This window comes from Lycium barbarum, chromosome 9 (genome assembly GCF_019175385.1).
Source record: "Lycium barbarum isolate Lr01 chromosome 9, ASM1917538v2, whole genome shotgun sequence".
Taxonomy (NCBI): domain Eukaryota; kingdom Viridiplantae; phylum Streptophyta; class Magnoliopsida; order Solanales; family Solanaceae; genus Lycium; species Lycium barbarum.
Genome location: NC_083345.1, coordinates 83,380,254 through 83,452,342, shown reverse-complemented (window position 1 = coordinate 83,452,342; position 72,089 = coordinate 83,380,254). Strand labels below are relative to the sequence as shown.

At 37.6% G+C, this 72,089-nt stretch overlaps 2 protein-coding genes across 2 annotated transcripts; one reads left to right on the top strand and one right to left on the bottom strand.

The window, feature by feature from the left end:
* The first annotated feature begins 31,205 nt into the window (after positions 1-31,205).
* On the top strand, positions 31,206-33,880 carry LOC132609025 (U-box domain-containing protein 1-like). Its single transcript, XM_060322857.1, has one exon. The coding sequence runs from the start codon at positions 31,374-31,376 to the stop codon at positions 33,468-33,470; it is 2,097 nt and encodes a 698-aa protein (XP_060178840.1). The 5' UTR covers positions 31,206-31,373; the 3' UTR covers positions 33,471-33,880.
* A 336-nt stretch (positions 33,881-34,216) lies between these two features.
* Positions 34,217-46,159, bottom strand: LOC132609022 (UTP--glucose-1-phosphate uridylyltransferase 3, chloroplastic). Its single transcript, XM_060322856.1, has 17 exons — positions 45,360-46,159; positions 43,526-43,700; positions 43,279-43,428; positions 43,031-43,192; positions 42,749-42,921; positions 42,571-42,637; positions 41,479-41,645; positions 39,714-39,872; positions 39,310-39,401; positions 39,118-39,212; positions 37,125-37,202; positions 36,836-36,931; positions 36,419-36,493; positions 36,251-36,342; positions 36,007-36,169; positions 35,548-35,608; positions 34,217-34,674 (listed from the first exon to the last, which is right to left on the bottom strand). The coding sequence occupies exons 1-17, from the start codon at positions 46,031-46,033 to the stop codon at positions 34,562-34,564; spliced, it is 2,592 nt and encodes an 863-aa protein (XP_060178839.1). The 5' UTR covers positions 46,034-46,159; the 3' UTR covers positions 34,217-34,561.
* Between the last annotated feature and the right edge of the window lie 25,930 nt (positions 46,160-72,089).

Genomic DNA, 72,089 nt, shown 5'->3' with positions numbered 1-72,089 from the left:
GGTTAGCCCCAAATTCTTATTAATTAATCTTTCCCAGCTCAATTCCCCTCTTTCGAGCTCAAATCGAAGTAAATGGGTTGGTCATAGGGTTAGCTAATCCCGTAAGAAACATTAAAGAACAAGATTAACTAAAGCAACATTAACTGACTTCATTAGGAATAAAAAATCATTCAAAATACATAAGCAAAACAAGAGTTTCAATCCAAACTTTAATAATGTATACTTCAATAAACAAGATTCAAGTATAGAAATGAAATACTACACACTTAGGTATTCAATGCATAGCAAGGAATTGAAGAAATGAGTAAAGGGGTAAGAAATTTCTCATCAAAACTTCAAATCTTCAATCCCCAAGTGTGGGTGTTGGAACCCTAGCTGTCCAAGACTTATAAAATGGCCAAAGATGAGGTTTACAAACTCTAGCATTCTATTTATAGACTTGCCAAAACGAGAACAATTTCTGGAAAAAAATATCTTGCGTGTCATACATGCTAATCGCATATGGTGTCGCATGTGCAACATGTCAATCGCTTGTTGCACCAAACTCTAGCATGTTGTGCATATGCAAGAAGCTATGGTGCAGCACATGCTGCAGCAAGTGCTGCTCACATGCACAACATGCTACTCGCATGTGGTTCTTGCATGTGCTGCACTAACTATCTTCAATTTCTCATATCTTTGTCAGCACATGCTGCAGCAAGTGCTGCTCACATACTTAATGACTTTTCTCTATGACTCCTTTCACTTATAAGCATTGTTTAACTTCAAATCAAATCAACATAAGAAACAAGGTGAATAACAAACCTTATACTTGGATAAATTTAGCCACACCAACTTACTCAAGAGCTCATTCACCACAACTTCATCTAGAAGCAAGAACCAACACATTTTATGAACTAGTTGATGATTTATGGCTTGATCTTCTCTTGATTTGATTTGGGATGCTTAGGGATGTTTGAGAGAGATTAGAAGGTCACTAGGCATTTATTTTGGTGAAAACATGAGTCCTAAGTCGTGGAAAATCAATTTATAGGCCAAAAACAAAATGTCCACCAACCTTCAATTTTCTGGAAATTTCGGGCAAAGTACGGCCAAAGAGAATGGGTCGTACTTCAAAGTACGTCCAATGCTTCCAACCCGTACTTGAAAAGTCAAAATTTTCAACTTTCTGGAAAATTCGGGTAAAGTACGTCCAAAATGTACGGGACGTACATTTTTGTACTAGCCATACCTCATCCCATACATCTCAGCATTGCTATCTATCAGTTTCATTAGAAAAAAGACTCGATGAACTTGAATTTACATAGGTTATGCATTCCATAACTCCTCATATTTTAGGAGATATACCTCTCTCAATTTGGACCAAAAATTTCTATCCAAAATTCTGCCAAGTTTTCCCAAAGTTTCGACAAACTTAATTTCTTTGGTTCGCTTGTTCTCCAATCCTTCCATAACATACTAAACATGAACTTAAACCCTCATAATCATAAGATACGCATGTATAATCTCATATAACCTTGAAGGTAACTCTAGTGTCAAAGACTAGGATAACTAACATCCAACGAATCTCAACGTACAAAACTAGGAGGTGTAACATTAATATTCAATTATATTTATGATAATCATTAAGTTATTAATATGGAAATAAGATCATAAAATCAATAATGTATATGCTTATTTACATTTAATATATTTAGTGATCAATGTAGCGCGTGCGCGCGCACATACATTTGTTATATTGAAACTTAAAAGTGTTACACCCCGTACCTGGGAGAAACACTGATTAAATTTGAATGTAAATATGTCGAGCTATGGCTAGGTAAAAGAACTATGGATTGTGAGGAACAAAGCATTATTAAGTATATTGTTTAAGTAAAGGATGAATTATGATTCTGTAAGTCGTAACCGGGAAGAACAACCTTGGAACCAAAGGAAATGACCATTATCAAGTATGATCAATGATAAATATCATGTATGGAGAGTTTCAGAAGATTTTGGGATCAAGAAAATCGAAGAAAATAAGTTCGACGAAAATTTGGAAAAAGTTGGCAGGATTTTGGGCAGATTATTAGTCACCTTTGGAGTTGTATATCTCCTAGTATATTAGGAGTTTTAAGGTGTTTCAAAAGCCAAAATTTAATTCCGTCGAGTCTACTTTCCAACGAAATAAACCGCTCATCGATACGACATCGGAGTAGGGAATTATGGACGTTACAAGTTAGGCTGACAGAACAGAAATGCGTGCTACAGTAACCGACTTGCTACAGTACTGCTACAGTGACCCGACCTGAATTTAGAACCTTATAAAAGGGGTCAAACCCCATTTTTGCCACCAAAAATCAGATTTTAGAGCTCGGAAACATATAGGGTCATTTTGGTCATAAAGGGTTGAGCGAATTGAGTGATTTTAGCTAATCAAGGCTCGGGTGGTGCATAGTTGTGACTATAGCATCGTTTTGCAGTGGAATTTGGCATGGATTCAAGATGAACATCGGAGACATCATCGTTTTAATGAGAATAAGGTATGAATATTTCCTTATTATCGTTGTTTTAGGTTTATTTTCGAAGGTAGACCGATTAAATGAGCGTATAGTTAATTTGTTGGTGGAGAAATCGGATAAAAATCATATGAGGTGTCTTGTGGAGTATTTTGATATTGATGATGATATGGTTGGTGTTAGTATTTTTGGTGTTGTGTTGTTTGTTGGTATTGTGATTTCGGGCTAGGCATATAAACAGGTGAGATGTTGCCCGAATTTTGGCAGATTCTAAAGGGGTTTAATTTGAAGGCTTAAGATAAGCATATGACGATAAGCCTAACAGTAATATGATTTCTCTTCAATGTAGATTTACGAGCTCGGGAGAATAAACGTAAGTAGTAGGAGGCAAAAAAAAAAGGTATGTTAAGGCTATTCTTTCCTTCTTTTTAGCATGATCTATGACAAGTGCGAAGCGTAATGATATCCATAATGAATCCACTCCTAGATGTAGGATATCCGAGTTCCTTGACTTCTTAAGTCCCGAAGGGGCATCCATAAGTTGTGCGATTTCATAACGATATCTAATTCCCGAAGGGGACATTCTTAAGGTTTCCTTATTCCCATGCATTTCACATTTGATTTTTGTGTCTCGAAGGAGACAAATAAAAAGGGGAACAAGTTCCCATTTTTGAGAAAAAGGGGAAGAAGTTCCCATTTTTAAGAAAAGGGAAGAAGTTCCCGTTTTGAACTAAAAGTTGCTCCGAAGGGAGTCTTTTGATGTTTTCCAGAGATTTTCATGCATTTGCATATTTATGTGCACGACATCATTTCATGGGGAAGGGGAAAAGAGCTAAAGCGTTATATACGCAAACCACCTGATCAGCTGGTATACGATGATTATAATGCCCGGAGGGGCTGCCCGAGGGGGCCATTATGCTACTATGCCCGAAGGGGCCATTATGCTACTATGCCCGAAGGGGCTGCGATCAGGGCGAAGGCATGCATTATATATATATATATATATACATATATATATATATATATATATATATATATATATATATATATATATATATATATATATATATATATATATATACGCATGATGCATTAAAAGTTCATGTGCACGTACATGATTTGCAGTGTTGGTTATAGGTACAAATTGAGTCTGTTATTTCCTTATTACTCGAGTTAACATATATTGCTTCAGATCTGCCATACATACTCGGTACATTATTCGTACTGACGTCCCTTTGCCTAGGGGTGCTGCGTTTCATGCCACGCAGGTGTATACAAATGAGTAGAAGACATTGGCTATAGGACGATGTTCCCAGGCTATCAGCAGGATTGGTGAACTCCATCTCAGTTCGGAGTGTTGTCGAGTCAAAGTACTTATGTTATGGTATCTCGTGTAGGTTAGAGACTTTTGCAAACAGTGTCCTGTGGATAGTGCGTTGAGATGTTGACCGTTGTGTAAAGCGACCATGTAAGTCGATATGTTTTTATGCTTTGTTTTTAAAGATTTTATTGTGACTAAATGTTTTCTTCAAATTAACGATAAGGGAGAAGTCCCTAATTTAACGAAAGAGTTTTATTGAAAAGTTTGTCTTGTTTTACTTGATGGAAGTGTCTTTTCATAAATTAAAGGTTCACAAAAAGTTGCGACTCATGGATGGAATGGTAGTATGGCACCGGTTTGGGTAGGGTCTTGGGTGTCAGTCGCGACCCTCCGGTTTGGGTCGTGACAAAGTGGTATCAGAGCAGTTCGTCCTAAGGGTTGTCTTTAAAGTCGTGTCCAGTAGAGTCTTGTTTATGGGTGTGAAGCACGCCACACTTATAAATAGGAGGCTACAGGACATTTAGGATAGTTACCCTTCTTTCATATCTAAGATAGTACGATGAGAGCCAAGTCATAGGAAATGAAATTCCTTGCACTAACCCTTGATTTCAGCGGAAGAATGGTTTTGAAAAAGGAAGTGAATGATGATATTGGGGTTACTGGGACAATAGAAGTTGAAGGAATCAGCACAGAGGTAAGTATTGGTAAAAAGTATTATAAGTCAGATATGGTAAGAATGTTGCAAGTATGATTGAAATATATAGCTAATGAATGAAAGAGGAAGTAACTAGGGAAGCAAAAAGGGACAATCGATAAAGGCTCAGGTATATTCTGAGTTGTGACGCACGAGGTAAGTTTCGTCCTCTTTGCATTTTTGTTCGATATTGAGAGCCCTGTATGGATAAGGTGTGCCAAGTATGTATATAATTGGCTTGGTGAGGCATTGTATGGATTTTTTGGGCTGCGTGCAGGTCTGGGATAGTATGAAATATAAGGGACACTCTGCTTGAATTTACTTAAAATTTAAGGACAAGGACCAAAGAAGGACAAGGACCAAAGATTTAGGAGATCACGAAGATTATACGTCCATGATTGCTACGAATGGATTAATGGGAAAATATGGGACAGGTTGATATGGAATGATAACAGGAAGATGACGCTACAAGTGGACACTGGGCATTAGTTATTGGAATAAAAAGTACTATTCCGGCTGAACAGATAGTTGGGTACATCATTATTTTGAGTATCCCCAGGGGTTATTATAGGCAATATTTGAGATTTAAAGTAGTATTTTTGGGTAATGACAAGTTAGGGAACTTGAAGGATTCATAAATGTAAGAACAAAAGCGATGACGAAAGGATTATTATGGGATGAAATTTCGATCGAGAATGGCAATGGAATATAACACCATAAGGTAAAACCTTTAAGGGGGGAATCGAGTAAGCTTGAGTACGAGCACAAGGACTGAAATAATATGTGGTAGATATTGTATTGGGAATGAATTATAGAGATAGTTTGAAGTAAAATTATTGTGGAAATAAGTTTAACAAGATCTAAAGGCAGGTCAGCAAATGAATAGAGTAACTAAAGAGTATCTTTTGAGTCTGGACTGAAAATAATTCGTGGGGAAGAAAAGAAATTGAATGATATTCCAGTGGGGAACTTAATGTCCACAAAATGGGAAGGATATGACAAGAAAATATAAGGGAATGCAAGGGAGTTTTAAGATGGTCTTAGTATGGTTTGAAGAATGATTTATGAGAAAGAGTATTGTCACTTAGTGGACCCACAAGACCAGAGGCGTTGATAAGTGTTATGTTTTCTTAGAATCGATTGTGAGTCCCAACTGGTAAGTCATGATTGGATGAACCATGACGAGACGTTTTCAAAGAGAAGTTTTAGAATTATTATAATTTAATTTAAGGGGAGAACTTTGGAGGGGGGGGGGGAATGATTAGTAATTAAAGGAGTTAGAATGAATTGCATTCGAGATTTCGGAGAGTTGAGACTTATTGAAAGCATAAATAAAGTGGATATTCGTAACTCAAATATGGTATTATGATTTATGGATTAGATTGGTTAGTAAGAGATAACGAAGAGATATTGTTATGGAAAAAGGAAGTTAACGAGTAGAGGAAGGTTTTACTCTAGAAGTTTATATACATATATACATAAGATCAGGACGGGTTGATGACGGGTTGCACTTATAGTGGAATGTTCTACAGATTTCTAGGCATACTATAAAATGGCCAAGGCAATGGAGCACTTTAAGAGCAAAGGAAATCAAGAAGGATCTTGAGATGAAAGTAAGAGAAAGAACGTTAATGAATTGGTTAAATGAAGTTACGTGACAATCGACTGTAAGGGGAAGTCTAATAAATTAGTAAGGTTGGCCAAAGGTATACATTGGTAGCATAAGACAATGGACTTGGAATAGAGATACGATTACGTAGGAAGTAGAACGAATATACGAGGGATAGACATACATACGAGCAAGCTATGGTATCGTAAAGGGAAATAAGAGGTGAATGAATGGAGAAAGAAAAGGGTGAATTTTGCTAATATTTCATGGTGAGAATGAGAATCGGCGGGACATTAGAAGGACTATGACACGTGATTATGATACAAGCAATCAGTTAAGAAAAACTATAGGACAATGTGAGTCAAACTAAGGAAAGGACGGATCGTGAATACGATTGAGATAGAGTATAAACTTTTATTGGTATGGTTTAGACATGAACCGGAATCGGGAATCTAGAGAAAGGAGAATTTCAAGGACATTAAGAAGATAATCGTGGAGAAAAACTAGGGCTAAAGAAGCGTGGTATAGTCGGATACTCCATAAAGGGGCCCAATGAATTTGATATCCCCATTAATTCATTAGCCTAAGGGACTGCTAGTCACAAATGGTAGAAGTGAAAGACGAATAGAGAAGGTATCAGAATTGCATCCGATATGTATAAGCATTATGAATTGATACAAGAACTCAACTAGCAAAAAGGAAGTGATTTAAGCCATGCGATGAAAAGAACTCTGGCATTATAGGAAATAGAGAAGTTGAAGGATGGCTAAGGTCGGCCAGATGATTATCAAAGACGGTTCATACTCGAAGGTTACTGGTGTATAAGAACTTCCTTAAAAAGGGGGAAGAGCAGATTTATCCTGAAATGAATTATGACCTTCCCAAAAATTCCAAAGAAAGAAATGTGTTAGTTTGAAAAAGCCAAAGCTCAAGAATGTATCAGGAGAAAACAAAAATGGATTGAAAATAAGTATATTATAGGGCAGGTATGAGAAAGAAAGTGTGATAGGAAAATAAGGGGAATTAACAAGTCAAAGAAAATGATGTGAGATGTGATGTTTCTAGACCGTGGTTCGAATCCCTCGTACCGGGGAAATTGCACCGCACCCAAATACGCAGTGACATATCCTAAAGATGTGACAAGGAGACAATATAGTGCGTATAAAAGATCAACGAGTATAAGAAGGGATAGCTCGAGGCAGCCTCGAAGGAGTAAACAAGGGAGTTGCCCACTAATAGGGAAATAAAGAGCGAGAAAAAAAGAGTATTCGCGGGATGGCGAGTAGCCGTGACATAGTAAGGCAAGATTACTGTAACGGAGATAGAACGAGAACGGGATACTAGTTAATTTCTTATTATGTACACAAGAACAAAAGAGCTCCAACCAGAGACATCATTATCCTCAGGTATGTGATGCTTCTTTAAATGATTTCTTAGTCGTGTGTGGCCAATATGGGTATTGATGTTATAGCCCTATGAGGCATTGCATATTTTGGGTTGTTGTGACAGGATGGTAATGGTATAATTACAGGGGGAACTCTGGCAAAAATTTTGTAGAAATCCCTAAGAGCTCAAATTCGAAGACGAATGTTTCTAAAGGGGGTGAGGGTGTTACACCCCGTACCTCGGAGAAGCACTGGTTAAATTTGAATGTAAGTATGTCGAGCTATGACTAGGTAAAACAACGTTGGATTGTGAGGAACGAAGCAATATTAAGTATATTTAATAAGCAAATGATGAATTATTATCTTGTAAGTCGTAACCAGAAAGGACAACCTTGGAACCAAAGGACATGACCATTATCAAGTATTATTAATGATAAATATCGTGTATGGAGAGTTTCGGAAGATTCCGGGATCAAGCAAATTGAAGAAAATAAGTTTGACGAAAATTTGGAAAAAGTTGGCAGGATTTAGGGCAGATTTTTAGTCAACTTTGGAGGGGTATATCTCCTAGTATATTAGGAGTTTTAAAGTAATTCAAAAGCCTAAAATGAAGATCGTCGAGTCTAGTTTCCAAAGACATAAATATCTCACCGATATGACATTGTAGTAGAGAATTATGGACGTTACAAGTTAGGCTGACAGAACAGAAACGCATGCTACAGTACTGCTACAGTGACCCGACCCGAATTTAGAACCTTATAAAAGGGGTAAAACCCAATGTTTTTCACCAAAAATCAGATTTTAGAGCTCAGCAACATGTAGGGTCATTTTGGTCATAAAAATTGAGAGAATTGAGTGATTTTAGCTAATCAAGGCTCGAGTGGTGCATAGTTGTGACTATAGCATTGTTTTGCGGTGAAATTTGGCATGGAATCAAGGTGAACATCAGAGATATCGTAGTTTTAATAAGAATAACGTATGAATATTTCCTTATTCTCGTTGTTTTAGGTTTATTTTCGAAGGTAGAACGATTAAATGAGCGTATAGTTAATTTGTCGGTGAAGAAATCAGATAAAAATCATATGAGGTGTCTTGTGGAGTATTTTGATATTGATGATGATATGGTTGATGTTAGTATTTTTGTTGTTGTGTTGTTTGTTGGTATTTTGATTTCGGGCTAGGCATTTAAACAAGGGAGATGCTGCCCGAATTTCGACAGATTCTAAAGGGGTTTAATTTGAAAGCTTAAGATAAGCATATGACGATAAGCCTAACAGTAGTATGATTTCTCTTGAATGTATATTACGAGCTCGAGAGAATAAACGTAAGTAGTAAGAGGCAAACAAAAGGTGTGTTAAGGCTATCCTTTCCTTCTTTTTGGCATGATCTATGACAAGTGCAAAGCGTAATCCATAATGAATCCACTCCTAGATGTAGGATATCTGAGTTCCTTGACTTCTTAAGTCCCGAAGGGGAATCACTAAGTTGTGCGATTTCATAACGATGTCTAATTCCCGAAGGGGACATTCTTAAGGTTTCCTTATTCCCATGCATTTCACATTGATTTTTGAGTCTCGAAGGAGACAAATGAAAAGGGGAAGAAGTTCCCATTTTTTAGAAAAAGGGGTAGAAGTTCCCGTTTTTGAGAAAAAGGGGTAGAAGTTTCCGTTTTTGAGAAAAAGGGGAAGAAGTTCCCGTTTTTGAGAAAAAGGGGAAGAAGTTCCCGTTTTTGAGAAAAAGGGGAAGAAGTTCCCGTTTTTGACAAAAAGGGGAAGAAGTTCCCGTTTTTGAGAAAAAGGGGAAGAAGTTCCCGTTTTTGAGAAAAAGGGGAAGAAGTTCCCGTTTTTAAGAAAAGGGAAGAAGTTCCCGTTTTGAACTAAAAGTTGCTCCGAAAGGAGTCTTTTGATGGTTTCCAAATATTTTCATGAATTTGCATATTTACATACATGCACGACATCATTTCATGGGGAAGGGGAAAGGGGCTAAGGCGTTATATACGCAAACCACCTGATCAGCTGGTATACGATGATTATGATGCTCGGAGGGGCCGCCTGAGGGGGCCATTATGCTATTATGCCCGAAGGGGTTGCGAGCAGGGCGAAGGCATGCATTATATATATATATATATATATATATATATATATATATATATATATATATATATATATATATATATATATACACACACACTCATGATGCATTAAAATTTCATATGCACGTACATGATTTGCAGTGTTGGTTACAGGTACATATTGAGTCAATTACTTCCTTATTACTCGAGTTGAGATATATTGCTTCAGATCTGCCTTACATACTTGGTACATTATTCATACTGACGTCCCTTTGCCTGGGGGCGCTGCGTTTCATGCCACGCAGGTGTATACAAATGAGTAGAAGACATTGGCTATAGGACGATGTTCCCAGGCTATCAGCTGGATTAGTGAGCTCCATCTCAGTTCGGAGTGTTGCTGAGTCAAAGTACTTATGTTATGATATCTCATATATGTTAGAGGCTTTTGCAGACAGTGTCCTATGGATAGTGTGTCGAGATATCGACCGTTGTGTAAAGCAACCATGTAGGTCGATGTGTTTTTATGCTTTGTTTTTAAAGATTTTATTGTGACTAAAGGTTTTCTTCGAATTAACGATAAGGTAGAGTCCCTGATTTGACGAAAGAGTTTTATTGAAAAGTTTTTCCTGTTTTACTTAACGGAAGCGTCTTTTCATAGATTAAAGGTTCACAAAAAAGTTGTGACTCATGGATGGAATGGTAGTATGACACTCAGTCGAGTAGGGTCTTGGGTGTCAGTCGCGACCCTCCAGTTTGGGTCATGACAAAAAGTAGTACTTTATAAATATTAAATAAAAAATTATATAATAGTTAATATTGATGTACAATCATATGTATATCAACCATATTCTTAATTTTATTTAATAGTATCGGAATTACTGAAGTGCTACAAATATAATACAATAGTCACAAGAGAGGTAAGACCTGAACTTGTATACAAACCATGTTAAGTTGTCAATTTTTAGTTGATGGACAATGAATTTTATGATAATTAATACACTACTAAATTAGTATAGACCAATTGTTTTAATTGTCTAGATTAAATTAGTAAAGGACTTTTCATTATTATATATTTGTTTAATGTAATTAGTTACTTACATTATTAATTGGACATAAATCAATTGTTATTTAATTATAATTGAAATTTATAGATAATACTTATTTAATAAAGATTATAATATAATCACTTTTATTAATGGACTTAAGCATTAACCATGTTAAATTTTTAATTGTTAGTGTAAGTAGATATAAGTAAATTTAATTCCTAAATGTAACATAATTAGAAAAATATAGCTTATAAACAATTATTAAAATAATATTCTTAACAATGAGATTTCATTTTAAGTATTAGCGCCAAATTAGCGATAGATTTCATCACTAAGGTATATTTTTCTTTAAAACTATTTTCGTCTTAACTAATATTGTTAGTTTGTCATATGCTTCTATATCAACTGTATTAAATTTTTAATTGTGAGTGATTAATTAGATTCCTGATAACTATCAAGTTAGTAAAATAGCATTAAATCATTAAATTGATAAATTTATTTATTTAAATTGGATATAAAGTGATCAGTAAATAAATATAAGAACATAGTTATTTAAGTATAATATAGTTAAAGATTCAAAATGTAATAAATATTATTATATATTAATTTAAATTTTATTTGAAAATTACAAGTAATTCTTCGTTTAATACGAATTATATATACTAGTTAGTATGGTTATGCCCTTCTATATCAATTATATATATTACTGAAATTTTAAAATATAATTATTAATAACTTAAGTATTATAAAATGTCAGATGTAGTCAAAAAAGAGACAAGACCCCATACAATATTCGAATCATATTAAATTTGTAGTTTTGGATTCCATATATAATTTATTTATAATAATCAATAAAATATTAAGATAGTATGGGACTGTACATTATAACACTTTTATTGTCTAAATAAAACAAATACAATATGTTATACAATGCAACTGATACAATATTATAGTTGTTTAAATTCTATATATTTAGTTATTCACATATTAATTAGATAAAGCTTATTTTCTTTTATTATTATAAAATCTAATGTTATCTTAGCTGTTGATATTATTGAAGACATCAAATCAGAATCTGGAATTGATTATTATAGCTATTAAGCTTGGCATTTCCACGAATTTTTAGTACTCGAAGAAAAAAAATTATTTAGCTGAACTGTTTTAATGTAAATAATTTTTGTGGCTAAAAGGTTATTGCTACAAGAAATTTCAAGTTGTGGCAAAAATTAATAATTAGATAAGAAGTTTTATTATAACAAAAAGTTTGTGGCAGTATCAATAAAATCATGCTGTAATTTTTTATAACTTGAAGTAAAAATATTTATTTAGCTACAACGTTTTTTTCAAATAATTTATTGTTGCTAAAAGGTTACTATTACTATAGTAAATTCCAACTCGTGGCAAAAATAATAATTAGCTACGAAATTTTATTGTAGCTAAAATTTTGTGGCTATATCATTTAACTATTGTCGCAAGGGAAGCAAAAATATTTATTTAGCTATAACATTTTGTTTTAAATAATTTATTGTGGCTAAAAGAGTACTATTACTATAGGAAGTTTCAACCCGTGGCAAAAATTTATAATTAGCTATTAAATTTTATTATAGCAAAAAATCTGTGGTTATATTCATTTAACTGTTGCCACAATGTCTTATAACTTGAAGCAAAAATATTTATTTAGCTACGATATTTGTTTCAAAATATTTATTGTGGCTAAAAGGTTACTATTGCTACAGTACCTTTATAGCGTGGCAAAAACTTATGATTAGCTATAAAAGTTTATCATAGCAATAGAGTTGTAGCTATTTGGGTAATTATAGCCACAATTGTTAGCAATTATACCAAAAATGAGGAATTAGCTTTGTAAATTTGATTTTCATATCTAAGCATTTTTACGAATTTGTAGATAGCTACGGAATTCGAATTTTTGTGGTTATTTTTAGTTATAGCTATGATTTTTAAATTCGTAGGTGTAGATACACTGTGTTGTAGTGATTAATTTCATCATCTATCGAAAATTCCCAATTTAGAGAAAACACCCAATTTCCATAACCGAGATTCTTGAGATAAAAGGAAGAATCAACCTTAGGGACTAATTACTCATTGATTAGATGGTTGAAATCAGGAAATTTTCCCAACAAAACTTAATTGGATTGAATAAGATTCATAAAAATCAATCTTAGGGCATATGACCCAATTTTTGCCAACTAGTTCATGATATTTACCAAAGACTTCATATTCAAAATATATTAAAATCAAAAAGAGAGTATAAGAAACTTACCCTAAAGAAGTATTCCCGAAAAGCTCCACAAAATCGTCCACTATCTCTCTCTAGGTTTCAATTTTGTGAATAAAAGAAATGGCTTCGAAATGGGAAATTTAAGTTCTGATTTCAGCGATCCCGCATCTGTGGACAAATCCCTCGCAAATGCGGGACCGCACCTGCGAAAAATATTCCGCATGTGCAAACCCACTTAAAATATCACAATCTCACAGGTGCGGTGGAACTTATGCAAAAGTGGTCCTGCACCTGTGGAAAAATACTCCGCAGGTGTGGACCCTCCTGAACTCACATGGTCTCGCACTTGCAGACCAAGCGTCACAGAAGCGGACCTGCAGGTGCGGCCAATTGTCCTCATGTGCGGCACACTAGAACCAGCAAAAATCTGGTTTTTCAGTAACTTTAACCCAAGACCCGACACTCATCTGATACATCTTGGACACAAACCAAACATACATACCAAGGTAAAAACATGCTACAAACTCACCCGTGCCCTCAAAATTCCCAACAAAGGTCATCTTGACCCATCAACCCCCCAAGCCCCAAAAATAAGATTCCAACCCAAGGACCAAAATGCTCCCAAGTGGCTGGGGAATCGATCCAACCCCTCTACTAAGTTATAACCGACTCTCCAAACATTATGGTATCGATGAAATTCCCAAAAAGATTCATATACACAAAAGTCAACTTTTGGTCAACCATTTTTCACTTAAAGCCTCTAAATTCCTCAATGTTGACCAAGACTCACCCGACTACATCGGGAACTATTCCATCCATCTCCACAAGTCTAACACACTCTAACAGAGCTAGGGGAAGGGTCAACAGGAGTAAAATGATCAAAATGCCTTAACGACCTAACAGGTCGTTACAGTTAAGTTGGTGAACCTTCCACTTGTTTTTAACAACTATGGACAAAATAATCGTGATTGTGGTCAGCATGACAACCGGACTGAAAGTTTCATGAAATTCTAATGTTGAATATTGCATGAAATGTCTGGCTACTAATTGCTCCTTGTACCTGGCAATGGAACCGTCAGCTTTTCTTTTGATTCGAAATAATCATTTACAGTCCATAACATTTTTCGACAGGTTCCTAGGTACTCGTTCCCAAGTTTGATTTCTCGTTAAAGCTTCATATTCTAAATCCATGGCTTTCTTTCATTCAATGTGCTTAACAGCTTGTTTAAATGCATTGGGTGTAGGAGAAAGGTGAGCCAAGAAGCCGAATTGTTGTTTTGGTTTGAAGATTTCATTATGGGACCTAGTGACAATACGGGAGGGTGGAGGGGCATTGGAGGTTTTCATAGTGTTTGAAGGATTTTATGGTTGCCGCACTAATATTGGTGGAGGAGGATTATGAGTGGGTGATGAAGTAGAAGTGGTATTTGAAAGATTATTGAATAGTAAAGGAGAAGAGGAAGAGATAGAGTTAATATCTGTTGGATATAAATCTTTTGAAGCTACTGACAATTGGCCTTCGTGCAATGACTCTTGAGAATAAAAGGTGGATGCAAATCTTTTGCAGGATTTGAAGAAGAGGGTACTGTTAAGCGGATAGGAATTGGTGATGAAAGTCTAGGGATTGGATTGGAGGCTAACTTATGTTGGACTTTTGAATCATTTTCTTTAGAGTGAGACTCTATAATTTTCCAATTTAACTTGGAAAATTTATTTGACAAGTGCGAGAACATTTGAGTAAAAAAAACTATTTTCACAAAATTGGACATCACAACTAACAAATATTTTTGAGTTCACTGAATCAAAGTAAACATGTGCATAGTGAACAATAGACATTCCTAAATATACACATGGTGTAGATCTAGGTTAAAATATATTTTGTATGATTTGAGCCATGAGTAACAAAGACAATCAAAATTTTGTAGCGAAGTGTATTTTGGTGGTTCGCCAAATTATTTTTGATAAGGAGAATCATTATTTAGGTCAGGTGGAGGAAGTCGATTTATGAGATAGATGACATGGTGCGCGCAAAGGACCACAATTCAGGTGGTAGTGAGACTTCATTGAGAATAGTTCTTGTTGTATCGACAATGTGATGATATATCGCTCACCTATGGAAACTCGTTAAGGCGTGAAGGGTGGTAAAAATAAATGTTAAAAATGCCATTTTGTTGTAGGTAGTGTTTAAGACCCGTGTATTCAACCCCCTCCATCTGTATAAATTAAGGTAATTCTATGTTTAAAGAAATTTTTCACCAAAGGATGACATTATTTAAAAATGAAGGCGACACTTCATTTTTATTTTTGATTGTGTACAACCAAATATACTTGGTGTAATGATCAACAAAAATATTGTAATACAACTTCTTATCAATAATAAAATAGGTGATGGACCCATAAATCACTGAATAGAGCTTGAACCGGAGCATTAATATTTAAAGCGAGTCGCTGAAATGACAAACGATGAGCTTTATTTGAAGAACAAGCATTACAAAATTTAAAATTTTCCTTGAAGGAGATAGGAAGTGAGAATTATTCAATACTAAATCTAGAAATTTCAGATGAGGATGACCCAGATGACGGTGCCACAATTGACGAGAGACTTTAGTGGAGGTAAAATTGACGGAAGGTGGCATATGATCCATGTGTAGCCACTCATAGAGTCCATCTTTTTTCCGGCCTTGTACCAGCAGCCTCCGAGTTTTGAGATCGTTTGCAAGAAAAGAGTACGGAAAAAATTTTATAGAGGTTAGATTGCCACAACAAAACTTGGAAACAGAAATGAGATTCTTTTTTATAGATGGAGCATAAAGAGTGTCAGAAACCATGAAATTAGTATTAGAAGATTTTATTTGAGTTGAACCAATATGAGTAATGAGAATACTTTTACCGTCACCCATGGACGCTTCCTCATTGCTACTATATTCTTCAAGATTATCCGATTCTACTGTGACATGATGTGTTGCTCCTGAATCAAGACTCCAAGGGTTTGCATCTGATTGATGATTCGATATGAAATTGAGTTTTTCTTCAAAATGATTGTGTGACTTTGAGTGACACAAATCAGCTGTATGACCGATCTTCTGGCATAGTTGGCATCTTACAGCTTGCCTGGGTTATCTCCCATTTTGTTGGTAGCCAGAATACGCTTGTCGTTGAGCTGGTGATTTCCAAGATTGATTAGGGAGTCGACCATTATTGTTACACCACGGAAATTTCTCCGTACTTGTATGATGAGTGGAATGATGAAAAGTTTGAGTGTATGATGTTTTGTTAAGTCGGGAATGTTTAATTAAGAATTTTTGGAAATAAGAAAGTCGCGGAAAATTTTTAGTCCAGTGGTCGGATATGGCACTATACGGCCCGTAAAGTGATTTACGGACCGTATAGTGCAATCGTCCTTCAGCTTGCCAAAAATCTCAAGTTCTGCCCAGTGTTGGATATGGTTAAATACGACCCAGTTTACGGCCCGTAAACTGGTTTACGGACCGTAAACCAGGTCGTAAACTGCCATGTTCCTCAGCCAAAACTTTCTGCTTTTGAAATGATTAAATACGTCCATGGGGGACGGACCGTAAATCAAAATACGGTCCGTATATGGTGGTTTACGACCACTGTTCATCCCGACAAATTCATTAAAGATCAGATTTTTAGATTATTAAGAGGGACTTAAGCCCATTTCACGTCATTTTTCACCCAAACACTTCAAGAAAACTCTAGAGTGTTCTTCAACACTTCAACTCTAAGAATATCAAAAACATCCTAGGAAACCTAAGATTATCAACACCAAACTCATAAAAATAAGTGTAAGAACACATCAAAGGATCTTCTAAGTGAAGAAATATCAAAGAAGGTGAAACTAGGGTTTTAGCTAATTGAAGTATTTCAACTTAAGGATTGTTCAACCATCATCCAAGGTAAGTTTCATGATTATTCCATGTTGTTTGAAGTATTGGAAAGCTTAGACACTTGAAATGTAGAAGAACATAGAAATGGGTCATTATTGAGTGAATAGTGACATAAATGAATGATAGTGGAATTGAACTATGAATATTGAAGTGTTGTGAGTACAAATACATTATAAATGATTTTTATATCATGAAACAAGCATTAAATGCATGAAAACGCAAGGATGAGCTAGAAGTAGAAATAAGGGAAAATTGAAGGAAAATGGTGGATTTTGCCAAATGTACGTAAATGACGATTGTCGATTATGATATTGCGAATAATATTATGAATATTGGGAGTTGATATAAAACATGAGAAAAGTAGTATGAGTGAAGGAAGTGTTGTCCAACTTTTCCTAGAATTAGCGATGCGTTCTTGTAGTTAGTTTACTAATGTTGATCCGAATTCTCTTATGAAGGTAACGATATGATATCGACGGAGAACAAGTGAGCGATATCTTAGCTAAACGACAAAGGTATGTGAGGCTAGTCCTTCTTTCTAAATGGCATGAAACTTTTAGCTTGAATCCTTATTCCTTTCATGAGTTCTTACATTCTAAGAAGTTAAAAGCTTATACCCACGAATGTCTATATGATATAAGTTATACGATATGATGACCCTAGAATGATGGTGATGTTGTTCCTTGCCTACACTCACCTCATGTACTAGTCCTTTCAAGGTGAGGCAAAATGTCCATAATGTGACCGGGGGATCACGACCTTACGTCACCCCGATAGAGTAAAGTGATCATGAGCCTTATACACACATTATGATAAAATAAGTATTTTATGATAAGCATATTACTATGAATATTTACGTTAAGCATGTCATGATTGCATTCACACCGGGCCTAGTTGGCCGGGCAGACACCGCTTCGGCGGGCGGCGATACGGATACACCACGACCTACGGGCGTGGGCAGACACCACTAGTGGGCGGCATGAGATGGTACCCCGGACGCGGGAGGCCTGGACGCGGGCTAATATTATTGATTATCACACCGTTCCGACATGGACGGGCAGCTTGCATATGATGCATACATGTTATGATGATGAGTATGAGTAAGATAGCATGCATTACTTCATTTATGATTATCAGTCAGATCCAGATGTCTCATGTTGATGTTATCCCCATATTATTGATGTCTCATTTCATTATATATGCCTCTCATACTCGGTACAATATTCGTACTGACGTCCTTTCTTCGGACGCTGTGTTCATGCCCACAGGTAGACATGGAGGAGAGCTTGGCCCAGGTCCTCAGTAGCTGTCAGCTGATAGATAGCACTCCATTGTTCGGAGGTGCTTATGGCTATTCTTTTGATGTATATTCATATATGCATATTTTGGGCATGACGGAGTCTTGTTCTGTCTATGTATTCATTATGTTAGTAGAGGCTCATAGATACGCAGTGTGGGTTAGATGGTCTCACAAGATGTTTTCACATGTATGTATATTATTTTGATGGCCAAGAGGCAAATGTATATAAAGTATTTATGTTTTGACTAAATATGATTTTCCTACAAATGGTATGTAAATTTGATAAAAGAGTATTAAATGAGCAAGACAAGCAGTAGAGTGAGCGGTGCTCGGTAATTGCTCCGGGTACCCGCCGCGGCCCCTAGCTGGGTCGTGACAGAAGTGGCATCAGAGCAGTTCGTCCTAGGAAGTGTCTACGAGCCGTGTCTAGTAGAGTCTTGTTTATGGTGTGTTGCGCGCCACGCTAATAAACAAGAGGCTACAGGGCAGTTAGGAAAATGACCATTCTTCTTCTCATGAAATCGTGCGATAGAGTCATGTCTAGGATTATATTATTCCTAAAAGTGCGTTATGGTTTCAAAAAAATGCCGCCGAAAGGAAAAGCTACAGCTGCCCAGAAAGGCAAGGCTACGACGAAGAAGCGGGCAGAAAGGGAGCCTCCGGCGGAGGTAGAGGGAAGTGAATCGCAAAGTGAGGTCGCGCCCAATGTAGAAGAGCAGGGAGGAGCCTCAGCTCCGATTCCTCCACCGGGTGCTTCGGGTCAACAAGTGTCTGAGGCCATACATTTATTGACACAGTTGGTTGCCGCTCAGGCACAACGACAGAATGTGGGCCCAAGTGATTGTTCGGCTAGTACAAGAGCCCGTGATTTCCTTACTCTAAATCCTCCAGAATTTTTCGGGTCGAAGCCGGATGAGGACCCACAAGATTTTATCGATGAGTTATTGCGGACGCTGAAACTTATGCATGCTTCTGAGACCGAATCCGTGGAGTTGGCCTCATATAGACTTCGCGACGTGGCGGTACTATGGTATAAGAATTGGGTGATAACAAGAGGAGAGAATGCACCACCTCCCGTGTGGCAAGAGTTTGTAGATGCCTTTATTCGTCACTACTTGCCACCTGAAGTCCGCCGAGCTAGAACGGACAGGTTCTTGAATTTGAAACAGGGAAGCATGAGTGCCCGAGAGTATAGTATGCAATTCAACTCATTGGCCCGGTATGCTCCGACTATGGTGGCTGACATGGGAGACCGAGTCTATAGATTTGTGAGTGGTTTAGGACCACACTTGTTCAGAGATTGTCTAACAGCCTCCTTGCAAGATGGGATGGATATTTCCCGGATACAGGCCCATGCTCAGAACCTCAAGAAACGACAACGACAGTAGAGAAGTGATCGTGATGGTGACAGAAGACATGGTAAGAGGGCTAGATCTATGGGGGAGAGCAGTGAGTACCGAGGGGGACCGAGACAGACGCATTCTAGGCACTAAGGTCAGTCAGTGACTAGTGCACCTCCTAGATTCTCAGATAGGAGGGTTGATCGTTCTACTCAGTCAGGCCAGGGGCAGAGTTCGACGGCCTCAGATTCGCAGTCAAGGGGAGACTTTAGCCAGAGGAGACCTCCAGTACCGCAGTGTAGCCAGTGTGGAAAATTGCATTCCGGACAATGTCGTCAGGGTTCGGATGCTTGTTATGCTTGCGGGCAGGTTGGTCATATGATGAGAGATTGCCCTTCAGCGAGAGATAGAGCGGGGACTCAGCCCACAGGTTCACCAGCGGGTTCTTCGTCAGCTCGCCCGACAGCACAGACTCCTCAGACTACAGCAGGCAGAGGCAGAGGTAGAGGGGGAGCATCCACTTCAGGTGTTGTTCAGCCCCGTGTATATGCCTTAGCTGGGCGACAGGATCTTGAGTCTTCCCCAGACGTCGTCACAGGTACCTTGACTATATTTTCCCGTGATGTATATGCTCTGATTGATCCGGGTTCTACCTTCTCATATATTACTCTGTATATCGCTGATTGTGGGGTGAGACCCGATCCGATTCAACCTTTCGAGGTATTCACTCCGGTTGGTGATCCTGTAATAGCGAGGCAAGTATATAAGAACTGTGTAGTCATTATATGTGATCGTCAGACAAGGGCTGATTTGATTGAACTTGAGATGATAGATTATGACGTAATTATAGGTATGGACTGGTTAGCATCGTGTTATGCTAATGTTTGTTGCCGGACAAAGGTAGTTCGATTCCAATTCCTGGGAGAGCCCATACTTGAGTGGAAGGGTAATACAGCTTCCCCAAAGGGTAGGTTTATTTCCTACCTTAAGGCGAGAAAGATGATAGCCAAAGGTTATATTTGTCATCTAGTTCGGGTTCATGACACGGAAGCGGAAGTGCCAACTTTCCAGTCTGTCCCGGTAGTGAATGAATTCCCAGATGTGTTTCCCGACGAGTTACCAGGCCTTCCTCCAGAAAGGGAAATCGACTTTGCTATTGATGTATTAACAAACACCGAGCCTATTTCTATTCCTCCGTATCGAATGGCTCCAGCAGAACTGAAAGAGCTAAAAGCACAGCTAAAAGATTTACTAGAGAAGGGGTTTATAAGGCCTAGTTCTTCGCCGTGGGGAGCACCAGTCCTGTTCGTAAAGAAGAAAGACGGATCTCTACGAATGTGCATCGACTACAGGCAGTTGAACAAGGTGACAATAAAGAATAAATACCCTCTTCCCAGAATCGACGATTTGTTTGATCAATTATAGGGCGCTAAATGGTTCTCCAAGATAGATCTGAGATCGGGTTATCATCAGGTGAGAATTAGGGAAGCAGATATTCCTAAGACTGCCTTCAGGACGAGATATGGTCACTACGAGTTTAGAGTAATGTCGTTTGGGTTGACAAATGCCCCGGCAGTGTTTATGAACTTAATGAATAATGTGTTCAGGCCGTTTTTGGACCTTTTCGTGATAGTATTTATCGACGATATTTTGGTGTACTCTCGCACAGAGTCAGAACATGCAGATTATCTAAGAATTGTTCTTGGCGTTCTTCGAGATCGAGAATTGTATGCAAAGTTTTCAAAGTGCGAGTTTTGGCTTAATTCTGTTACATTCCTGGGTCATATTATTTCAAATGATGGTATCCGAGTCGACACTCAGAAATAGAAGCTGTGAAGACTTGGCCAAGGCCTACGACACCCACGGAAGCTCGTAGTTTCCTTGGGTTAGCAGGATATTATAGAAGATTTGTAGAGGGCTTCTCATCTATTTCAGCCCCATTGACAAAGTTAACCCAGAAGTCGGCTAAATTCCAGTGGAGTGATGCCTGTGAGCGTAGCTTCCAAGAGTTGAAAAACAAGTTGACCTCAGCGCCAGTGCTAACACTTCCGGAAGGATCAGATGGCTATGTAGTATATTGTGACGCCTCCAGTGTGGGATTAGGATGTGTATTGATGCAGAATGGGAAAGTCATTACATATGCTTCGAGACAGTTGCGAAAACATGAACAGAATTATCCCACTCATGATCTTGAGCTAGCTGCGGTCATTCATGCATTGAAAATGTGGAGACACTACTTATAAGGTGTGCACGTGGACATCTATACGGATCACAAAAGCCTTCAATATATTTTCAAACAGAAGGGGTTGAACCTGCGGCAAATGCGATGGTTAGAATTACTGAAGGATTACGATGTGAACATTCTATATCATCCAGGGAAGGCGAATGTAGTAGCAGATGCACTTAGCCGCCGATCGATGGGTAGTTTATGTGGAGTTCCTTCGGAAAAGCGAGAAATGGTTCGTGAGGTCCATCGGTTAGCAAGTCTCGGCGTACGGCCAATTGATTCAGGAGATGCAAGTATTAGCATCAATGACCCCATAGTTTCATCATTGAATCTAGAAGTGAAGGAACGGCAATATGAAGATCCTCAGTTAATCCACTATCGAGATCTATCTCAGGAAAAGGAAAAGTCTCCATTCGAAGTTTCCATAGAAGGGGTTCTTAGATATCGAGGCCAGTTATGTGTACCGAATGTGGCAAACTTGCGCCAACGGATTTTTGAGGAAGCACATTATTCCCCGTATTCTATTCATCCAGGTGCAACTAAGATGTACCATGATCTTAAATCGATATATTGGTGGGATGGCATGAAGCGAGACATAGCAGAATTTGTAGCACAGTGCCCAAATTGCCAGCAAGTGAAGGTCGAGCATCAAAAACCAGGAGGCTTACTGCAAGCAATTGAGATTCCTACGTGGAAATGGGAAGAAACTAATATGGATTTTGTGGTAGGTTTACCCCGTACGCGAGGGAAGTATGATTCTATATGGGTGATCGTGGATAGACTCACGAAAGCAGCTCATTTTCTCCCCGTTAGAACCACATATTCAGCGGAAGATTATGCTAAATTGTATCTCAAGGAGATTGTACGACTTCACGGTATTCCTTTGGCCATTATCACAGACAGAGGGGCATAGTTCACAGCCAAGTTCTGGAAGTCCTTTCAAGAAGGTCTAGGTACTCAAGTTAAGCTCAGCACGGCGTTCCATCCGCAGACCGACGGACAAGCCGAGTGTACTATTCAGACCTTGGAAGATATGCTACGAGCGTGTGTGCTGGACTTTGGTGGTAGTTGGGATGAGCATTTGCCTCTTATTGAATTTGCCTATAATAACAGCTATCATTCCAGTATTCAAATGGCTCCATACGAGGCCTTATATGGAAAAAAATGCAGATCTCCAATTAGATGGTTTGAAACCGGAGAAGTACAATTGATAGGCCCCGACTTGATCCAACAAGCAGTTGAAAAGGTTAAAGTGATTCGAGACCGACTGTTAACAGCTCAAAGTCGCCAAAAGTCTTATGCAGATAATCGCCGACAAGATTTGGAATTTCAAGTGGGCGATTGGGTGTTCCTGAAGGTATCGCCGATGAAGGGAGTGATGAGATTTGGCAAGAAGGGAAAGCTAAGTCCCAGATATATCGGACCCTACCAAATCATTCGCAACGTGAGTCGAGTAGCCTATGAATTGGACTTGCCTTCAGAGCTCGAATCCGTGCATCCGGTATTCCATGTTTCGATGCTCCGCAAGTGTATTGGAGACCCAACGAGAATAGTTCCGGTTGATGATGTGCAAGTAACAGAGAAGCTAACATACGAGGAAATGCCCATTGCCATTTTGGATAGACAAGTATGAAGGCTTCGGAATAAAGAGGTTGCTTCAGTCAAAGTTCTATGACGGAACAATAATCGGGAAGAAATGACTTGGGAAGCGGAGGAGAAGATGAAATCTATGTACCCCCATTTGTTCCAATCCCCAGAAGAGATTCAAGATGAGACGTCGATGATGTAAGGTATGTATGTTTTAATTTTATGTTTTTGGTCGTGTGTGGCCATAAATGTGTTGATATTGTGATATAGCCCTGTGAGGCGAAGATATTGTGGGTTGTTGTAATGGAAAGGTAGTGTCCAAATTACAAAGGAAACTCTGGCAAAAATTTCCCAGAATCCCCGAGTGTCGAACATTCGAGGACGAATGTTCCAAAAGGGGGGAAGAATGTTACACCTCGGAAATTTCTCCGTACTTGTATGATGAGTGGAATGATGAAAAGTTTGAGTGTATGATGTTTTGTTAAGTCGGGAATGTTTAATTAAGAATTTTTGGAAATAAGAAAGTCGCGGAAAATTTTCAGTCCAGTGGTCGTATATGGCACTATACGGCCCGTAAAGTGATTTACGGACCATATAGTGCAATCTTCCTTCAGCTTGCCAAAAATCTCAAGTTCTGCCCAATGTTTGATATGGTTAAATACGACCCAGTTTACGGCCCGTAAACTGGTTTACGGACCGTAAACAAGGTCGTAAACTGCCATGTTCCTCAGCCAAAACTTTCTGTTTTTGAAATGATTAAATACGTCCATGGGGGACGGACCGTAAATCAAAATACGGTCTGTATATGGTGGTTTACGACCAGTGTTCATCCCGACAAGAATTCATTAAAGATCAGATTTTGATATTATTAAGAGGGACTTAAGCCCATTTCACGTCATTTTTCACCCAAACACTTCAAGAAAACTCTAGAGTGTTCTTCAACACTTCAACTCTAAGAATATCAAGAAAATCCAAGGAAACCTAAGATTATCAACACCAAACTCATAAAAATAAGTGTAAGAACACATCAAAGGATCTTCTAAGTGAAGAAATTTCAAAGAAGGTGGAACTAGGGTTTTGGCTAATTGAAGTATTTCAACTTAAGGATTGTTCAACCATCATCCAAGGTAAGTTTCATGATTATTCCATGTTGTTTGAAGTATTGGAAAGCTTAGACACTTGAAATGTAGAAGAACATAGAAATGGGTCATTATTGAGTGAATAGTGACATAAATGAATGATAGTGGAATTGAACTATGAATATTGAAGTGTTGTGAGTACAAATACATTATAAATGATGTTTATATCATGAAACAAGCATTAAATGCATGAAAATGCAAGGATGAGCTAGAAGTAGAAATAAGGGAAAATTGGAGGAAAATGATGGATTTTGCCAAATGTACGTAAATGACGATTGTCGATTATGATATTACGAATAATATTATGAATATTGGGAGTTGATATAAAACATGAGAAAAGTAGTATGAGCGAAGGAAGCGCTATCCAACGTTTCCTAGAATTAGCGATGCGTTCTTGTAGTTAGTTTACTAATGTTGATCCGAATTCTCTAATGAAGGTAACGACGTGATATCGACGGAGAACAAGTGAGCGATATCTTAGCTAAATGACCAATGTATGTGAGGCTAGTCCTTCTTTCTAAATGGCATGAATCTTTTAGCTTGAATCCCTATTCCTTTCATGAGTTCTTACATTCTAAGAAGTTAAAAGCTTATACCTATGAATGTCTATATGAGATAAGTTATACGATATGATGACCCTAGAATGATGGTGATGTTATTCCTTGCCTACACTCACCTCATGTACTAGTCCTTTCAAGGTGAGGCAGAATGTCCATAATGGTTCCATAATGTGACCGGGGGATCACGACCTTACGTCACCCCGATAGAGTAAAGTGATCATGAGCCTTATACACGCATTATGATAAAATAAGTATTTTATGATAAGCATATTACTATGAGTATTTACGTTAAGTATGTCATGATTGCATTCACACCGGGCCTAGTTGGCCGGGCAGACACCGCTTCGGCGGGCGGCGATACGGATACACCACGACCTACGAGCGTGGGCAGACACCACTAGTGGGCGGCATGAGATGGTACCCCGGACGCGGGAGGCCTGGACGCGGGCTAATATTATTGATTATCACACCGTTCCGACATGGACGGGCAGCTTGCATATGATGCATACATGTTATGATGATGAGTATGAGTAAGATAGCATGCATTACTTCATTTATGATTATCAATCAGATCCAGATGTCTCATGTTGATGTTATCCCCATATTATTGATGTCTCCTTTCATTATGTATGCCTCTCATACTCGGTACAATATTCGTACTGACGTCCTTTCTTCGGACGCTGTGTTCATGCCCACAGGTAGACAGGGAGGAGAGCTTGGCCCTGGTCCTCAGTAGCTGTCAGCTGATAGATAGCAGTCCATTGTTCGGAGGTGCTTATGGCTATTCTTTTGATGTATATTCATATATGCATATTTTGGGCACGACGGAGTCTTGTTCCGTCTATGTATTCATTATGTTAGTAGAGGCTCGTAGATACGCAGTGTGGGTTAGATGGTCTCACAAGATGTTTTCACATGTATGTATATTATTTTGATGGCCAAGAGGCAAATGTATATAAAGTATTTATGTTTTGACTAAATATGATTTTCCTACAAATGGTATGTAAAATTGATAAAAGAGTATTAAATGAGCAAGACAAGCAGTAGAGTGAGCGGTGCTCGGTAATTGCTCCGGGTACCCGTCGCGGCCCCTAGCTGGGTCGTGACAATTATTCTTATGGTTAAGGCTGAAAGTTGGTTCTTTTTGCAATCATAGCAGTGATGAGAGAGGATGATTTTTCAGTATCTTGGAGTTGAGCAAGAGTTCATGGTCCGTGAGTTGTGGAATAGTTCCTCAAAGTTCCGAACTAAGTCTCGTGCTCTTATAACGGCAGAAATATCAAGATACTCAGGACCCAAAACACTCAAGATCTTGACTGCTAGTCATCATGAATCACCAGTGAACCTGCTACTTTAAGAGTGTCAGTGACTAATCTAATCTCCTGTAGGTACTCTGCAACTGTCTTAGATGCCTTTTTTAAGTTTTGCAATTGGTCTCGCAAACTGAAAATAAGAGTATGTGTCACTACCCAAACCGATGAGTCGTGACGAGTGTCTGACCTCTAGTGACCAAACACCCCTACACACATATCTCAACCATACTGAACATCAAGGGCTCATAAGTGACCGAAAATGATCTCATACTGCCTCATGGAGGGGGTGACATCATGAACTCTGTACAATCTGCAGATACATATACATACTGAAAGTACAGTGCAAGCCAGCTAGGCCGCTACATATACTGTACACAAAAGAATAGAAGCCGACAAGGCTACATCATCTGACAAATACATACAACTATCTACAAACCTCTACTGGAATAAATGCTGTAGAAAGGACAGGACAGGGCCCCGTCATACCCATATACATATACATCTCAAAACAATAGCATACCCAAAATAGACTGCAGATCTGGATCAAATGGAGCGCACTGACCACCGCTGGATAGAGGTCCTACTAAGATGGACCACCTGTCTATCTACCTGAACCTATGAGCATGAACGCAGCCCCCCGAACAATAGGGGAGTCAGTACGGATAATGTACTGAGTATGTAAAGCATAAGAGTAACGTACAAGTAAGCATCATGAATGAAATCTGAAACTCATAAGCTGAAATGGCTATCTGACTGCATGTTTATGACTGAATATATGATCATATCTATGCAACTCTGCATGCATTTGTATGAACGAGTGCCTGTAAATATTTGCATAAATCTGTATAACTGGTTATGCCTCTGTGGATGCATAATATGCATGCTCTCAATGATAATCATACTCATATACATAAATATAGGTCATAATGCTGAGGAACGTTCAGCCCGATCCATATCCCATATAATAGTGCCGAGGAACGTACGGCCCGATCCATATATCATATAATAATGCCGAGGAACGTACGGCCCAATTCATATATCATCATCAAGGTGCACCAGCTGATCAGGTGGTAATGCGTATATAACGCCTATCCCTTTTCCCCATACCCCATATACATATAATACACGCGTATATAACGCCTTCTGGTCATGGGTCAATATGCATATGTATATGAATGCAATGCATAACTGAAGTGTGTACATAGAACTCTCGGAGTGACATAAGGTCATATTACCTTTGATGGACATCCTTTGAGCTAACATTATCAACATAAGAATTCTCAAGACCCATGAATAGAAGGAACAATCATACGGGGTATAGGAACATCAAAGACTGAAGTACTCCTACTGCGTCTAAGAGTAGAGTAATATGGAAGCTCGTTCAATCTCTTGTTGGCTCATAACATAGGATCATGCCAAAATGAAGAAAGAATAGCCTTAACATACCTTGAAGTGTATCCAATCGTCCAACTTCTACTTCTCGAACTCGTAAGTCTACAATCAAGATAACATAGGCCCTAATTGGACTATTTACCTCATTTACTAACCATTTTAAATACAAAAAGAGCTTAACGAATTGTGGACAACATTTCCCTTGTAAACCTAACAATCCTTCCACTCCTAATTCAGTCCAACCTTAACCACCATATCAACAACAACAAAAACAATGACAACACTTACATATCAAGATACACTCAAATCCATTCCTAATTGTCTCTTAAAACAGCCCCAAATCACCATCTTACCCTTCATCCACTTACCACTTTCATAAGTATCTTCTCTTTACTTAAAACCACTAAAACTCTTAGGGATTAACTTAAGTACAAAGGTAGAACTCATTTACATACCTTTAGGGGTCTAAGATTCCTAGGATCAACTCCAACTCCCCAAGCTTCCCAACTTTAATGAAACCCTAGGAACAAGCTTCTTCTTCACAATCTCGGGTTCACAGGCTCAGATCTTACTAAATCAATGGAAAGTATTAAAAGGAAGATTTAAGGGTTTTCTCTTGTCTGATAATGAGGAAAAATGAGGAATAAATCGCGGGATCTTATAGCTATAATTAGAACTAGAAAGTTCCAACGATGTGGTTCGACGACCCGTCGACATGTCGACGGTCCATCGACTTGCTCCGACGATCTGCGCCTGCAGATTAGAAGCTGCAGAGACCTATTGACGACACGCAATGACGGTCTGTTGACATGTCGACGGCCCGTCGACGCTGATTAATATCTGCAGATTTCCCCGAATCAGTTTAGATTGTGTCGATTCGATTCGTTCAGCTTCTAATCCTGTAAATTACCAGGAATACCTGCTGGTATCTCTGTACACGGAGTAAGACACTTTCTATCTCCAAAACTCGGGCACGGGTCTCTATTCCAAAGGCATACCCAACTAGGAAACCATAAGTTCCACTATGAAGAAAACGAGAAGCGTAACAGTATGGCTCATGTTGACATAAGCTTTATGGGGTTCCCAAGCCATTTTTGTTGAGGAAGCAGTTGCAGCAGTAGGAGCAATAGTAGGATCAACTGATGCCATCATTGCCAGTTGAATCCTGACAGAACCACGTCTCAAATACATGATTCGAGATAGTACTATCATTTTGGGTGATAATGGTTGGTGGAGCAGATTTGGTTCCGTTAAAATGCCCAAGGAGTCTGTCTCCATTGAGTAGCATCACCAGTTGTGTCTTCCATGTCTTTAAGTTGAGATTACCTTGCAGTTTGATAGGTAACTGGGCAGCTGGATTGAACTGTATCACATGAGTGGTAGGCAAAATTGCAGTTGCATTTTGCTGGTGGTAGCAAGTAGATACATATTTGGTGAAGAGAGAAAAAAATGGATCAGACTCGTGAGAATTTAGAGAGGCTCTGATACCATAAATAGATTGAGAATGAGAGCGAACTTAAATGATTTTATTCAATGATAACATTTACTTAAATACAAGTAAATGTAACTAACTCGACTAGTTTAAAGAACCAATCTAACAACTTAATCTAATCTTGTAGATAATATTAGATAAATTATTCAAACTAATTCAAATAATTAAACTAAATCTACTTCTAACAAACTGCTAACAATTGATAACTAAATCTACTCCTAACAAACTGATAACCATGAGTTTATCTCAATAAAACCCTCATGTTGATACCCACAAGGATTTATATAGTTAGTATTGTTAACTGAGCTTATTTTAAACATTGTCCGTCCAAGTATCTTTTAGGGGCTCTCCACGTCGAGATAATGAAAGCATGCCTCAATTTTTTATAATAGAGTTGCAATTCTTATAGAAAAGTAATTTTGTATTAGAATGAGTTTGCAATTTGTAAATTAAACAAAGGAGCTCTTCAATGAAGTTATTTGCATTAAGAAACTCATATTACAACACGCTGGAATCGGAAATTAATAAAATGTTATTTGCGGTAATCTGAGAAAAAAAGCAGTAGTAAAAAATCATGTATCAACCCAAAATAAATATACGGTACTCAGAAAAATGAGTCCGTGGCATTTTGCACCCTTAATGTGTGCTCTTTTTTTCAACTTGCACCCTATCCTATTTTGTTTTATGATTTAAACCCCAATCTCTTTATTTCCTTGCAAAACAATAAATTCACCCTTTTTATAAATTTACCATGAGGGCAAAATAGGAATACAAATAATATATCTTTTTTTTCTTCAATTTATTTATTTTATTAGAACTGCAACAACAATAAATTTTATTTTCAAAGCTCTTTTTTTATTTTTTTATTTTAAGTGATATTTCTCTATCAATAGTTGCTAAACATTTGGAGTTCTTATTGTTACAAGTTTGTCGTTTTTCCTTTATAATTTAATTACTACTAATTTATAAAGGAAAAACGACAAACTTGTAACAATAAGAACTCCAAATGTTTAGCAACTATTGATAGAGAAATATCACTTAAAATAAAAAAATAAAAAAAGAGCTTTGAAAATAAAATTTATTGTTGTTGCAGTTCTAATAAAATAAATAAATTGAAGGAAAAAAAGATATATTATTTGTATTCCTATTTTGCCCTCATGGTAAATTTATAAAAAGGGTGAATTTATTGTTTTGCAAGGAAATAAAGAGATTGGGGTTTAAATCATAAAAAAAAAATAGGATAGGGTGCAAGTTGAAAAAAAGAGCACACATTAAGGGTGCAAAATGCCACGGACCCCAGGAAAAATAGCACTGTTGAATCAATCACTACGTATTCCATTGGATTCAAAGATCCTAATGTGATCCTCCTATCAAAATGTTTTTTAACGGGTAGTTCAAGTCATTTACTATTCTACGAAAAAAATCTTAAATTTTAGGTAAGATACAAGCACATTGCATATTTGTACTATAGTACATATATTATGTATCTGACGACTACCTTAATTATATTGATAATTTTTATCGACCAATCAATTAGAATTCAAGTAATATAGTAATATGATGAAATTGACTTTCAGATTTAAATGATAGTGGCATTTTTCTCAAGTAAATTTCTTAGCGCCGATACTTTCTTCGGTGTATATAAAATTTTCTCTTAAACTGAATTTGTTGTTCCTTCATAAAAATAATTAACTAAACATCAACATGCCATTAGAAACTAGGTATATCATAAATGCAAGATTATTATCCTATTTTCTATATTGTTATACGCTTGCTACAAAGAATCATCTATTATTGTAGTAGGGTATATTTAACGGCATAAATTACTTTTTACATTGTGAATGCACCAAACTTAGACTCAAAATCAAAACATAAAATCCAGTTTTAGCAGCTAGAATAGGACAATCCTACATGGACTAAAATAAAATAAATCCAAGGGATGTTTGAATAAGAAAGTTCGGCCACCAGCAGATAAAAGCATTTACACGGCTCTCTCTATCTCATTTGACATATACATATTATTATTAAAATGGACTACAAAATTAGCCAAAGGAATTATTGTACAACCGGCAGCCTAGTATGTCCTCCAAATGGCAGCAAATTAAGACTTTTGCCTTCCCCTTCAACAAGCCATCTTACTGTCACCTACACAGAACAGTACAAGCAGGAAAAGTCAAGAGTTCATGACTTTTAATATATTTTTCCCCTTGCAAATTTTTTGAAAGTTTCACAGCTAACTAATAATCTAAAATATGGCCGAGTCACAAAACGATACATATTCAACGCGTTGTCTAAGCATGAATGAACTTCAACTTCCACTAATGGTCCTCTCTGGATTTCTCCCAACTGGGAATTTGCTAGAGGAACTTATTCACATCTCTAACGAAGTATTTTCAATGGAAAAGATCCCATTTGTACAGGTTAAGAACATTTCAACAATGGTAAGAAGGATCAAAATTCTTACTTCATTGTTTGAAGAAATTCAAGAAACATCATCCAACGCAGTACTTCCACCATCCGTCATTCTCTGCTTGGCTGAACTTTCATCTGTCATACAAAAGGTAAAGCTCCTCGTAGAAAGTTGCAAAGAGGGAAGCTCTTTGTGGAACCTCATGCAAACAGAATTGATATCCAACCGATTTCATGCACTCATGAAGGAGATGGACAAGGCACTTGACATTTTACCCCTGAGATTACTTAATGTGACTGTTGACACCAAGGAGCAAGTGGAGCTGCTTCGAAAGCAGGCGAAAAGGGCTGATTTGTTCATTGATGAACGAGAAATTCAGAAAAGGGAAGAGATTCTCAAGTTGATGGCTACTAACGGTGACAGGAAAAGCAAGAACAAAGGCCTCATTGACTTTGAGAGAGTGAAAGAGAGTTTCAACAGCATTGGTTTGAGAAGCTCATTGGACTATGAGGAAGAGATCTCAAAATTAAAGACAGAAGCTGAGAAACAGGCAGGCACGGGTGGTCTTATCGCCATCTCGAATATCAACAGCCTAGTATCCTTGATCTCCTTGTCAAAAACTGCAATACTGGAAGAAGAACACCTAATGATTAAGAAAAAATTGAAGCAGCCAGCATCAATGAGTATTCGTCCTGAACAATCCTCCTTGTGTTATTCAGTGGTTCCCAACATCCCTGATGAATTCCGCTGCCCAATTTCACTCGACTTGATAAGGGATCCTGTGATAGTAGCATCAGGGCATACTTATGATCGAAATTCAATTGCTCAGTGGATAAATTCAGGGCACCACACATGTCCAAAAAGTGGACAGAGGCTCATACATATGGCTCTTATTCCCAACTATGCACTGAAAAGTCTAATCCATCAATGGTGCCAAGAGAACAACATCCCACTAACAGAACCTACATTATCTCCTTCAGATTCAGAAAGTAGCAGCAGTAAGATAAAGAAATGTGACAAGGTGATTGACTACATTTCTGCTATTAAAACTGCCACAGATGCTGTGAAAATGACAGCAGAATTTTTAGTTGGCAAACTGGCAACAGGGTCTCCAGGTATACAGAGACAGGCAGCATATGAGCTAAGGTTGCTTGCGAAATCTGGCATGGATAATCGCAGGATTATAGCTGAGTCTGGAGCTATTCCTTTTCTGATGACTCTGCTAGGTTCCCGTGATCCAAGAATCCAGGAGAATGCAGTCACAGCCTTACTCAACCTCTCAATACACAAGAATAACAAGATCCTTATTATGTCTGCTGGTGCTATCGACAGCTTAGTTGAAGTTCTCCAATCTGGGAAAACAGTGGAAGCGAGAGAAAATGCAGCAGCAGCAATCTTCAGCTTGTCTGTAATCGACGAGTACAAGGTAATCATTGGTGCACGTACCAGAGCCATTCCAGCTTTGGTTGGACTCCTAGGAAATGGAACTACGACAGGGAAAAGGGATGCTGCTATAGCACTTTTTAACCTTGCAGTCTATGATGCTAACAGGCCAAGTATAGTGCTTGCTGGAGCTGTTTCCCTACTCATTGATCTTCTCATGGACGACAAGGCTGGTATAACTGATGATGCCTTGGCGGTTCTTGCCCTTGTCTTGGGCTGCAACGAAGGGCTACAAGCATTGAGAAAAAATAGGATCTTGGTTCCTCTTCTTGTTGATCTATTGAGATTTGGATCTTCAAAAGGGAAGGACCATTCGTTAACACTTCTGCAAGGACTCTGCAAGGATAGTGGAGAGGAGATAGCGGGAAAATTACTGATGAATCCAAGAAGTATTCCTTCTCTCCAGAGCTTGGCTGCTGATGGCTCCCTGAGAGCTCGACGAAAGGCTGATGCTCTCCTAAGATTACTTAATAGATGCTGCTCCCAATCTCAGTAACCCGACAGATGGGAGCAATGAATACATACACTGTTAACAAGAATGTAAATGGATGGAAATACTTTTCATATTATTCAACCCTTATCCCATTCACCTTAAACCGGATGATCGGATATCATCCGATCAAGTTGCCATTCTTCATTAAAGCCCCATTGAAATGCAAATTATTACCAGTCAGTACAGTTAAATTCAGCTTTTGCTCCATCAAAAACCATCTTCTGTTTTGAGTATGAAAAAAAGCAGGGGAGAAAATCAAGGGGGGACAGATTTTTTCACCATACATTCACCCTGGTTTGTCAGAACATAAAGCATATTCAGTGGAAGCGTTTCCAAAGTGCAGACAACAGTAAGATGAGAACACTCAAATGGAGATTAGACAATAGAGCTTTTGACCAAACAGTTTGAAATATAAACCTTATTGCTTAACATTAGTAACCAGAAAGGCATCATCGGGTTAGAGAATGAAGTGTCAAAGCAGGAACGTGAGTAAAATGCTTCTCTCAAATTTTGATTCCCGAAAGAAACAGCTTCATTTCCGACCATCATAATCTATGACAATGCATTGTTCAAATATCACACGTTAATTACACCTTCACCGCGAAAAGAAAAATCTGCAACTTCTCACCTCATATTTTACTTGGCTTGCTCCCTTTTTTTCCCTCAAAAAATAAAGCACTGCAACTTCAATCCAAAATCAAGAGGTTATCCCCAGTTCCCAACAACCTAGAAACATAAAAGTAAACATAGATCCACAAGCATTATCTTCATAGAATCAATTTTGTCATAGAATCATACAACAATGACCAGGAAACCTGGAGTGAAACTCAATTATTTACATTTACACGGAAAAAATGAAATAAATTATACAACTGTGGTATTAAGAGTGGTCAAATTGTGACTCACATGATTTACAACTAAATTACAGACAGCCTCAATTACATGGTGATTATATGGCATTAAGACTCATCATCACAAAATTGATGGAGAGTCGAGTGGTTCAACTTTTGTTCAACCAAAGTCTGAACCAGTTATGAGCCCCAGTTGTGAACCCTGATTCACAAAAGAAGTGGGCAAGGTATCTGTCAATCCTCCTATAACTCCACCAATTCCAACTGAACATGTTTGCCCATTATCTTGTAGTTCCAAAACCAGCTTCCACACTCCATCAACTTATCCTCAATTGGTTTAAGCTCAACTGCTAACCCTGAATGATAGGAACACAACTAGTAAACAAACTCAGTATTTTCAACTGAAATAAAATAAAATATCGGACACTAAATTTAAGCGTGTCAGTACCAAACACTTTACCAACATAGTAGCAGTAATTAAATTATATCTACGATATTAGTGTATATACATTGTCGAACACAAAAATGTTTGAATAGAAGAACCAATAAGGAAGTAAAGAGTATCTCTATCGTTAACCTTTAAACATTAAATGCACCCAAGGACAGATCACATTTCCAACTTCTCTCTAGATGGAAATCCCTCACCCAATTGGACGTCAAAAGGTTTTCTGGTAAGTTGATTATATATATATATATATATATATATATATATATATATATATATCACCAAGATCATTTTCCAACTTACACCTAAATATCATGGCCCCAGGGAAATTGCATTCAAGCTGCCTTTCTCAAACCCTTGTCAGGCTGACCTTTATTTACCCCACATGTACCTGCATCTATTACCGAGAGGTCTTGTAGAACCCAGGTGCATGTATACTCTGCCAGGCTGACCTTTATTTACCCCATATTTTTGTGCTCGAGAATGTGTGTACACTAATATCAGTATATATAATGTAATTACTGCTACTTAGTAAAGTTTGGTACATGTACCTACGTTCTACAAGACCTTTCGGTAATAGATGCAGGTACATGTATACTCTGCCAGCTATACTGGTGCAACATCTTTTCTAATAGTTTAACAAATACCTCACTAAGAAGAAGATGTTAAAGTGACAAGACGCAAAGAATAACTCTATTGACAATATGAAATGCCTTCGTAAAAATGTGTAACATAATAATGAAAAAGTAAACCAAGCATATATTAGATCAAATCTTCTAAAAACCTGAATCTCCTGCAGTTATCTTCATTTTGTAGCCATCTGGAACTTCAAACAAATGATTACCCTGCAGTCCGAAAAGCAAGATGAAGGAACATTTCAGCATCTGATGAAACAAAAAAGCACAGTTACAGGATTTTGAATATGGCATGAATAATAAGGAGGCATGTAAGCCATATACTTTAAGTTCCTTCTAACAGAAGCACCAAATCATGGTATCATAACCTAGGGGAAAGAAAATTGTCAGTATAGGTGACATTATCTCGCCCTTTAGCTTTTCATTTACTTTTAACACACCCTCCCTCTTCCAAGGGCAAATCTGGGACTGAAAACTATAACATACAACTTAACACAGTCATATTTGCCTTAGTTAGTGATAACTTAACTCCCACAGTACAAGAAAAATTCACAAACTACACTTTTGCATGTTCAAATGCTAATCATATAGTCTGAGGTTAAGCAAACCTGCAATATAACATCCACTGCTTCAAATTCTGCATTTCCGTGAAGTATCACCTTTACTGCCTCATACCGCTGCACATCGTGCTTCCAGTATAAATTTTCTCTTGCATTCCAATCAATTCCACCATTTGATATCTTGACATTCTCCAGCTTACATCTCCCACACCTACATAAAGGATTTTATCATTGAATGGACATCTCCAAGCTAGTAGATTCAAGAATCAAACAACCGGGTGGATTTCATTACCTTTTTCCATACTGTAGAATGGTTTCACCATTTTCATCAATCCTAGTTGAACCTAGTACATTCTCAGCTAAAATGATTAAACTCCCATCAAGCTGGAAAACAAAGCCAAGTAAATTGGTCATAACAAGCTAAAAAGCATGTCCTGGCGCAGGAACCAAGAATTCTAACCTGCACATCTCTCCACAAGAACTCAGCAGCCTCTATTTGCAACTCCGAACCCCTAGAGATGGAACCTCGATGGAACTAAGAAAAGATAAAGCAAAAGAAACAGTTATAGCTTTCAGGATAGTAGAGCATGCCCCGTGACTAAGCTCTTCATCAAGGAAGGACAAAAGTATATAACATTAAGTATATAACTTTAACAGTTTTTGGTACTAGCTTTGACGAAGGTAGACGATGGCCAAAGAAGAACATAGTAGTATGCCCAATGATAAATAAGGTCCAGACATCAATTTCAAGGTCAATTTTAAAATCATAGTCGCATGTTTTTGGGAGTTCCAGAGCAAAATTCAAGAAATGAAGGACAGATATTAAAATAATGCAAGTCAATGAAACACTTTAACAGAAAGGCAATTGCCGGATTACCTTCTGTCTAGTTATTTCCCAAAGGGGGCCTAGAGCAGGATGGAGAAGAATTAGAAATGGAGGCCCAGAGTCAACATACTTTTCATTACCTTCAATCTGCAGATACATAACAAGAGTATAAAGAAGTGTACTAACTTCATCCCCCAAAAAAAAAGGTAGCTTGTGGAATCAGACTGGAATAAACTGCACACTAATATGTCACATACTAACCAAGTTCAAGTAACTAGGTAATAATACTCCAAGAATAGCAGAAGAATTATTAAAAAAAAAAAAAAATCCCAAGATATACCTTTGGAAGTTTTATCTCACAGCAAGAAAGAATATCATAGGCATTACGCATTATATCCAACAGTGATCCATCTGGAGTCTACACACAATTTCAATTCCAATGAGTTATAATAATACCTCTGATGTCATCTAATTTCCGAAAAAGTAAACATGACCTTTAAATTACACATTCTCCAAAGTTGTGATGTTACGCTTTGGGATGTGAATCTCATTACCAGAATAAATTTCCATCATTTTCTTTGCACTTCAACTGTAACTAAGCTCATAAAATTGATAGAGAGTTATTATATTCAGCTTCGACACATTTCTTCTTTGGAGTGTCCATAATATTTGTTACTTCACAAGAAAGAAAGTAATTCTAGTGAATCAAATATTTTAAGTTGGCGTTTGGACATGGACGTTATTTCCAAATCAAACTTCCAAATACTCTTTTTAATTTCAACTTCAAACACTCAGTTTTTTTCAACTTCACCCAAGTATTGTTAAACGGGCATCAGTGTTTTAAAAGGCGGGGGCATAAGGCGGGGCTTTTTACATACGCCTCGAGGCACGGGGCGTAAGCCCCATGGGTATTTAATTTTTAGTATTTCTTAAAATAATATAATTACAATAAATATTTTTAAATAGGTAAAATTACATAAAAAAATAAAAGAAAACTGTAAATAAATGAAATATATATATATATATATATGTGTGTGTGTGTGTGTGTGTGTGTGTGTGAGCGCGCGCGCGCTTGATCCTCACAAAAAAATAATCAAAGCAATCCATTATACACCGCTTATAACTTGTAATTATATATAACATAATTTTACAAGTATAAACAATACAATGAAATAAAAGCTATTATGAAATGCAAAACAATTCTAACATTTTAACTTTCAAACACGGAAAAAAACACAGTTTCTTAAAACACTATTACTATCATACTATTCATTTTATCTCCCTATAAGCAAATAATCAATAAAATTTATCAATATTACAATTAAAACATAACTTCTTCATGAACAAAAAATAAAATTATATGATAATTCTGATACATAGGACTTATGACCAATGACAAGTGAAAATGTACAATTCCGATATGTGTTTTTTTTTTAAATATTAAGTGATATTCACCCTCACGACGTTCTCAAATAGTAAATATCCAATATTACGACTTGTTATATGAGTTACACCCAATCTTCTATTTCTATAGATGAAAAACTATTAAGTATCATTATTTTGTTAAACAATTATAAGGGTGAATGATTTTAATTAAGGAATTTAAAATATAATTTGTGTAAGAACTGTTAGGCGAGCCCTGGGCGTTGGGCGTTAGGCGTGTTTAGGGCGTACGGTTGGGCGCTTAGGGCGTAAACCTCATAGGAACTAAGCCCCGCACGTCAGCCCCAGGGCATTTTGCCACTGCCCTGCCCCGAGGCGAGCCCCGGGGTGAGTCCTGACACTGCCTTTTAAAACAATGACGGGCATAAACAATTTGAATCATTTGAAAACCAAAATGAAGAACAGAAAGTACAATGTTTGTTGATAATATCAATAATATAATGAGTTAGTCAAGCATTTGTCATAGTACGACACATGCAATCTTTGCCTGAAATTTTCAGCTCAATAGTGTTGTCTTGAAAGAGATTGCAGATATGGCATTTTTATGTTTTTGTTAATTTTGTCAGAGAGGGAACACTTTATTTATTTGTGGCAGGTTTACAACAGGCTCCTTCATATGCTGGCCTGATTATTTTTCTTAGACCAAACATGTAAAAATATTTTAGTTGTTGCATGGTGGCAACACTCTGATGACCTCTGCTTGCTCTGCCATCTTAGATTGTGTGATCATAACATCTACACGCTTAAATTCAATTGGAATAAAAAAAACCTTAAACTGTTAGAGAAGGGACACTTTTATTTATTTTTTTAGGTCAAGAATAAAGAATTTGCTTATCAATGAAAACGTGCTATTCCGGATTCCTCAAAGAAGCTACTAAATTCTGTAGAACCTGGTGTAACGACTTGTCACCCTGTCTACGTTTCTTCTTGGCAGATGATGTCACCTTCTTTCTTTCGTTGTATACAATAAAAGTATCTAGTCCATCTGAAATATAAGCAAAATCAGTTCACTCAAAACTGCATCAGAACAGAAGGTTCATGATATATGCTAAAAAACTTCACTTAAAAGAGCCAAATCAGACCTTCGACACCGTCATAGCATCTAGATGAGCGTGTATTGAAAAAGTTGTCAGCAAGGTTTTGCATTGTGCATTCAAGACGGCCACCTGGAACACTGGAATGAACAGAAAGTAAAATGTCATGGTATCAGTAAAGAACTAGCATGTCTGAATTGTTACTGAACTGAGAACTCATCAGATAAGAAGCTAGAAACATTTACACGGTCAATAATTTATAATTGTAAAATAGAATGCAGGTGAGCTGGAAGTTATAAGAAACCAAGATAATTTCAATCTATGGAGTTCAATGCATTTTTTGTAGTCATGACTCATGGTATCTATCAGTAATAAATTTGATAATAAGCACATGTCCAATCAATAAAGACAAAGTTAGAATAGCTTGCACAACTAGAAGATGTATATCTTACCTATGCTTGCTTCCAAACTGGTCCACAAATGTGATTGCCTTTTTCACATTAAGCACCATTCCAGGTAAACTAGTCTCCTCATTACTTGAAGCAACAAGCTCAGCAGAGGGCAAATCAACATATAGAATATTTGTATTGGCAGGAAACTCATCCTGTAAACTTAAAAAAGGACGAAGATACAGATTAGAATTTTCTACAATGGTAAGATTAATTTTTTTGATGACATGGTAAGATTAATTATAATAAGATTGTCATTACCATGGAAAGTTAGAAGGATGAAAAACTAATGACCTAACTGTGCTTATAGCTACAAACTGAGGCCGTTACACCTGATTGAAAGACAATACTCCCTCAATTCCATTTTATGCGGCACTATTTCCTTATTAGTCTGTTCCCAAAAGAACGACACCTTTCTATTATTGGAAACATTTTAACTTTAAACTTCGCATTTAACCCTTAATGGCATGCTTTTACCGTCACAAAAATCTAATGGCAGTTTATGACCACAGGTAAATCTTTCTTAAACTCCTTGTCAAATCAAACACCGCCACATAAATTGAAATGGAGGGAATATCATGCAAGCATCAACTAACCAGTGAGGCAACAACACAGGAAATGAAAGGTTGGTAGGTTAATCCAAAAGGATAAGACATTTCATCTAGACAAGCTAGAGGTGTTTTAAGTCTTCACTCTTCTGCACCAAAGATGCCCTAGAGTCTAAGTGGCTTGGGCACTTCAAATCCCTATCACACCCGTGACGACACAACATGTGGGTGTGGGATCCACACCGGATTTGGTCGACCTACCTCGGGTGCTTTGACTACATGTACGACCGAGAAGTATAGATCAATTCGGTATGTATATATACATATACATATATACACACACACACACACACACATATATAGTTATATAAATTATGAGAATGTTTTGCTATAGAGCGAGAAACCCTATGAATAAAATATTAGGGGTTTATAAAAAATTAAAATTTTATTAGTTTTAGTTCAATAACTTCAGTTAATCGAAATATATACTTTATATGTTGTAATATACATTTATTGGCTGTATCCAACACCCGTATCTGCACTAGTATCCATACCCCCAAATCCTAAAATTTATGTGATGAAGAATCTGAACTCTAAATCTACACCCGTATCGGATACCTCCACCCGAGTCCAAGCAAAATAGCTTAGAATCAACCCAATGCACATCAAGAGAATGAATTACCATAGTGATAGGTCCTCCACACATGCAATAAGAGTTGCAAGAATGTGAAATCCTCAAGTTTAATATCATCAGCATAATATTAGTTTCTACGCTTCCAGAAAAGCAACTGACAGCAAAAGGTAATTTTTAGGAACACCCTAATTTGAATTTTGCATCAGCATTGGATTCCGTTTGATTGTACTTGATTGCAAAAACGTGCATCACCAATCTCAAATCACGGGCCATAATGTAGGTTCAGGGAAATTTTCAGCATCAATACTTAAAAGCTATTTAGAAAAGTCGATTCTGGAAGCTACAATTGACAGCATCAATTTATAGTAGGAAATTCTAAGTGTCAGCTGGTACTCTCAGGAAACAACATACAAGGTCGTTCAGAATGCTAAAGCTACTGTCACACGCAGAAAGTCGTTTTGACATATTTTACATATACTGACTTTGATGTGATCATTTTAAAACTCATGAATGAAAGATAAGCTGCCCAAAGGTTCTAATTAAAGAAATCATTCTTTGTATTTGAACAAGAAAGGACATAGAGTACCTGTAAGAAGAAAGGGGACTATCTGTCATTCCAAACTTGTCAAACTCGGTATATTCTATGCAGGATATACCATAAGTCCATTTCCCCTCAAGATTCTTCTTCTCAATAAGAACATTTATGCCTTCAGTAGCACCAGGATTTCTCTTACATGAAGCAAAGCCCAGTTTCTGGAAATTTTGGAGACCACAGAATATAAAAAGTAAATAGCAGATTGATTCCAGTCTGGAGCAAGCAAGAAATAAGGCATAAGGTCAACGCATGGCCTAGGCCAAAATATACTCTTGTCCTGGCTTCTCCAAGCGAGCGCAAATTACTGCCTAAATATATCTTGTATTCTATAAATTGTTCCTGCTGGTCCTATATAAGAGAACTGATTTTTCCCAAGGTGGCACTAATATCATGAACTAAAACGATTCATTTTACCCTATGTTGCTCGGACCCTTCACTTTTGCCGCCGTACCCGTGTCCGACACGACACGACACGGGTTTGGGTATGGAATTCGTGTCGGATCCGGTCAATAGAGATCGGATACTTTGACCGAAATTCATGACCAAATTAAAGAAAAATTTTGAGATTATGATTTCTCAAGATAACAAAAAGTAGAGATTTGAAGACATGAGATGGCATACCTTCAATATTATGTAGAAAATTTAACTAGTTTCTCGGAGCACGCAGTCTAGCACCTAGTAGAATGGAAGATTGAATCACATGTTTGGTACAAACTACATGTAGGTGCTTCCACAAAAAGCTCTCATAATCTAGGCATATTCTTGTAGCTATATTATTAGAATTTTGAATTATTTTTGCCGAATCCCCGCACCCGTATCCGTACCCGGATCCGTACCCACGAATCTTAAAATTTAGATCATGCCGAGTCCGACCTCTAGATCCATACCCGTATCCGACACCCGCACCCGAGTCCGAGCAACATAGATTTTACCTCTTCAGCAAATCCTATTTGATCTTCTCCTCACTGTCGAAATTAGGTGATCCAGGAATATCAAGAATAGATTGCAGTCAAATCCAATTCTCTTATTTTCTACTGCCTTCTGCATGCTTTTGAAAATAACTGACATCGTATAATTCCTTACCTTTCCCTGGCGCAAACCAATTCCAGCTAAAGCCAAAAGAGTCACATCTGTAGCCGCCACAACATTACTGTGAAGTCAAGAGTGTCAACCATATTCAAGACATAAATTATACCACATTTCCTCTTTTCATTCAAGTTAGTAATTATCCTGAAAGATCAGTTATCAATTTGAAATTAACCTGATTTGCCGCACGGTTGCACCTCGTCTTCCATGATCGTGAAACCACTGGAAAACACCTTCATTATAAGCAAGTTTCCAGATCACCCCATGACCACCTGGCTTGCATACAGGTTCGAATGGTCCACTAGCCAACCACTGCCCATCTTCTGCGCTAACAGCTGGAACAAGAGGCTAGCAATTGACAAGTTAAATAACCAAATGAACAGCAGCTTATGTAATAAATATAAGAACACACATTAATTCATGGAATCATAAGAGCGAAATGCATTTGAATTTTTACCTGCTCGAAAAGTTTGAAGTTTGATCTTCCCCTTCCGAACCAGCACAGTCCCTTACACAGCGAGGTGACACGCTCATGATTGCTTTTTGCTGCACTTGTCATGATCGCAACTGGAGTGATACATTGTTTGCGGTATAACTTGAAATACAGGTACTCCCTAGCCTTGCAGTAGTTGAAAGATATCATCATCTTTGTTTTGATTTGATTTAGAACACTATGAATGCAGAAACAAATCGCTTGATAATTACCTGAAGATCTCTTATAAGACCTTCTAATAGAGTACGCCCACAGTATGGAAGCATTGCAGCAGGAAGACATTCACCTGAGTCTGGGTCAACCAAACCCAGCCTGTCTGCCGAGCCACCAAGAGGATATATTTCACCCATGTTTGGCAATCCCTTCAAAAGAGTTAAAACAGTGAGTAGATCAATGCCAGAATTACAAGTGTTGACATCTAAAAATAAAATGCATTGAAAATAAAGTGCATTGACTAACTTCAATTCCCCATATAGCTGCTTGAGATGCATATTCTAAATCCTGAGAAAGATCAAGCACACTTGGAGGATGAATTTCTATTATCTCACGACTGAGAGATTTATTGGAGTGAAGGGGCAGACACTGCCGTTCAAGAGTTGACTGAGCAAGAAGCTCAAGAACCATGATCTGATACCTGCAGCAAAGTTCTTGTATTTCATTAGCACGAGTAGCTTAAAAAGGTCTGGACCATCTCAACAAATAGTTCAACTATGGCAAGGTCTGATGACAAATTACTCCCTTTGTCCCTATTTATGTGGCAGGTTCCAGATTTCGAGAGTCAAAAGAGATTTTCTCTGACCGCTATTTTTTCATGTTCTTATAAATATTTTAAATTGTCATTTACTGTGACTTAAGTATTTTTACATGGTTTTCAAATATGTAAAGTTTATTTTAAAAAATTTAAAGATTCTATATCCGGATACACAGTCACGATTTTAAGGTTTGACTCTCGAATTCGAACGGTGCCACATAAATTGGGACAGAAGGAGTATATCATAACTGAATAAAAGAAAATCATTTGTGTACAAAGCTTAAAGGAAAAAACTTAAAAAGTAGAATAATAACAGCTTGCTAATTTGGCGAAAGATAACAGAGTATGAAGGCTCAGCAAATATTAAATGGAATGTAGGGGATACAACATAAGGAAACTAACATATACGGGAACAAATAAACACTCAATTCTTCAAAATCCAGAAAGTTGGATGTACTTAAGCAGCCTTAAACAATTTATGCTATCTCAAGTTTTGTCCACAAAAATCAGTAACTGAATCACCTAGTAAAAGGGATTTACTTTTGAACTCTTGGTGTTTCTTCCATTATATTATTTAAACACTTCGAGAAACTGAATTGGACAGTATACATTTTTGATAATGTTACATCAATTTTCTGCCAAAAGTTAGGCAAGTTTGAGCAGAAATACTTTGCATATGCTCATTAATAATAAAAATGTACCATCATCGTAATTGCATAACTATAGATAGTAAGGTTTAAATATGCAAGAGGATAATTATGTTACTAGCTCAGCTAAGAGATTCAGATCGTATAAACTTTACACTTCAAGTTTAGTGAAAGAATTTTGATAAATACTTCAAATTTAGTAACTTCAAACTGTTTCTTAAATGACGGTGGTGTCCAGCCTAGCTTGCACACCTACCTAACCTAGTGTTTTTTCCTCCACTGGATTTAAAGCTGCGACTCTCATGGTTCTCCTCCCACTTCACTAAGGAAGTAACTTAAATTGATTATTTACAATCTTCAAGGTTTAGCTACGAATTTCATTTTATAAAGCCCTTGCTCACTAGGAAAATGCAACTAGTTATTTCCTTTCATTTACTACTGTCATTGTTCAGGCACTCACCTATTATACACTAGTGAAGGATCTCAAAAGTCTGGTTACAGACTTGTATGTCAGCGTCCGAAAGATCAGCTTGTTGAAACTAACAACTAATAGGAGAAAAGGCATAATAAATAGATAGACTCGTAAACTTGGCCTCTACTGCCAGTTGTACAATCCAGCTTACAAAATGATCATCTAGACACCTCAACGCTTCTCCACAGTGCCAGCTAAACATTCTAACTTTACAAAATAACCATCTAGACACCTCAAAAATTTACATGCCACGTCAGCATTAGGTGTCCACGAGACACAGTGCAGACGAGTTGAAATGTCTAGATGTGCATTTTCAAAGTTGGAGTGTTTATTTACCGGTTGAGGCCACCTTAACATGTCTATCTATGTATTATGCCTCGGAGAAATTAAAATCCAATGGAAGGAAAAATATAGAGAACTAACCCAATTGTCCCTCCAATGCAATCATAAACCCGCTCGACCTCTCCAATCATTTTCAACATTGACCTGAATGCCTCAAATTCTTCATTTCCAAGCCCATAAACATTATCAACACCCCCATGGCCACCACGAATACCGTCATTTACATCCCAACTCTCAATTATATCCGCCAAAGCATACAAAGCACTCTTCAACGAACTTCTTTTCGCGTCAAACTCTGTACAAATATCACCAAAAACATGTTGTTGCCCAGCAGCAACCACACATTTAAGCAAAAAAACTTCATATTCATCCAAATCCAGTCTCTCCAAAACCCTCGGAAACGAACTCTTATTCGAATAAAAAAACGAATTGACACGAGTATCAGAGTCAATCACTCTAATTCTATCCTTCAAATTATTACAACTATCAAGCTTGGATTTCAATGCTTTTAGCCTGGAGATTTCTTTGTGAAACTCGAAGTCGTCGTCTTCAGGAGGTGGTGGCGCGTACTCTACAGGCGCGGTGGAAACGCGCGTGAGGCGCACTACAGAGGGACGTGATGGCGATGAAAACAGAGAAGATGATGTAGAAGCGAAAGGCTTCGTTACATAGTAATTAAGAGAAGAGTTATATTTTGAGGTGAAAGTGAAAAGAAGGTTGTTATGTTGTTGAAGCACTGGCGTCAAGGACGCCATTAGAGAGAGAGAGAGAGAAGGTTGTATTCAGTTTGTGAGTTATGGAGTGACAATTTGCAAGGGGGATAAGGAGAGATTCGGGGAGCATATGCCGAGGTAAAAGGAATGATGTTTAGTAGGCGTTTGGCCACCACATAAACCAAGTTCTTTCTGTAGGTACTTTTTTCGTCTCAAAAATTCAAGTTACATGAATTGATAAGAGAAAAGTTATAAATTATAATATTTCTCATGTAATTTTTAAAATAAATTTTAATTTTAAAATATTAAATTAATCTAATTTAATTAAATTTTAAAATTTAATCTAATTGACTCTCGAAAAGCGAAATATGTCACATAAATTCGAACAGAGGGAGTAATGTCATTTTTCCAATTTATTTGGAATTTTCAAGGTTGGAGGAGTTGAAGAAGAGTTGTGTTTGGTTATAGGTCTTGCAAAGAATATTTGGTTGTCTGAATGTAATGAAAGTGAAAATAAGATTTTAGATATTTTTCAAATTATAAATACAAAAGCTTTTATGGTCAAATGCTGATTTTTAAATTAAATGAAAAGAAAATTCCGAAAAAAAATGAAAAATCATAGCCAAACGGGTCGTTAAAGAAAAGGAGCCAAACGCCACAACACTGTCCAAATAACCGTCGACGCCTCGTCATCACAACATCTTCTGCATGATTTTGATTGGTTGCTCGTATTTTTTTTTATGTTTTTTGGGGGTGTCTGTGTATTTGTTTTCTCTCACTCCATCTCTCTAATCTCACGTCCTACTTTCTTAATAAATACTTCTCTGTTCACTTTTACTTGTCCATTATTTCAAAAATAAAGGTTACTTTTAGTATATTAAAAAAAGATAATTTTTTTTCTTATTTTATTCATAGTATTAATTACTCACTTTAAATTATTTTTCAAATCCTGTTATAAACAATAAACTAAAGCAAGAATATTTGTAGAGAAAGAGAGAACAGAGTTCTTATTTCTTTTGAGGGATGAAATACAATGAAGGGAACATCTCTATTTATACGACAATATTGACTTGGTCCCAAAGTTACTAGTCCTAATATTTCTCCTAAAGATAGACATCCACAATATATGATAATATCTATAATACTCCCCCTTGGATATCTATTTTGATAGATAATATGCCTCATTAAAACCTTACGTTAGTGGAAAAAAATCTAGTGAAGGAAAAAGAGTACACATTTCTATTAATACATATTTTGGTTGCTTCATTAAAAACTTTACAAGAAAAACCCAGTGGGACAAAAACTTGTATGGAAAAAAGAGTACAACATGTATTAACTCCCTTTGATGAGAACTTCAGTCCAAGTGCTTGAGTCTTCGCATTCCAATCTTGTGCACCATCTTCTCGAAAGTTGCAGTTGGTAGAGACTTAGTGAACAAAATCATCCATATTATAACATGAACGAATCTGTTGCACGTTGATATCACCATTTTTTTGGAGCTCGTATGTGAAGAACAACTTTGGTGAAATGTGCTTTGTCCTTTCTCCTTTTATGAATCTTCCCTTCAATTGAGAAATGCATGCTGCATTATCTTCATATATGATTGTGGGTATTGTGTCACATTTCAAACCAGACTTTTCTCGAATGAGATGTATCATTGACCTCAACCACACAACTTCTCGGCTTGCTTCATGAATTGCTATTATTACAGCATGATTTGATGAGGTAGCTACGATAGACTTCTTTGTAGATCGCCAAGATATGACAGCACCCCCACATATAAACACATAGCCTGTTTGAGATCTAGTTTTGTGTGGATCAGATAAATACCCTGCATCGGCATAACCAACAAGATCAGGACTGCAATTGTTAGAATAAAATAATCCCAAATTAATAGTCCCTTTTAGATACCTCAATATGTGTTTAATTCTGTTCCAGTGTCTCCTTGTAGGAGCACAACTATATCTTGCTAACACATCAACTGAAAATGCTATGTCAGGCCTTGTTGTATTTTCAAGATACATTAGCGCACCAATTGCACCAAGATATGGTACTTCGGGACCAAGAATTTCCTCATTCTTTTCTTGAGGTCGGAACGGATCTTTATTCACATCAAGTGATCGAATAACCATCGGAGTACTTAATGGATGTGCTTCATCCATATAAAATTGTTTCAACACTTTCTTAGTATAGCCAGATTGATCGACAAGATACCATTTGTCAAATGTTCAATTTGCAAACCAAGGCATAATTTTTCTTTCCAAGATCTTTCATCTCAAATTTCTTCTTTAAATAATCAATTGCCTTTTTTAGCTCTGTAGGAGTTCCAATAAGGTTTGTGTCGTCAACATATACAACAAGTACAACAAACTCCGATATTGTTTTCTTTATAAAAACACATGGGCAAATGACATCATTTGTATAGCCTTCCTTCAGCAAATACTCACTAAGGCGGTTATACCACATGCGTCCGGATTCAGACCATATAATGATCTTTGCAATCTGATTGAATACATTTCCTGAGACTTTGAACTACATTCTTCAGGCATCTTAAATCCTTCAGGAATTTTCATGTATATTTCATTTTAAAGTGATCCATAGAGATAGGTTGTAACCACATCCATTAAATGCATCTCAAGTCTTTCATGGATAGCGAAACTAATGAGATAACATAACGTTATTGCATCCATAACGGGTGAGTACGTTTCTTCATAATCGACACCAGGCCTTTGTGAAAATCCTTGTGCAACAAGGCGTGCCTTATATCTTTGTATCTCATTTCTTGTTCACACAAAAACCCATTTATAACCAACAGGTTTAATACCCTTGGGTGTTTGAACTACAAGTCCAAAAACTTCCCGTTTGGTAAGCGAGTTTAACTCTGATTGAATTGCCTCTTGCCACTTTGGCCAATCACATATTTCTCGGCATTCTTTAACAGATTGTGGTTCAAGATCCTCACTATCTTGCATAATTCTTATTGCAACATTATAAGCAAAGACATAATACATATTTAATTCCAATCGATTCAAATTATTCCCAACATCAATTGGATTAATTGATATTTCCTCATTTTCTTGAGTCTCAGGCTCGCTGATTTCTTCAAGAATATCAGTATTGTTCAAATCTTGAATTTCTTTATGAGGTTCTTTCGTAGTGTCATCTTGACCATTTATTTTTCTTTTTCTAGGATTTTGATCCTTAGAACCCAATGGTCTACCACGCTTCAGGCGTGGTTTGGACTCATTTGCTATGACACTAGTAGATGGTCCTACATGGACATTAATCCGAATTGGGACATTCTTTGCAGGGATATGTGATTTGGTAATCCTTTTCAAATCTGTAAATACATCTGGCATTTGATTTGCTATTTTCTACTAGTGAATAATGTTTTGGACCTCTTGCTCACAAATAGAAGCACGTGGATCAAGATGAGACAATGATGAATTATTCCACAAAATTTTCCTTTTTATTTCATTATTCTCTCCCCCTAATTTTGGGGAAATTGTCTCATCAAATCGACATCTGCAAATCAAGCAGTGAACAAATCTCCAGTTAATGGTTCAAGGTAGCGAATAATGGAGGGCGATTCAAACCCAACATATATTCCTAATCTTATTTGGGGACCCATCTTTGTGCGATGTGGTGGTGCTACAAGCACATATACGCCACATCAAAAAATTCTTCGATAAGATATATTAGGTTCTTGACCTAAAACCAATTACAATGGAGAAAATTTATGATAATTTGTCAGTCTGAGACGAACAAGTGTTGCTACACGCAAAATAGCGTGACCCCAAACATACGTGGGCAACCTCGTTTTCATAAGTAATGGTCTTGCAATCAACATCAGACGTTTAATTAATGACTCCGCAAGGCCATTTTGAGTGTGAACATAAGTTACAGGATGTTCAACTCTTATTCCAATTGATAAACAATAATCATTAAATGCTTGGGATGAAAACTTGGCGAATAGACTTTATCGGATTATCAGGAAACTGTGTCTGTAATCGAATTATTTGTGCTAATAATTTTGCAAACGCCAGGTTGCGAGATGACAGTAGGCACACATGAGAGCATCTAGAACAAGCATTTATTTGTCCATATCTTCAAATGAAATTACATTGTGACGACCCGCCCGGTCGTTATTTAATACTTCACAAAACTCGTACCCAATCTAGGCCTACGATCTTAAATGGTAAGCCCTATGGGGTGTTTAAATGAATAAGTGGGAAACATCAATTTTGAAAAGAGTTAAAAAAATATGGGCCCGGGCAAGATTGGGTCCACCGCAGCGGTCACGCCGTAGCGAGCCTCATGTCTACCGCAACGGACATCACGGACCAGTGGATGCATTTTTCAATACTTAGTTTTATATTTCACCCTCGTTTTTAGTAAAAGACCCTTCAAGGCTGATATTAGGTTTTACATGGAGAAAAACCCTTGACACCAAGAAAAAGAGAGTCCCCCAACATTCTTCACATCTTCCCCTTCAACTATCATCTCTCGCGGATTTCGATAAAGGCTAGGAGGGTGAATACTTCATGGAAGTTCTAATAGCTGCTCATCATTGAGGTAGGTTACAGTTTACTTGAGTTACACTTTGATTAGTGAGTCATATATACGAATAGAATTGACAGGAGAAAGAATGATTAGGTCTTCGGACACAGAGTTTGGATGGATATGTTCATAATTTAACAGAGGTTTATGTATATATAGTAACTAGAATAACAACTAGTGTATAAATGGATACTAAGTCCTAGGGTTGTTGATGCCTGGGTTCTACTGATAGGAAGTGATCACTTGTCATTGTTAAAGAGGATTACCCCGTAGGTTAGCATAATTATTCCAAGGTATATGTAATTTCCGCATTAAATTGTTAAGTTAATTGCAATATTCATACGTCTGTTCATTCTTGTCAATAAAAAGGGTTGCATTGGGTGAGTTGAAAGCAAAGGCATAATAGTGTTACGCCCGTCAGGGGAATATTGCATGACATTGATTTTATTCATTAGCATCGTTGCATACATTCGCGTGTGATTATTAAATACTGTATGGAGCAGAAAGTCTGAGTAATATCAGTTCTACTATCTACTTTTATGGCCGAGTTGAGTTGAATATAAGGTACTACATGATAATCGATCATTGGAAGTGATGTGAAAATAAATATATATTCATATATGAAAAGGCACATTTGACCGGGGCTGAGGATGTGTTACACCTCGGATATTCGTGTCGTTCCACTGTGAATAGACTAACACAAACTTAAGATGGACATGGAGTCCATATGGCCTTAAGGAGAGTACTTGATAGCTTTAAAGTGTATACGACAAGATTTGAAAGCTAGATGAATCGGTGAATCTAAGTTTGTTGAAGAAAGTGTAGTATAACTTGTGTTCGGAAGGGTTTTGTAACAACCGAGCTAATGTTGATTTAGTAATATCTTGAGGAGGAGCTATAAGGCTCCCTAGATGGTTAATGAAGTATTACATAAGTGCCAAGAAGGTTCCACAAGGATTGAAAGTCAAACGAAGCGGCGAGAACAATTTTGGAAAAGTGTGGGTTATACGACCACTTATACGGTTCGTATAAAGGTCCGTATAACCTGTCCAGAGAAGGGACACTCACTGGTGGTATTATACGCTCACTTATACGGATCGTATAAGTTATACGGACCGTATAAGTGTCCATATAACCATGTCGGGCAGCTTTTAAATTTTTATAAAAAGAGGACCCAAGTTCTTATTTTTCATTTTCCTCATTCTCCACACCTCAAGAGAGCTCTAGAACATTCTCTATACCATATCAACATGAACTCAAGAGAAATCAAAGATTAAACACCAAGAATCAAGAGAATCAAGTGTGTGAATGCTCACTAGGGTTGATACAAGTCAAGAATTTCTTTGGTATTGAAGTTGGAGTTTTTCTCAAGTGAAATATCTTCATCCAAAGATCATCCCTACATAATCAAACGTGAGTTTTACATCTACTTCATGTCATTAAAAGTATTGAGTGGTTGAATGACTTGGATTAGAGAAGAAAGTAGAATATGAGCTCAAAATATAGTAATAATGGTATTTTGAGTAGTGAGTTAATTTGAGTCATGGTTCTTAGTATGAGATGAGTATAATCTTGTTATAAATGATGCTAATCTCGTTGAGGGAGTATTATGTGAAGAGTAAGTATGGTGTTGTATTGTAGTCATGGTTATGGATGACCTTGAAAGTGAATTTGAGAAGTAAACAATGTTTAACTTGAGAAAGTCTATTGATTATGATATTATGGGTGTTTCTATTGATGTTGGGAGTTATTTATTATATGGAGAAATTTGTCGAAACATAGAAAATCCTGCCCAATTTTTGTTAGCTCCTAGTCACTTTAGATTAGACTTAAGCATGTTTTAATGATTTAACTTAGTTCAAATTCTCTTGAATGTAGAGTTGTGAGCTTGGAAGGAGAGCGCTTAGTCGTTAAAGAGACATAAAGGTATGTAAGGCTAGTCCTTTTTTTTCATAAAGGCGTGACTCCTATATTTCTATCTTCTCTATATTCCATGATCTTCTTACATCCCAAAAGTTGAAAGTTCATGATTTTTTAAGAGTTTCTTATGAGATAGAGATGAGATATATTCCATGATAATGGTGATGATAATGATGCTATTATGAGCTTGATAATCCTATCTTATGATTTTGTTGATGTTATTTCTTGTTGTTATCTCACATCATGATATTAGTTCCTTCAAGGTGAGACATAGCGATGATGATTATCCCATAATGTAATCGGAGGTCACTGACCCTACGTCACTCCGATAGAGTTATGGCTTTTACTTGAACTCTCATGCATGCTTTATGCTATGTACATGGTAGTGATGATACACCGTGCCTAATTGGCCGGGCAGACACCACTACGATGAGTGTAGTGGGCAGCTATGATGATAATACACCGTGCCTAGTTGGCCGGGCAGTCACCACTAGTGGGCGGCATGAGATGGTTACCCCAGACACAGGCTAATGATAATCGCACCGTACCTATATGGTCGAGCAGCTTATATATATATATATATATATATATATGTATGATATGATGTTATTTAATATAAAAGCTAGCATGCATGATTCGGCCTTAAGGGGCAGCCAGTTACAGGTTATCCCTTTACTTTATGTTCTATCATTTATTTATTATGTTTGATATACCAACCTTACATACTCAGTACATTGTTCGTACTAACGTCTTTTTCTTTTATGGACGTTGTGTTCATGCCCACAGGTAGATAGAGAGAAGGTCCGGATTCCTAAAAGCTTATCAGCAGATATACAGGAGCACTCCACTACTCCGGAGTCACCACTTCTTGGTATATCCTTTTGGGTACATATAGGGGCATGGCGGGGTCCTGTCCTGCCCTTATGATTTCAGTATTCCAGTTAGAGGCTCGTAGATACTTATATGTGGGTTGTAGATGTTATGTGACCTCTTCAGTATATATTCCGTACATCGTTTTATAACCTTATGGGCTTATGTACATATATGTTTTGAGAAGTACCAGAGGATTATTTCATGATAAGTTTTGTGTTGAGAATGATGTATGTCCAGGTTGAGTATGACAGATAGCATAATGAGTGGTGCTCGGTAGCCAGCTCCGGGTACCCGTCATGGGCCACTAGTTGGGTCGTGACAGGATGTGGCCTAGTTGTGAGCTCGTGGTCCGAGATTAGTTCCAGAACGTGTGGTATATGGACACCATGGGTCCCCTACAGGTCATCACTATTAGGCAAAGACACCAATTAGCATGTATGTACAGTTGTGTATTTGGTCATTGCATTGCATTGGATCACATACCTTCATATTCTCATATTTACATGTTGTCATTCTACTTCATTTGTATTATGCATTTCCTATAATGGTGTTGAACTGTCTGAGGAGTTCTGATCATGCACGAAGGTGTTGGCGTAAGAATGAATTATTAAGTTCCAGAATTTCTGAGTTAAATCTGATGGATTTAGAGAGTCATAGTGTTTGGTGAAGGTGTGTTGAGTACGTTCCACGGATGCATCATATCCTAGCGAGTGAACCGGATAGAAAACTCTAAGGCTAATAATCATGGAGTAGACGTTAGTTAATTGATCAGATAAGAATTAACTATTTGGCCCTAAAGGAAATACGAAATAGGACTACACTTGACTAGTCGGATAGCTGGCAATACTGTGGGAACAAGGGAGCCGGAATAACCAAGAGTTAGAGAGGTGAGTTCGTATCGGTGTAGTAGTTTATATTGGGAGTCTTGGGGGCATACGTTGACTTATCTATTTATCTTATTGATTTTATATTGTGTTCCGTGAACTAATCTTAGTTGATCTATGATGCTTACCAGTACGTGTGGTGTACTGATACTACTCTTGCTACATCCTTTTTGGGTGTAGATGTGTTGCAGGTTATTACTTGAAGTTTCTCTTAGTGGATTACCTGACATCTTCCTACAACCTTGCTCATGTCATTCCAGGCAGAGGCTGTGTCGTTTATTTTGTTAATCCCTATGTAATAGGAGCTCTTGTACATGTCTAGACTAGATCCATGGAATTTTTCAGTCTTTCTTGTATTTATAACAGTCATTATGACTATTTACTTTTAAATTGTGATCATTAAGTATATTACTGGTAATAAAAATGTGTTGAATATTGGGTGTTTGGTAAGGGTTCGCCCACTAGGTAGTAATACGGTAGGTGTCCGCACGGCCCGTAGTTTGGGTCGTGACAGTTGGTATCAGAGCCTAGGTTACCGGTCTCACAAGTACCAAAGCAAATGTCTAGTAGAGTCTTGTGGAATGGTCCGATGACGTCCGCACCCATCCGCAAGAGGCTATAGGACAACTAGAAGTTTTCCTTTGTTCATTCTATCGTGCTACTCCAATACGCAATCTCCTAGTTGAATCCAATTGGTATCAGGGCGATTCCAATTTGTATCTTGACGGGCTAATTAGTATATGTCGATTCCAATTGATATCAAATTACAATGACCTAAAGAAGACCCTCTGTGGGTTGTATGTTTGTTAGATGTGTAAATAAATGGATATCCAGTTGCCGGTATTAAGGGGTATAAATTTGCGTACGTATGTTAGGAGGGTTAGTGAATCGAGGATACATTCGTACCCGTTTATAGAGATCTGTGTTTGTACGCGCCAAGCAAACGAACGAGCCCCTGTGTGCCCTGAGTTGGTGGGCATCAAAATTCGCTTACTAACACTGTAGCTTCACTGTAGCGGTATGGGAACCGCTACAGCGGGCTCGCCACAGGGAGTCATTGTCCGCTATAGCAGGCCCAAAATTTTCCACAGTCCTGCTCTAGCGAGACTCTCCCCGCCATAACGTTCTCGCTGCGGCGGTCAAGTGACCGCCGCAGCGACGCCATAGACCAGTGGCCTCCCCTTGCTCCATATTTTCCCAACTTGTTCATACATCAACAAAATTCAAAGAAAATCCAATTTTCAAGCAAAGCCTAGCCTACATAGAAACATCCGCTCAACTAGGGCAATTGTCTTATGAGTGCCCTTAAACCGGGACACCCGCACCAAAAATAAAAAAAATTATCCAGACATCCAAAAAAAACTAAAGCAGTAAATTATCTTAAAACAAACCCTACAAAGGCAAATGGGAACCGAGCTAATATGGGGGGGGGGGATCTCTAAGCCACTCCTTTGCTGATTGCCTCGTCACCTTCGGCATCTGATTCGCTGGAGTCTTTACTGCCAAGCCCGGATGCACTCAGGAAGGAGAACTGCGGGACATCTCAAGTGGTCACCTTGGGGTGCTTCTCCTTTGGGACTAGGGTCTTCAGAAGTCTCTTGAGGCCCTTCCACATCCTCACAAATAGCTTATCCCTAGCCTGGTTCTTTTTCTTCTACCAATCCAAGTTCTCCCGAAGATCCACGTGGGCCTGTGCCAGAGATCTAAAAGCACCCTGCAAGGCATCCATAGCGTCCCCCATTTTGGCCTGAGTGTCCAGATAACCCTTCATCTCATCCGGGGTGAAATAACCAGCACCAGCAACAACACTAGACGACTCGACCTCCATAAAAGGTCGTGCAAACCCCATCATGGCCTCTTTCAATGCCTTGATACACTCTAAAGTACCCGAGGCCTGTGTAGGACCACTCCCGTCACCACCTTCCTCTTGGCCCTCGCTGGCCTCATCACTATCCGAGTCGGTCCTCCTCCTCTTACCCCTGTCCTGTGACCCCTTCACCTTCAAAGGGTTGAAAGGGACATAACACTCAACATATCGGTCACCAGGCTCCAGGGTCACTCCCGCCCTTTCGTATAAGTGGGTAATCAGGGAGGGGAACATCAAGCTCGGGCCAGCGTTAGCCATGAAACTCCGCCACCCCTCAATCACCTGCATCCCCACATTCAATGGCACACCATATAGAATGCAAGCAACCACAAGGGCTCGGGTTTAAGTGACATCAGTAATGTTGCTCGAAGGTCGAACTCATCGGGCAACAAGGTTCAGCCACCTCCGAGTCTTTGGAGTAAAGTGGCGGCTCTTGATGAAAGATCGGATGATACCGCAAGTGGTCTTCCTTCTCTTGGAATCCTGTACCAATGTCCTCACCAACCAAGGCCCGTTCCCTTCGTGGTCCTTGGTCCTCAACTCAGCCTGCGAAGGGTTGGGCAAACCATGAACAACATTGATTGCCTTCGCACCAACCTTTATATTGACCCCTCTAATGGTGATCTCAGGTTCCGAAGTAGTTTAATCAACAGTAGGGAGCATGGCATAGAACTCCTAAACCTAGTTACAGTTAATATCTCCCGGCTTCTAGACCAATGGGCCCCCAACCAATTTGATGTAGGAGTTGATAAAATTCCGTGGCTAGCTCTTCCACCTGATCCATGACAAAGGCCCTCTCATGCAGTAGACCCTTGGTTTGCAGCTCCATGTAGAGTCTCTTGCATGAATGGGAAGCGAACCTAACATAAGCGGAGGCAGCGGGTGCTTCTTATTGTTGTTGTTATTGTGGATTTGCCATAGTAAAGTGAGATAGTTAGCCTGTAAAGGGAAGATTGAGTTAGAATAATGTGGCATAGAGATTAGACAGTAATAAGACATGCGTAATTAAGTTAAAACCCGGACTATATTGGTTTATAAGGTTCTGCCTCAGGCAGCTTTGCTGCGGCCATAGGATGGCCGCTGCGGCGAAGCCACCATAGCGGGAAAGGGCTGCCACAGCGACAATGTTCTGCCATGGCGATGTTGTCACCGCCGTAGCAAGCAGGTGTCCGCTACAGCGGACATCTCCCAGATTTACTCGGTTCACGCCTGCGATACCTTGAGCGCCGTAGCGCCACCGCTACGGTGAAGGATGGTCCGCTGTCCACGAGAAGTCCCTCCGACCCAAAGTTTAGGACCCCAAAAATGCACCATAGTTTCCATTTTTTTGGCAAGGATCAAGTACTATAATATCATGCATGACTTTTACAACTTATAGCACCAGATTTCAACCCCAATGAGCACCAAAATTTTGAGCAAAACTATAAAAAAAAAAAAACACTTCTACCACAAACCCCCATCCTAACATAATCTACCCCATTTTAAGCAGATCTGTAGTAGTAAGTGATGATTGGGACCGTTTGAACGATGAAATGACCCACCATGACCCAAGAACGTCATGCCCCAAGAAATCAAAAACCCTTGTTTCAAAGGACCAACTTTTGCTCTAATCTAGCAACTTAGGCATGGAAATTTCGAAATAAAAGGCTATAATCAAGTTGTAGGATGATGAGAAGGAGTATATACCTTGAAATAGTGGAGATCTGCAAGTTTTTTCTCTAAAAGGTGATCCTTGGGTGATAGAGAAATTCTTCCTCTTCCTTGAGTTATGTGGGTAGTATAATGAGTAATGAAGGGGGTAGGGTGTTTAAATGGGAAATGAGGAGGGAGATAAGGGGTTTGGGGAGATGAATGAGGAGAAACATTTTCGTGGAAGGGGGAAGGTTTTCGGTTATGGGGTGCATGGGGGGAAGAATGAGGGGTGAAATGAATCACCCCATCTTTTAAAACTGCCCGTGTCCCGCGGCAGCGGTGGAATGGCCGCTGCGGTGTTGACAGCTGTAGCGGGCTGCGCAATATTCAGCCGCTTTGTAATTTCCCCTTTTCGCAACGATAACTCGAAACCCTTCCTCCTACGGTGTAGGGGCTAAGAGCATGACCATTACCCCATCCCACAACGTTTAGAGACGAATGGTGATTTAACTAGTATCTTGTGTAACGACCCGTTAGATCGTTATTTAATACTTCACACAACGCGTACCCAATCTAGACTTACTATTTTAAATGGTAAGCCCTATGAGGTTTTTAAATGAATCATAGTGGGAAAAATTAATTTCAAAAAGAGTTAAAAATCGTGGGCCGGGAAAGATTCGGTCTGTCATACCCCGTTTTAATCGGGTTATAGTAGAAGTACAACATATTGGTGATTCCTATTTTTGTTTATTTTTAAGGAGTCGCCACCTAATTAATTTAACGGTGAATTAGGACACCTAGATGTTAACTAAGGTAAAGTTAAAACTAAATCTCCATTAATAGTCTACTTAACCAATGTGATTCTAGGTAAGGGCTCTATATTATCCTAAAGGGAAGGGGTTAGGCATCCTTTAGAATCCGTTAACTACGGTTGTCCGGCCAAACTTAGGTTAATTAATTTAAATTAAATATAATGCTAAATCTTAAGAAAATAGGTTGTAAATGTTATGAAGATTTTGAAGGAAAACATGATAATGCTATTTGAACTAATTTGAAGAAATACATAGTAGTCCACTTAAAGAATAAAACTTATAAATGTTGTTAAGCTTGAAATAATAATTTTATTTTGAAAATGAGACTTGCAAAATATAATGATTTGTATATAAATAGAAACTTTTTAAGAGAAAACCTAGCCAATTTAACTTGGATAAAATGACATTATATCAGTATAGTAGTGTAGGAAATCTAGACTTGTTTTACAAATAGAATGCAAAGATGATGAGTTTTCTTTTTCTTTTTAACTTTATTTAACTATGCTCGGCTAAAAATATATGTAATTGGATGAATCTTGAAAACAATGTTTATAAAATATACTTGAGTTTATATTTGTGTATTAGTGACACTTTAGAAATGTCTATGATAGTAAGAATAAAACATGATCCCCTTTACTTAAAATATATAGTCATGTTATTTTGCAAATCAATTGTTCCAAATAAAATAAATATTAGACATTATAAATAATTTTAACATGGAAGAAGAGAATAAAACTTATGGAATTAATTGTTAGTTTCCTTGGATTAACTACCCATTACTAAAACTAACCCTACTAATTGCTAAGGTTCATCTAAGTTAAGGAAATAACAAAGTAAAGTATTAGTTGCACAAATACAAATCAAATGCATAAAATGAAATAAAGGAGCGAGTGATATTAAATGGGCTCAGCCCATTTTTAGGACTGTTGATCTGCTGCTATTGTCTATTGGGCTTTGGCCCAGAAACTTGTTTTCTATTTTTTCTTTGCTGCGGCAGCATTGATGGGAAATGACCCAGGAAGATTGTGTTGGGATTTTAGCCCAACTCCGAATGCGGGAGAAGAACGAGTCTCTCAGACTCGTATGCGATGTTCATGCATAAAAACAGAAGAAAAGGAGTTAGTATGTGATCAATAAATAAGACTAAGCATCTATAATGTAAATTCAAAGGAGGGAACAGATTTGAATTGTTACGACCAATTCCCTAAGGAGAGAGATCAAATGAACAGCACACACCACAATTCATGAGCCAAAACACACTTAACTACTTAAATTGACATAGCAGATTTGGAAAAATTCAACTCGGCAAGCCAATACTGTTTGTCTGATTAGGAATGATATGAGATGACATTGAGCTAAAACTCAACTTTCAAGTCAAACCAAACAGGAAATAGTCTCAATGATCAAAATGACAATGAAAGATGAACCAAATATGGAAGACTCAGGCACAAAATCAATAAGCTGACAGTTTGCAACATAAGATAAAGGGAGGTCTTATCTCCACTTCTTAATAAGCTGAATCTCAACACCCCAACCGAAGATGGAATGGATAATCTTATTCTCTTAAAAAAGCAATTTCAACTAAATATGCTCGAGCAGTGTAGGGTTTTAATCTCAGATTCAAAATGGTCCTATAAATGTCACAGAATGCTAGCAACTATTAAGGGGCAGGGGTAGAAGGTATTGAATTAAGTTTTTTTTTTCCTTAATACATTGCACACAGTTGTAATAACATGTAGAAACTCTTATGACCAATTAACCAATGATCACACCTTAACACAAAAGGAGGGTTTAAGTTTAGCATACAATTAACAACAACAATGTTCATGGATTTAATCTTTACTTCACGATCCAGTAACTATTAACACTAAACGCACTAGATTACTCCTATCCTATACAGTAACTAGCATCAGATAGACACAGAACTTGTTACACAGATTCACTTCATAATCAGCTACAGATCAAATCCATGGGCATTCACATTTGGAACCGAGGCTAACAGCATGTTCAGATTCATTAAGCAGTGGCTAACATTTAAAAGAACTCATTGGGACATACTATTTCTGCTAAAAACACCCAAATCCAAACATAGAGCCATCTCATAACCAAGGCAAGATTTGACAACTAATTTAGGCGAATAATCATATTGATGTTTTGTTTAATCACATTGTGAAATAGATAAGCCAAGATCCACTTAATAAATCAAGAGAAATTAGCTTAAGCAGTTAACACTTATCATTTTTATCCTTAAACAAACTATAAACATAAGCGGTCCGTCAATAATCGAGTCATCTAGGCATAGGTTAATATTCTTCATTTCAGGAAGAATTATGAAATTAAGTACATGATTAATTGACACAAAAATTCAGTTAGACTAACAATCTCCACTGAACTTAGCAAAATAATTCAACGAGTATGAGGTTAAGCATTTTTAGAGTTAAAACCTATATGTGGATCTAAACACATAACCACATAAGCATGTTTATTGACCAACAAAAGAGTAGGGCAAACAGGTTAACCAATAGGTTATAAATAACTGAGCATCAAAAGGGATTTGAATAGGAAATCTTGGCTTTTAAATCTGTTTCGCAGCATTCAGATGGCATGTTTAGAAAAGAGGGCACATTAACAATAAACCAAATGGATGAGCAAGGGGGTGAATAGATCTTCATAGAACACAGAATCCAAACAGAACCACTTAAGATACCACCAGCAGCATGATTTGATCAATAAGAGCGACACTAATCCCATTTAGTTTAAACAGGTTTCAATAATAAGTGAAAGCATGGATCACATTAAACTACTACTAATTAAGTACTGAACAGAGATACACTAAACATGCTGAACTATTAACAGGCAATCAACTTGTAATGTGATTAACAAATATGCTGAATTATACTAAATATAATTACTAATCCACTAGAAACAACCATAACATCTTAGTCATACTTAAGACTGTTTGCAACAAAGAACTAACTAACAACAAACTGAATGGCCATTAATCATGCCTAAACCGCTACTAATTAGAAGGCTAAACATCTAAATAGGCATACAACAATTACTCTATCCTAACATAACTACCGGAGTTTAACTAAACATAAATAAGCATGCAGAACTATATTAGGCTTATTATAACATTTTAAAAACTACAACGGCAACCAATGTATACTCTAAGCATGCCTAAAATCACTAATAGCAGATAATTAAGCTAAACAGCAAACTTAGAGCACTGTAAGAAAAACAACAAATAAACCTAGAAATGACTAAGTGGAAGGAAGTTTACCTTCTTCGGGTGCAGCGAAGTGAGGCGAAGGTTTCGATATCTACCTCGAAGACTACTAAATCAGAGCTTGCGATGCTCGAATTCACAGCAACAAACAAGGCAGACGAAAAACAGGAAACAAATATTCTAATATTTTGACTCGATATTTTGAATTATCACAACTACTACAAGCTCAATATTTTGGGGATTTTGTGCGGCTGAAAACTTGCTTTGGGGAATTTCATGAATCAAAAAAAAAACCTCCAGGTTCTTGGGGGGTTTCACCAATCAAAAATCCTCTATTCTGGGGAATTGCATGAATAAAAAAAGACCCCCCTTTCAACTGACTTGGAAATGATTATTTATAGGGCGAACTAGGGTTTTGTTTGAGAGGAGAGTGGACAGAGGAACATGGGGATGGCAGAGGAGTGGGGAACAGGAGGAGGTGGAGGCGACAGTGGCGTGGGGGAGACAAACGGAAGTGGGGGGGAGCGGCATGGTGGAGAGGAGAGAAGAGAGAGAAGGGGTCGGGGAGCGTGCGGCGTGGCTGAAGGAAAAATGAAAGGGGATAGGGAACCCTACCCGTTTTCATTTAATTAAGAAACGGGTCGGGTCCATTTTTGGGCTGGACCGGGTTTAATGGGTAATGGGCTAGGCAAAATTAAAAAGAATGGGCTGGGCAAAATTAAAAAGAATGGGCTGGTCCGAAATGTTGGTTAATTATTTGGGCTGGGGTGAATTAAAATGGGTAGTGGCTTATGAAAATTGTTTTTGGGTTAATCCGAAAATGTTGGAGGTGAATTGGGCTTGTATTTGAACTAATAATAATAACAATAATAATAATAATAATAATAATAATAACTAGTAACTGTAATAGAATAATGAAACGCCGGTATTGATAAGAGGCTAATAATTATAGTAAAATATAAATATATTTTTTAATTTGCCGAAAATATTAGAAGCGTAAATAGGTATTTCGGAGGAGAGGCGGGACAAAATTGGGTGTCAACACGGTCTGCCGCAGCGGTCTCATCGTAGCGAGCATGATGTCCGCCGCAACGACCAGTGGACGCGTTTTTCCATACTTAGTTTTATATTTCACCCTCTTTTTTAGTAAAAGACCCTTCAAGGCTTCTATTTGGTTTTACATGATGAAAAACCCTTGACACCAAGAAAAAGAGGCTCCCCTAACATTCTTCACATCTTCCCCGCCAACTATCATCTCTTGCGGATTTCGGATAAATGCTAGAAGGGTGGATGCTTCATGGAAGTTCGAATAGCTGCTCATTATCGAGGTAGGTTCTGGTTTACTTGAGTTAGACTTTGATTAGTGAGTCGTATTTACGTATAGAATTGACAGGAGAAAGCCCGATTAGGTCTTCGGACACGGAGTTCGGATAGATATGTTTATAATTTAACGGAGGTTTATGTATATACAGTAACTAGAATAACAATGAGTGCATAAATGGATACTAAGTCCTAGGGTTGTTGATGTCTGGGTGCTACTGATAGGAAGTGATCACTTGTCGTTGCTAAAGAGGGTTACCCCGTAGGTTAGCGTAATTATTCCAAGGTATATCTAATTTCTGCATTAAATTGTTAAGTTAATTGCAATGTTCATACGACTGTTCATTCTTGTCAATAAAAAAGGTTGCATTGGGTGAGTTGAAAGCGAAGGCATAATAGTGTTAAGCCCATCGGGGGCATATTGCATGACATTGATTTTATTCATTAGCATTGTTGCATATATTCGCGTGTATTATTAGATATTGCATGAAGTGGAAAGTCTGAGTAAGTATCAGTTGTACATATGGTTTTATGGCAAGTATCAGTTGTACTATTTGGTTTCATGGCTGAGTTGGGTTGAATATGAGGTACTACTTGATAATCGATCATTGGAAGTGATGTGAAAATAAATATATATTCATATATGAAAAGGCAGGGGTGAGGATGTGGCCTAGTTGTGAGCTCGTGGTCCGAAGTTCGTTCTGGAACGAGTGGTACATGGACACCATGGTTCCTCTGCAGGTCATCACTATTGGGTAAAGACACCAATTAGCATGTATGTACAGTTGTGTATTTGGTCATTGCACCGTTGCAGTGCATTGCATCACATACCTTCATATTCTCATATTTACATGCTGTCATTCTGCTACATTTGCATTATGCATCTCGTATAATCGGGGTGAACTGTCCGAGGAGTTCTGATCATGCATGAAGGTGTTGGCGTAAGAATGAATTATTAAGTTCTGGAATATTTGAGTTAAATCTGATGGATTTAGAGAGTCAGAGTGTTTGGTGAAAGCGTGTTTAGTACGTTCCGTGGATGCATCATACCCTAGTGAGTGAGCCGAATAGAAAACTCTAAGGCTAATAATCATGGAGTAGACATTAGTGAATTGATGAGATAAGAATTAATTATTTGGCCCTAAAGGAAATATGAAGTAGGACTACACTCGACTAGTCAGATAGCTGGCAATACTGTGGGAAAAAAGGGAACCAAAATGACCAAGAGTTAGAGAGGTGAGTTCGTATCGGTGTAGTTGTCTATATTGGGAGTCTTGGGGGGCGTACGTTGACTTATCAGTTTATCTTATTGATTTTATATTGTGTTGTGTGAAATAATCTTAGTCAACATATGATGCTTACCAGTACGTGTTGTGTACTGATACTACTCTTGCTACATCTTTTTTGGGTGTAGATGTGTTGCAGGTTGTTACTTGAAGTTTCTCTTAATGGATTACCAGACATCTTCCTACAGCCTTGCTCATCTCATTCCATGCAGAGGCTGTGCCGTTTATTTGGTTTATCCCTGTGTAATAGGAGCTCTTGTACCTGTCTAGACTAGATCAAGAGAATTTTTCAGCCTTTCTTGTATTTATAACAGAGTCATTATGAATATTTACTTTTAAATTTGTGATCATTAAGTATATTACTGGTAGTAAAAATGTGTTGAATATTTGGTGGTTGGTAAGGGTTCGCCCACTAGGTAGTAATACGATAGGTGCCCGCACGGCCCGTAGTTTGAGTCGTGACATACATACACAAAATAAAATAAATACACATTAAATACTAGTTCCGTTAGAATGTATAAAGTGTAAACTAAGTAATATAACACACCAATGTTCACATTCGGCTGAGGACCAATACGTGATGCACTGTGAAGATAGTACAATTTACACACACATGCAAAAACACCCATTATACATTTTTCTTTTGATTAACACGTTTCTACCCTTTGGCATGATGAAGGTGTCAAACTGGCCTTAATCACTAAATTAAAATAAACAATTTTTTTAGGACACAGAGAAAAAAAAGGTCAAGCCGCTGCCTCTCATTTTGAAACAAATGTAACTGAGCATATATTAAACACGTAGAGATAAGGATATAATAAAGATATACTACCATTAGCCAAATAGTACGAAATACTGTTGATAAATTTTTATCAAGATTGATACAGTACTATTGACGATAAGAAATAATAAATTAATAAGTCCTATTAGGATGCAACACAAGAGTATTGGTCTAATTAAACTACTCTTTATTTTTCTTAAACATCTTATGTGTTTAAACACTACTAATTGTTATCATACACAAAATCTGAAAGCAAGAAAAGTAATAGTAATAAATATTTCTTGCTAAAAACAAAACTAACAGTACAACATGAGGGTTAGACGTAATAATTCAAACAAGTCCTTTTTGCCAAAAAAAAAAAAAAATCCTCTGCTTCTTAGAAAAGATTTCACCATTTAATAAGTATACACTCTTCTCAATTATCATATGGAATATATTTATTACCCATGCATATGTTGGCTATATGCTAAAAAAAATCTGAACATCTTTAGTTTTTCAATATTTAATGCAGTAAACGAGCAAACTAATGCCAACAATATTTAATCAAGACGAAATCAAATTAAATATTATTAATAACTATAGATCTAGACTAATTAATATGATACTCATGTAAAAAACTATTGTTACGTGATCTTTTATTCGCTAACTATTACGACTAGCAAAAATTAAACAAATTATTCAATCATCTCTAACAACTGAACCATCATCTATCTTTACTTCAGGGTGCTCACAGAAATCTGCTACATCCAAGTGTGTGATGTCAACTTGATTTTCAGAGATAAAATTTGCTTCAGGATTTTTCTCTTTCCTTTTCATTGATGCCTGATAAAGCTCAACCAAGTGCTTTGCCGTACGACAAGTATGTGCCCAGTGTCCACTTCCACCACATCGATAGCATTTATTTTCTGAGTCACGTGCTTCTGACAATTCATGCCTATCATCCTTCTTTTTCCCTCTCTGGTAGTGATTCTTCTTTGATGAATGATTAACACCAAGGGAAGAATTCTTCCTTGACCATTATCACGATCACGACCACGACAACTATCACGACCACAACTATGACCACGACTGGGGCCACGACCTTTTCCACGCCTAGAGTAGTGGGCGTACACCTCATTCATTTCGGGGAGTGGTGCAGCGCCAGTAGGTCGATTCTCGTGATTTTTCACCAGCCAATCATTATTTTGTTCAGCCCCAAGAAGATGAGCAATCAAGTCACAGTACTTTGTGAAACCTTTCTCTCAATACTGCTGTTGTAGGAGCACATTCGAGGCATGAAAGGTGGAGAACATCTTTTCTAGCATATCAGAATCACTAATCGTTTCTCCACATAGTGTCAATATAGAAGTAATTCTGAACATCTTAGAATTGTACTTCATACAACAACAACAACAACAACAACAACAACATACCCAGTTTAATCCCACAGTGTGGGGTCTGGGGAGGGTTAAATGTACGCAGACCTTACCCCCACCTTGGTAGGGAGGCTGTTTCCGAAAGACCCTCGGCTCAAAAGAAAACAAGAAAACAAGGGGAGAAAAGTCAGATACCGACAGACAAATCAAAGCAATGCGAAAATGAAAAAAAAACAAAGGCAAAGAAGTCATGATAAAACAACATGGAGAGACAAGACCCAACACATAAAAGTAGGAAACATAGGGCAATAATTGACTCAAAATCTTGTAGCCTTAGATTGGTCCATTCGTGCCATGCTTTTGGGAGGAAGACCATCTTCAGGTGGTCATATCTTTCTTTCAAGTTTTTCCATAAAACGAGTAGATCCTTAATAATAAGATATTCAATCTTCAGGGCATCATCAAGGTGATGACGCAAGAATATCATAGCCTTGGCATTTTCTTGGTTGGATGCGTTATTTTTTTTCTTTAATGGTGTCTCCAAGACCCATAGCATCAAGATGGATTTCAGCATCTAGAACCCATGATAGGTAGTTCTTGCCCGAAATATCGAGGGCAACGAACTCAAGTTTTGTAGGTTAGCCATAAAATAGAGAGAACAAAAAAAGTACCTTAGCCTTCGAAAATTTCTTGAGACGGTAGAGTCTCGTGCTGATAACGTGTTATAAAACAATAAACTAAAGCAAGAATATTTGTAGAGAAAGAGAGAAGAGAGTTCTTATTTCTTTCGAGGGATGAAATACAATGAAGGGAACATCTCTATTTATAGGACAATATTGACTTGGTCCCAAAGTTACTAGCCCTAATATTTCTCTTAAAGATAGACATCCACAATATATGATAATATCTATAACAAATCCAAAAAAAATATGCACCAATTAATATGAGTATATTGGTAAATTATGCACTTCATTTATTATTTCTTAAACAACGTGAAAAGTTCAAAGTGGACAAGTAAAAGTGAATGGAGGGAGTATATGTAGACAGCCACATTTTTTATTCACATTTAATTGACGCTGTTTCCTAAAATCGGAGGCAATAAATACTTCATTTGCCCCATTTTATGTGATACACTTCCTTTTCAAGTTTATTCAAAAAATAATGTCACATAAATTGAGACCGAGGAAGTAACATAAGTGTAATAATTTCATAATAAGGAAATCTAACAAGTCTAAAAATATTAAGTTGAACCAACACAACTCAAATTCATGGAAACATCTAAGGAGTACTACCAGACGGGTCCAACATGAAAATAACGTATGAAAGAGGAAAATAACATAAGGAAAGCAACAATAAGAAAAATATGACCAGGTCACTATTGTGGAACAGGGTCAACCTTATTGTCCGCTAGGCTGACCTCCTAAATTAGTAGATGAATATGCAAGAACGGGAAAACATGAGTGCAAAGGCACTCAACATGCATTGTCGAATGACTCCTAAATGGAAAGAGGAGACTTACATAGAACGATAACTAAATTAATATTTGTACTATAATCTGAAGCTGAATCATAAACAATAGCTAGTAAAAGCGGTTTATGAAATGAATTAAACTTCAGATACACGAAAATATGAAAAATCTAGTAACAGATAAGAGCATAATATCATAAGCAATTAAATTGGAAGTAAGGCTATTAAGCTACACTAGTCTCTAAATTGGAAGTAAGGCTATTAAGCTACACTAGTCTCTTGCACAACTATTGTGTAAACTGATATTTGGGGTGAGACGTGTATATTTGACTTCTGAGGAATGATCGTTTCGGGATTATAACTAGAACCACCCCTTTTCTGGATCCACCTCACATCAATAACCCGACCCCTGCCACCTATAGGTAATTTTAGACAAGTTTCTTTTGAAGTAGATACCTGAATACCAAGTATAGCTCGTAACAATCTCTCTTCCGGGGCATACGATGATTCTTTCACTGGGGAACGAACGATCTAAGTAAGGAGGTAGCTCCAGGAAGGTAGTTCTTTGACCCAGTTCAGTGAGACCGGGGCTTAGCTCTTTGAATCCACACGCAATCTTTGTGAGTCATAGACTCAAAGTTCTCTCTTTAACTATATTTTTCTACTCCAAGAGTCATGAGATTCAAACATGATTCTAAAATCGTGTTACACTATTCTGAAATAGACAAAGAAGCCATGTAAATGATTAAATCTGAATACTCTAGCATAATCATGAAAGATATGCAAAACTAGGCTGATATTAAATCATATGATCTCCTTATACCTAATTAAAGCATATGAGAATACATATAATTTTATATCATGGATATGTATTAGGAAGATTGACACAAAACATAAATAATAGCAATTTTCATAACCCGAATTATATTAGTGTCTATGTAAACACTAGTCTCCTTGCATACATAGGCAACCTCATACATATACTAGTCAACCAATCATTTTCTAAACATGCTTGACTTGGTGAAAATCTCATTTAATGGTTGAAGTCACAACATACCTTGTACCGCATAAGCTACCAATTCAAAACAACCTTTCCTCATTCTGTATGTATTCAACGCTCCCAATCTATTGAATCAATAATTTTTGGGCTTAATTATATCTATGGATCTCATCTTAGACATATAGACTTCGGTCAAAGTCAACTGCGGGTCAGCAGTATCAAAAATCTAGAAAACATTACCTGAGAGGATGTGTCATTACACACTGAAGGTGGATTGCTATTTTGAGAAAGTTTACTTGGAGTTGATGCCATTAATTGAGTTGGTTGACTTGATTAAGTGCAAGTGGTTCCAGGCTAAAGAATAACAACATAATCATTTGTTCTTCTAATAAATTCAAAAAGTTGAATATAAAGTAAATCCGAAAATTGAATATAAAGAAACACCAATGATTTACAAGCAAATTCATTGTGGCCCAATTGATGTCACCTTGAACAAGTCATCTTCACCCATTTCTTTGACAACTTGTCATATTTTTTTTTTACTTATTCTTTGATATTCTTCTGCATCTTTTAGGTCTTTCTGACAGGGTTTTGGCTGATTTACAAGCAAATTTGCTGTGGCCTAGTTGATGTCACTTTGAAAAGTCATCTTCACCCATTTCTTTCACAACTTGTCATATTTTTTACTTATTCTTTGATATTCTTATGCATCTTTTAGGTCTTTCTGGCATGGGTTTTGGTTCATGAAGCACAATACAAGGATTGTCTGATTTTGGCCACATTTTCATGTTAGGAATAGGTTGTATGAAGTATTGCTAAGCCTTTAGGAATACCGCATGTATGTATCAATCTTCATTTTTATTCTCAAGTTCTTGGTTGAAGTGGTACAAGACACGTATAACATGAGGACATGGAATTCCTCTCAACTGTCAACTTCTACAAGCGTGAATCCTTCAATAATCTGCCTAATATCACCTTCACTAATCTCAAATCTATTTCCCCATTTCACATCACTTTACACCTCCTACAGACATCTTATTTTCCTTCAACATTAACTGTCACGACCCAAACCAATGAGTCGTGACGAGTGTCTGACCTCTAGTGACCAAGCACCAGTAAACACGTATCTGAACCATACTGAACATCATGGGCCCATAAATGGCATAAACTGATCTCATAAAAGGGAAACATCAAGATTTTGTACAATCTGTCTATACACATACGTACTGAAGAACAGTGCAAGCCAGCTAGGCCGCTACATATACTGTACACAAAAGAATGGGAGCCGACAAGGCTACATCATCTGACTAACACATACAACTATCTACAAACCTCTACTAGAATGAAAGCTATATAAAGGACGGGACAGGGTCCCGTCATACGCATATGCATGTACATCCAAAAAGGCTAGCATACCAAAATAAACTGCTATTCCGGATCAATGGAGCGCACTGACCACTGCTGGATAGAGTCCTACTAAGTTGTACCACCTGTCGGTGTACCTGAACCTGCGGGCATGAACGCAGCCCCCCGAGCAATCGGGAGTCAGTACGGATAATGTACCGAGTATGAAAGGCATAAGAACAATCATGTACATATAAGAATCATGAATAGGATCTGAACTCATATGCTGAAATAACTGTCTACATGTATTTGTATGAGCTAGTACCTGTATGTGTTTGCATAAATCTGTATAACTGATTATGCCTCTGTAGGCGCACAATATGCATGCTCTCAATGATAATCATGCTCATATACATAAATATAGGTCATAGTGCTGAGGAACATTCAGCCCGATCCATATATCATATATTAGTAATGCCGAGGAACGTACGACCCGATCCATATATCATATATTAGTAATGCTGAGGAACGTACGGCTCGATCCATATATCATATCATAATATTGCCGAGGAACGTACAGCCCGATCCATATATCATATAATAGTATTGCCGAGGAGCGTACGGCTCGATCCGTATATCATCATCAAGGTGCACCAGCTGATCAGGTGGTAATGCGTATATAACGCCTACCCATTTTCCATACCCGTATACATATAATACTTGCGTGTATAAGGCCTTCTGGTCATGGGTCAATATACATATATATGAATGAATGTAATGCATGAATAACTGTATACATAAAGCTAGACCCATGAACAGAAGGAGCAATCATAAACGGGGTACATGAACATCAAAGACTGAGGTGCTCCCTAGGCTTCTAAGAGTGGAGTAATATGGAATCTCGCTTACTCGTTTTTTGGTTCATATCGTAATATCGTGCCAAAAGAAGGAAAGGATAGCTTTACATACCTTGACGTATATCAAATCGCCCAACTTCTACCTCTTGAACTTGTAAGTCTACAATCAAGGTAACATAGGCCTCTATTAGACTATTTACCTCGCTTACTAACCATCCTCAAATACATATAGAGCTTAACGAATTATAAACGATAATTTCCTTTGTAAGTTTACGACTCTTCAACTTTTCATTCGATCCAACATCAACCACAACTCTCTCTACTTAAAATCACTAAAACTCTTGATAATAAACTCAAACACAAGGGTAGAAATAGTTCACAAACCTTGAGAGGTCTAAGATTCCACGAATCACTTCGACTCCAACTTCCTAGGCTTCACAACCTTGGAGATACCCTAGAATCAACCTTTTTCTTTACTAGCTCAGGTTTACGGGGTTCGGATCTTCCCAAATCTTCCTTAATATGATAGGAAATATTGGGAGAGAATATTTTAGGGTTTTTATGATTTGGAAGAGAGAAAAATAGGAAATAAGGTCGTGAACCACCTATTTATATTAGGAATTAAAAAGGCTACAACGGTCCGGTTCGATGAATGGGTCGACGACCCGTCGACGTGTCAACGGTCCGTTGACTTGCTCCGTCAACCTGCGCCTACAGATGCAAGGCTGCAGAACCTTGTTGATGCCGCACATCAACGGTCCGTCGAACATGTCGACGACTCGTCGACGATGACTGGTGTCTGCAGATTTTCTCAGATTCAGTTCGGATCGCGTCGATTTGATTCGCTCAACTTCTAATCCTGAAAATTGCCAGGAATACCTGCTTGTACCCTTGTACATGGGGAAAACACC

Excerpts from the sequence above, each read along its gene's own strand:
- LOC132609025 (XM_060322857.1), top strand. The coding sequence starts at position 31,374 with ATGGCCGAGTCACAAAACGATACATATTCAACGCGTTGTCTAAGCATG.
- LOC132609022 (XM_060322856.1), bottom strand. The coding sequence starts at position 46,033 with ATGGCGTCCTTGACGCCAGTGCTTCAACAACATAACAACCTTCTTTTC. Across the intron at positions 43,193-43,278 it reads GTCTTATAAGAGATCTTCAG|GCTAGGGAGTACCTGTATTT; the intron begins GTAATTATCAAG and ends AACTACTGCAAG. Across the intron at positions 37,203-39,117 it reads GTGACAAGTCGTTACACCAG|ACTCCAGATGGATCACTGTT; the intron begins GTTCTACAGAAT and ends AATTGTGTGTAG.